Source organism: Schistocerca cancellata, chromosome 5 (genome assembly GCF_023864275.1).
Source record: "Schistocerca cancellata isolate TAMUIC-IGC-003103 chromosome 5, iqSchCanc2.1, whole genome shotgun sequence".
In the NCBI taxonomy this organism is placed as follows: domain Eukaryota; kingdom Metazoa; phylum Arthropoda; class Insecta; order Orthoptera; family Acrididae; genus Schistocerca; species Schistocerca cancellata.
Window position 1 is genome coordinate 461,073,745 of NC_064630.1, and position 72,089 is coordinate 461,145,833.

Genomic DNA, 72,089 nt, shown 5'->3' on the forward strand with positions numbered 1-72,089 from the left:
TCATGGTCAGGTCAGCTTGCTCTTTAGTTGCGTGCATTATTTGTTTGCTTCGTCATCATCATTGTCTCTGTAGGAATATGAAGCGTTCTGCAGCAGCATCAGGCAAGAGCAGCAGTATTGGCAGTGACAGCAAACATCCAAGTCAGTTTCAGGAATGACAATTACTTGGTAAGTACAGATTCAAATCAACAACTGTAACTTTGTCCCTATAGCCTAAGAATTTGATAGTATTTAATATTTTATTGTTTGAGTGCATATCCACCAAATTGTCGAAGAGTTGGAGGTCCAACAGGAGCAGCAGCAGCAACGTTATTGTCGTAAGTAATATTTCTATATTTTTCTTCATATACATAATATGTTACTGTTATTTAGTGGTCAGTCAGTGAGTCTTTTCTGCTTTACATGATTTCGTGCATCAAAATCAAAAATGTTGCTTTTTCACTGAAAATTTCCTGTATGTCCAGTTTTTATTCGTCATAGTATCGTGTACAAGAAATTTCATTCTAAAAAAATTTCAATATTTACGTAATATGTTGTTGTTGTTGTAGAAGATTTTGAGGATCAAATAGGTAAACGTGACTGCTTTACTTTTCACTAAGAATTTCGTTTTGTTTCAGTATGTGTCCAGCACGTAACTGACGTACTGGCTGCTAAAAGCCAGTAACAGTAACAGCAGCAGCAGCAACAGTATTGTAAGTGGTATATATATTTTTCATCTTCCTAGTACTGTTTATATGTTGATGTTGCTTTTTGACTAAAATTTCATCACGTATTCTTTGTTGTAGATGATTTTGTGCCAGAAGAATATGGACAGGGTGGGGTATGAGTTGTGGATAAGCTGGGGCCATCACAGATCTCCTGCAAGTGTATTATTTTGGTCATAGATTTTATGCATTTGTATGCTTTTGTTACTAGATCATTATGTTGCAAGTGATTTAGGAGAGCTGGACGATTGCTCTTCCCCAGTTCAGGCGAGAACAAAATGCCATAGTGGATGGATGAAATGGAGAGAGACTTTTGTTGTTGTGAGGAGATAAGGGAGAGGCGAAGGAGCCAGAGTGAAATGGGTAATTACTCATTCCACATACAAATAATAATAATATTCTGTAATATTTCTTTCCTTTCACCAGCTGGTGATGTCTGTGATGTTGTAATTAATTGTTTTCATTATTTTCTCTCTCTTCTACTGCGGCCATGCGAAGGTAACAATTCATGCAACATGTCATGGCGTGGGTACTGGGGGTGGCGAGGCCAGCTTCACCAAAATGGGGTCCATTAAGGCAAACCTCAAGGGACAAGATGCTGCTAGTCGTCGTGAGGGAAGCCACGGCCGCCGCCGCCATTCCCGCCACCATCCCTGATGCTGCACCAGCACCGTTTCATGGGCCACACTCCCTCTGGAAAAAGGGTCAGGGTTGCTGCAGCAGAAGCTCCAGGCTGCTGCTCGGATGGCTTTTTGGTATCGCAGCATCTTCTCCTTCTCCACCATCTCATCCTCGCCATCAGTGGAAGGTATGTTACCATGGCACATATCATCAACAACTCACCACAACCACCTTCACCAATGGGGTGGACGGAGTCATCATATTTTACTAGTAGTATTGGTTATAAAGATGATCCTGTGGTTAGCAGCAGTTCCCTCTCCCACCCTTTTAGTGGTGGACATCAGATCAGTGTCACCACACAACAGTTAGAATATTTGCTCACTGCAGACTCCTTTGAGGAGAAAATCTTGTTCACAAGGATCGGGAATCTGGCATGAGAGTACCACGACCCTATTGGGTTTCTAAGAGTGTTCCTGTTGTGGAAATGGAGCTCCTCAAGGTAATCAAGAATTCCAATAAATGCGGCGTGATGCTGTGCTTCGAACTGTCGCACCCCCCCCCCCCCTCTCCCCAGTCTACCCAAGCCAAAGTCGCATTTCATTATTTTTGGGGGTTAATGGCGTGACAAGGTGGAGCACATCAGTCACTGAGTGGTTTCGCAAATCCACCAGTTAACAAAACACATACCTATTTTCTTCTAAACATTAAATGGGTGTGTCACTCACTTTCTTGTTGAGCACTTGGCTGATTTTGGCATGGAGAAAGATGAAGTCAGTGTCCTACCTCAGAGCACTGAGAGATATATTTCATTCTCCTAATGAAGACAGGATACGATTAATGTAGGCGGCGTGATGCTGTGCTTCGAACTGTCGCACCCTCCCCCCCCCCCTCTCCCCGGTCCACCCAAGCCAAAGTCGCATTTCATTATCTTTGGGGGATAATGGCGTGATAACGTGGAGCACATCAGTCACTGAGTGGTTTCGCAAATCCACCAGTTAACAAAACACATACCTATTTTCTTCTAAACATTAAATGGGTGTGTCACTCACTTTCTTGTTGAGCACTTGGCTGATTTTGGCATGGAGAAAGATGAAGTCAGTGTCCTACCTCAGAGCACTGAGAGATATATTTCATTCTCCTAATGAAGACAGGATACGATTAATGTAGGCACCACTCCAGAAGCTCATCAAAACTCTACCTTGGGAGGATACGCATATCATTCGATCTCTATTTCCCGATGAGGATTTCAACTGGTGACTTGGTAGGGGGTTTCCCCATATGAGTATCTGGATGATATGGCAAAACACAATGAAACCTGGCTACCCGACATAACTGCATTCTCCAGCAACCTTATAGGTGATGCCATAACAGATGCAGAGTCTGAGCATGCTGTGGACATCTGGCAGGAATTCAACATCACCACTTTACGAAAGTAGGTCTGTTTTTACATGGACACTGATGTCCACTTGCTTGCGGATGTTTTCGAGAAATTCTGGGATCCGTGCATGACCAGATATTTGCCTTTTATTACATGGCACCTGGGTTATCTTGGGATGCAATGCTCAAGAAAACAAAGTGAAGCACTGAATTACTGACCAGTGCTGACGTGCTTCTTTCCTTTGAGTAAGGGATCCGTGGGGTCTTTGCCAATGTGTCCATAGACACGCCAAGACAAATAACCCACAGGTGGATGACAGGTTCAAACCATCCATTGGTTTTAGTTACATCAGGTATCTCAAGGTAAATAATTTATACAGGCACACCATACAACAATCACTGCCGACTGATGAGTTTCAATGGGTGCCCCAAGGCGAATGCAAGGGATTAGGTGAAAAAATCAAGGGTATGTGTGGCTGATTCTGATGTGGAGTATGTGGCCGAGGAAGATCTTATGTACTCTATTATTTTGCATCACGCTCAGGCTGATTTGCTGCTGTGTTCAGAGCGACTAGTTCCATGAGGAGGCTCCACCCCATAACTGATGACAATGCTGGGGAATAAGTGGAGATATACGTTATCATAATCTTCAGCAGTGGGGATGTAGCTCATTAGAATCACACAGGGGATCTCCTTCAAGCAGTCTCGCTAGTTGAAGAATTTGAATACTAGACAGAGAGCTTCTGCGACATGTGACTTTGACTAAGATTTTTATAAACTAATGAATAATTCAATTATCGGAAAATTGATGGAGAATTTGAGGTAATTTTGTTTAGAACCGAATGGGATGGGTGTTGGGGCATAAAAAAGTGCTTCAAGTGACCAAATTCTAAGGGGTCACCGTATTCAGTAAGATCTTTGTTGCTGTGGAGGTAGTGGAGACTGCAGTAGAAAGAGAGAGAGAGAGAGAGAGAGAGAGAGAGTGCAGAATACACTCCTGGAAATGGAAAAAATAACACATTGACACCGGTGTGTCAGACCCACCATACTTGCTCCGGACACTGCGAGAGGGCTGTACAAGCAATGATCACACGCACGGCACAGCGGACACACCAGGAACCGCGGTGTTGGCCGTCGAATGGCGCTAGCTGCGCAGCATTTGTGCACCGCCGCCGTCAGTGTCAGCCAGTTTGCCGTGGCATACGGGGCTCCATCGCAGTCTTTAACACTGGTAGATGCCGCGACAGCGTGGACGTGAACCGTATGTGCAGTTGACGGACTTTGAGCGAGGGCGTATAGTGGGCATGCGGGAGGCCGGGTGGACGTACCGCCGAATTGCTCAACACGTGGGGCGTGAGGTCTCCACAGTACATCGATGTTGTCGCCAGTGGTCGGCGGAAGGTGCACGTGCCCGTCGACCTGGGAACGGACCGCAGCAACGCACGGATGCACGCCAAGACCGTAGGATCCTACGCAATGCCGTAGGGGACCGCACCGCCACTTCCCAGCAAATTAGGGACACTGTTGCTCCTGGGGTATCGGCGAGGACCATTCGCAACCGTCTCCATGAAGCTGGGCTACGGTCCCGCACACCGTTAGGCCGTCTTCCGCTCACGCCCCAACATCGTGCAGCCCGCCTCCAGTGGTGTCGCGACAGGCGTGAATGGAGGGACGAATGGAGACGTGTCGTCTTCAGCGATGAGAGTCGCTTCTGCCTTGGTGCCAATGATGGTCGAATGCGTGTTTGGCGCCGTGCAGGTGAGCGCCACAATCAGGACTGCATACGACCGAGGCACACAGGGCAACACCCGGCATCATGGTGTGGGGAGCGATCTCCTACACTGGCCGTACACCACTGGTGATCGTCGAGGGGACACTGAATAGTGCACGGTACATCCAAACCGTCATCGAACCCATCGTTCTACCATTCCTAGACCGGCAAGGGAACTTGCTGTTCCAACAGGACAATGCACGTCCGCATGTATCCCGTGCCACCCAACGTGCTCTAGAAGGTGTAAGTCAACTACCCTGGCCAGCAAGATCTCCGGATCTGTCCCCCATTGAGCATGTTTGGGACTGGATGAAGCGTCGTCTCACGCGGTCTGCACGTCCAGCACGAACGCTGGTCCAACTGAGGCGCCAGGTGGAAATGGCATGGCAAGCCGTTCCACAGGACTACATCCAGCATCTCTACGATCGTCTCCATGGGAGAATAGCAGCCTGCATTGCTGCGAAAGGTGGATATACACTGTACTAGTGCCGACATTGTGCATGCTCTGTTGCCTGTGTCTATGTGCCTGTGGTTCTGTCAGTGTGATCATGTGATGTATCTGACCTCAGGAATGTGTCAATAAAGTTTCCCCTTCCTGGGACAATGAATTCACGGTGTTCTTATTTCAATTTCCAGGAGTGTAGTATGACCCTGTAATTGTGTGTGTGTGTGTGTGTGTGTGTGTGTGTGTGTGTGTGTGTGCATGTGTTGTGTTGTTTGTGTAAGTATTTATTTATTTATTTCCTTGTGTATATGTACCACAAATAACACACACACACACACACACACACACACATATATATATATATATATATATATATATGTACCACAAATACATACACACACACACACACGCACTCAGACATATATATATATATATATATATGTGTGTGTGTGTGTGTGTGTGTGTGTGTGTGTGTGTGTGTGTGTGTGTGTGTGCGTGTGTGTGTGTATTTGTGGTACATATACACAAGGAAATAAATAAATACTTCCACAAACAACACAACACACACAAACACACACACACACACACACACACAATTGCTTACACTATGATAATAGGGTCATACTATTCTACTACAGACACACACACACACACACTCTCTCTCTCTCTCTCTCTCTCTCTCTCTCTCTCTCTCTAAAACTCGTTTTCCCCCTCTCACTCAATCAGAGTTCCCTACCACTTCTCTTACTAGAAGTGAGTAATCTGAGTACAGGAGAGTTTCAATCCTGTCATCACAAATGACTTATTGCCATGAGGCAACAAGTCTATTTTAGACTGCAGTATGGTGTACATCTCAAGTCCTCTCGATCAAATACTAGTTTATGGTGCAGCATCGCGAACACCTCTGTAGAGGCTCTGCAAATAGTCCTCGATAGAGAGGGCTTTCTATATCATATTAGCACACCCTTAGCCCACCTGTGGGTGGCACCTTCCGATGTGTGATACACCTACAGTTTTTGATCGCAGACCTACAAACTCCACCATCAGCTATCAATTCACTCCATCTTTCATAAGGCCTATAACCTTCTTGTTCTGTGAAATAATACCATAAGGATTATCGGCCATGTATGAGGACATGTCCATAGTGCCTCATTACTTCACATCGATTGCAGTTCTTCGCCCTATAGACGAAGCTGTCCATATAAAGTAATCTAGGATCTGCGAAGTGAGTTTTCACAAACTCATACTGAAAGCAGTACATACGGAGTTTGGATAGGTCTAATATCCACAAACACACACAAACACACACACACACACACACACACACACATATATATATATATATATATATATATATATATATATATATATATATATATATATATTCACACTGTTCCCACTTATAAATTGATACACATATATAAAAATGAGAACATTTTTATATATGTGTATCAATTTATAAGTGGGAACAGAGTGAAGATAAATCAAACACAAGCTCTGGGGCAAAACAATTCATTTATTTCTCACCCAACTTAAAAGTAATTTGACACATCTTCTTTTTGAGTCGTTGGGGGGCATGACACCCATAGAATTCCAGGTCTTGAGTAGCAGCAAACTTGAAGGTTCAATGCAGCTATGTGATCTTCTGCTTCCTTTGACATAGATGATAATATCTGTGTAGTCGAATCATCGAAGTAACATCACCATATCTTTGCAAGGTATGCCAGTATTATCCCAGTGAATTCCTTTTTAGAAATGTGTTAACCACTTTGCACTCTTCCATGATTTAGTGTTTTTCACATACTTGAATGACCTCAGTGATGCGATGTTTGCTGAGAATATCTCTATTATTCCCACATCTTTTGTGTATGCTACGAATGCAACATCTTCAAATATGAACTGTCTACTGTCATCATCATAAAAACCCTGATTTTCTGCAATGATGTTCACACCTTGAGATACCATTGTGGAATGATCTGAGTATAGCGCAGCACCTGGTCAATCATGCAGCTCGTTGCACAACGCCGGTGAGCGGGCAGTAGTTGTCACACAGTCATTAAGAACTAGCGGATATGCTGCAGTGCATTCTGGGAAATTTACTGAAGATTAGAATTCAATTCTTACATCTAGAGGTCGAGATAATTATATTGTTTAGTTTTGTGCAGTATATTATGTGATGATGATTAATGCCAGGTCCTTGAATTTCCATGGACTGAGTTGTTATCCCTCCTCTTCATAGTATAAAGCATAGAACCTTGCATACATATCATATGCTAGACTGTATACATTTGATTTCTACTGCAGGTGTAAATTATCATACAGATAGAATTCAGAGTTTAGGAGCACTCTGGTGAAATCATTGACTATAATCCCTCTTCTTTTGTATGAAATGCAAGAATTATGAACCTGGGCATCTCCATTTGAGCAGCGAAATTAAAAGACTACTTTTGCCTGCTTGCAGTCAGTAGCAATGGTTAATTGAAAAACCTCTGGTGGACGGAAAGATAATGTTAGTAATACACTAGCAATTACAACTTTCGAAAGATTCATATGCTACTCATTATAACAGCTCTTTTAATTGAGAACAGTATTACCAGGCTTGTTCTAGTATATGGAAAAAATTAATAGCATTGAAAAATATTAATTTAAAATTATCGATATATAATCTCTCGTCAGAATAACGCCCACAGCAAGGTAGCGCCTCAGAGAGGGTTTAACGTGGCTACTTTTGTTTCTAAATTCTACTATATAAACCAGGCACTGGCATTGTTAGTTCTCTTGTCATGTTTTCTAAGCTCTGAATAAGTCTACGTGGCTGCGGCTTGCGATATACCTGGCATTTCCGTGTGACATGCTACGGAAGGGATCAGGTCGCTTTTGTTAAACTCCAAGAACATTGACTATAGATAATTTATATGGGACAGACTTTTGCCATAATGTCATAGACTAAGAATATCTCAGGAACTATGTGCGCAAGAAAAAGTAGTGTTCAGTAGTAAATTCTATTACATGCCAAAAAACTGATAATAGGATCTGTGAACTATACGAAGGGACGTTAAACTGAATGTAAGAATGGAATTGGACACTTAGCCTTGTGAAAGTAAAAGTATACGAAGCTTGAATGACTGTATCGAAGTATAATAATGGACCATAGTCCTTCCTATAATGCATTTGAGTGATTAATTATAAAAATCACTGATATTTTATTTGCTGAATTTTCTGAGAGTGATTGGGGGATCAACCCTCCTTTTCCCCTATATATACACATCAAAAATAATTTTGCATCACCTCAGTTCCGATAGTTCCGGAACCTGTACAGAAATTTGAAATAGAGATCAACATAAACATCATTTCCACCCTTTTCATTGTTCATGAAAACCACACATTGCATTTTGTATCACAATACAATGAGACCTTCAGAGGTGGTGATCCAGATTGCTGTAGACACCATTACCTCTAATACCTAGTAGCACGTCCTCTTGCACTGATACGTGTCTGTATTCGTTGTGCTTACTATCCACAAGTTCATTAAGGCATTGTTGGTCCAGATTGTTTCACTCCTCAACGGCGATTTGGCATAGGTCCCTCAAATTGGTTAGTGGGTCACGTCGTCCATAAACAGCCCTTTTCAATCTATCCCACGCATTATCGATAGCGTTAATGTCTGGAGAATATGCTGGCCACTCTAATCGAGCGATGTCGTTGTCCTGAAGGAAGTTACTCACAAGATGTGCACGATGGGGATGCGAATTGTCATCCGTGAAGACGAATGCCTCACCAATATGCTGCCGATATGTTTACACTATCAGTCGGAGGATGGCATTCACGTATCGAACAGCCGCTATGGCGCCTTCCATGACCACCGCGGAGTACGTCGTCCCCACATAATGCCACCCCAAAACAGCAGGTAAGCCCCATCTTGCTTCACTCGCTGGACAGTTTGTCTAAGGTGTTCATCCTGACCAGATTGCCTCCAAACACGTCTCCGACGATTGTCTGGTTGAAAGCATATGTGACACTCATCGGTGAGGAGAACATGATGCCAATCCTGAACAGTCTATTTGGCTGTTGCTGAGCCCATCTGTACTGCGCTGCATGGTGTCATGGTTGCAAAGATGGACCTCGCCATGGAAGTTGGGAGTGAAGTTGCACATCATGCAGCCTCGAATTTCCTAGAGGAGTTGATGACAAAGAGAAGTGGCCGCAAAACCCCATTCAAAAGAACATGAAATTCAAAAAGTGGGGCAAGAATCGTCAGGGGAGGGGAAGAGCAGGAAAACCCATGCCATCATTAGTAGGATGATTACTTAATTAATTTATTTATTTGTTATAAATTTGATATAAAGTGTCATATATGAATAAGTTCAGGACCTGTCAATCAAAATAGGAAGATAGGTTAAGTGTTGACATGGAGCAGAAACTTGAGTTTGCCTCAGAATGTAAGCTTGCTCCTGATGTAGGCAACCCACACTCGCAAAATGACCTGCTGCCGCCATTAACCTACTACTAACTGAAATTTCTACAATTTATTTTACTTCCCCAGTTACTTAATGAACCCCATGCAAAAATTCTATTCCCAGTGTACTTATATACACTCTTAAATCCACATTTAATTTGAGCACCAGCTTTACTGAAAACTCAGCAAAAATATAAGGGCCGATCAAAAAGCTTTCGTTCATAGGCCATACGTCCAGAATCAATATGCTAGTCATGCAAAATCACCGTGTGCATCGAGGAAATCATCTCACCGACGCATTAGTTTGAAGATACCCGTTTCGTAAAATACCATGTCCCGCTGCATGAAGAAGCGTTTAACTGCCTGCTCCTCATCCTCGTCCGACAAGAATAGTCGACCTTTCAAGGTGTTTTCTAAAAGATCATATGTGTGATAATCACCTGAGGCGGGTGCTCTGGTGTCTCCCACTTGACTTGGCGTAACTTCAGCGTCACGAAATTTGCAATATGGGGTCGTCAAATCGCGACCAGCAAGAAATTTGCTGCACCGTTCCACAATCGTGGTTTTCGACAGACATGCTACACTACACACATTATCGGTACTCCGAATGATGTCTACCAGTGCGAAGGAGAGAATAGCAGCACACTGGTCCTGTATGGACACATTTGGTAACAACCATAGTTCACGTTTCCGCATTTACTGCACTCGCGTCAGAAAGACAACAATGTCACACTAGTCGCTTGTCTATATGGCGGTGCTTTTATATCCACATCTGGATTGTGCTGCGTTGCATATAATTTGCAGTAACGCCCTCGAACAGAATCTTTTTGATCGTCCTTTTATTAAGCAATTCGAAGTTGAACTCCAATAGGCAAAAGCCTGTTTCAATTAAAGCATGCCTTCACAGCTAAGAAGGTAAGAAGCGCAGCTGGGGCCCCCAGACCATTTACTGTTTACTAACCTTCGGCTTTATTATTATACTTCATCTTGTTGTGTGGACTGGTGTCGGACTACTAAACTGCGGCTCATATCTTCATAGGACTTGGTCTACTATGCGTTCACCCAATAAAGTTATGAAACTTCTGGAAGTAATTGTGATCTTAACTTCATTCAAATATTCATCCAGGCCACCATTCCTTCCAGTTGCGCCATGTAAACGTCCCCTACTCTTGAACATGTTTATGAAACTTATTCTTAGATCAAAATTTGATACAGAAAGGGTACATGTCCAGGGCATATTACTGAAGTCCTGTGTTCTTATGTACATAGTTCGGTTACAAAAAAAGTAGGAGGCTTACAAAATACAATCATACATCGTCATAACATGGACGGTTTTTTGTAAAAATTATAACAAGTGGAAACTCTGTTTAGTACTGATTTTGCAGGTTAATTGCTATTCATCACATGTTTGTGTTACATTGGGTTCCACTAAATGAAAGTGATTTATCAAGGATTCTGGGAACTGCTGGTCTACTCCATGACGACGAAAATCTGTGTCCACCGACGTTTACGAATAATTTTACAGATTCTTTACCTCAGTCACTGTGGCCCCGACGTGGCATGAAAATAACGGGGTCTTAGTGTCTCACCGTCATTGCCATTATTACCTTAGTATCTACGAAGTCCCCTTCGCAACTGTAAATTTTTCAAGGTCATTTTCGTTGCGGAGGTCGATTCACGTCATCGACCTGACGCAAGGTACAAGTTGTCTTCCCAGCCCTCTGGCATTCCAACAATTTTTTCCTGTTGCAGCGACGGCTGCTGGCGGTAAAAGACGATCGGTCGCTGCGTAGAATGACGAAGACGCGCCAGCTAATCGCGGTTTGCAATTCAGCCGACAATACGAGCGTTTAATTGCTTGCAGTAATGGCAGCTGCTGGTGGCTTCCAGTATTCTGCTGACACTCCTCCCATCGGAGATTGTGGAAAAGCAATTAGCAACGTAATGGTGCTGGGAATATACAATAGGAGTCCCAGAATCTACACACGGAGGGACAAAGGCCTCCTGTGAGAAGATGCTGCGTGATTGCCGCAAAATGAACCACGTTAGTGTACAACTCGAGGGGACAAGAGGGAGCTGGCACTGCACAAAGCATACATTCCCAAGTTCTGCCCCTTTATATTAGTTGTTCGTCAGCTCTTTGTCATTTTAGCACTCTCGAAGCGTTTAGTTACGATTGTAGTTTCCGTATAGTTCGCAACGAGTGAGGTCAATAACAAAGGTTTCCGCGTTGTAAATTAGGCTAGTCTAAATTAATGAATCTAATTCTTGAATCACATACAGCCAATTATCTAAAGTGAAATTTAAGTGAGGAATATTTCAATCCTTCCAAATATGTATACAGGTGTTCGAAGGGGTGATAGCCTATCCCCAATTCACTCTGTGCTCTAGAAAATAATGGTAAAAATTTGAAATGAAAGAGGAATCAAAAGAAATGGAATAACCTGTGAACAGACTCGATTTCGGAGATGATTTTGCTGCAATACAAACTAATCTTTTAGAAGAAATAGTCAGTACGACTAGCTTGAGAATATGCACAGAAATTTTTTTAGCAAAGATTAAAAGTGCACTGAAATTACGGAATTCGGATAGTGGCCAAATAGAGAAAGTTAAAAAATGGTTTCGAAAGTCTACAGAATAAATGATACCTTTACAACAAGGTAAATCCTATCGGACAATCCGAAAAGAAGCTATTGAAATACCGTCGGAAGGCAACCGAGTGTCAGTTTAAATGAAGCAGGAATACTACAAAAGCTAATAATTAGGTAAATATATGGCTGACGTCAAACTATGGGAGGTTTGAAATTGCGAAATAACGATGAAATTTATCGAAACAGAAAGCACATCAGAAGTAGGGAGAAAAATAAACCGTATTTTCCGAACATTTGTATGGAATGCAAGGTAGCAGATTAACCAAAAAGATCTCCAAGTATTTGTGAGTTGAAAGGTATAAGAAATGTTGAATCTACGAAGTAAAAGTAAATGAAAAATAATGTAAAATCTGAAGAAACAACTGCTAGAAGCTTTTCGGGAATAAATACTGTGTATGGAAGGATAGCAAGGGTTTTGAGTGAAAAGAACTTGTGAGATGTGGTCATAAGACAGATATAAAAAATATAGTGAAGAGATGAGAGTACTGAAAAAAACGAGCAACGATAAAGGACTGAAACTGGAATGTGGTTCTCACTTGTCCCTTCTTTGCAAATAATAATAATAGTAACTATTGAGCGAATCAATATTCCAGTTCCTTTCGCATTGGAGACCAAGAGGAGCTCGGTGTTTTTACCCCCTCAACAGAGGTTGGTTTCACACATTTCACCATTTCTCACCATTGTGCCCTAGTCCGAGACATGAAAGCGAGGACGAAGGAAGAAACGTAATGCTCGTACACTCCTGCTCAGAAAAGACAGAACACCTTGAATGACTAGAGATAGGACTTTCATATACACAGGACTTGTGCATCAGTATGTTCGGCAGAAATAATGAATATTTCAGTCACGTAAGTTCTGCATGTTGAAACACCTCGGTTCAGTTTACAGTGGTAAAAGCTATAGAAAGATTAATTTATATTTACGAATAGCATTTTTAGAGGGGAAAATATTGTAGAATCAGAGTTCGGTAATTGCGGATCAAATTTATAGTATACTAGCAAGTAGTTTAACGGCTAAGTACAGCAAAGCCACGGAAGCTCCGTCATGGAGAAGGCACTGATGTTAAATTCTTGTGATGAAAAACCTATAAATAGGGCTGATCGTCATTATTGCCGCCTTTTTTCCTTGATTGCTTCGTTAAAGGGCGGGGAACCCGTGTCAGTCAGCGAGACAATAATTAGATTGGACTTTATCGTGTTAAGATTCACAATAAACTGTTAGAATATTACGGAGATTAAAAGTGATGTAGTGTGCTATCTCTGACTGTTGGTAGCAACGGATTATTAATGGGATTTTAGGACTTTAGTGCTAGATTGGAACTTTACGAACATATAGACGGCAGAAACTCAAATTATCTGCTGATACGAATGAATTCAGAGGTACCGGTATTCAGATATTAACGTGTGGACTTTGGGAAGTGTCGTGTGCCGTTAGTTGCGAATCTGGACGTAGAGCGCGTGCATATCGTCATTTGCGGACTATTTAGATTTCTCCAGGCTAGGAACCTTTTAAATAGACTATCATCCATCACCGTCTTAATCCTTGAATATACAGTGAAAGTGAAATACAAGAATGTTGTACTTATTTCATTTACCTAGTACTAATCAGTGATGGTTTTACGGAATCAAAGCTATTCAGCAGTAATTCTACACCGTCTAGCGGAAAGCGTAGGCATTAACTAACACGCTAACTGAAGTGAACGTTCACGTGTTGTACGGACTGCTTAATATGAATTTTTGTGACTCTTTAACGTCCCCACTCCCTCCAAAACGTGGCGCAGTCTGTCTTAATCATAAAAGGGGAGAGTTTTAGCTGGGCAAATTACTAAATAAAAGCGATATTTACAAGACTCGCAGTAACAGCTAAACACAAGGCTCGCACGTCATCGGAGAGTCATTGCTGTCACGTCGGGTAGTAAAGCCGGAAAACCTACCGACGGTACGTATCTACGAGCAGACGTCGACGTGGGGTACCTAAAAAGGGAACCACGAGAGAGTTGGGGATGCTTCAAAATGGTGCCCGAACGTGGGGCTCGAAGAAAGGAGAAGACGGCACTAAACCGGCATGGGAAAGAAGAAACAGAAGAAGGAACGAGTTATCTGTGAGAAGATAATTCACTAACAAACAGTGGTGCCAAACTTTGAGTTAAACCTGCCTGTCCGAGGACCAGATAGTCTATAAATTGAAAAGGTACGTGAACCAAGTTATTGTAATCTTGTGTGTGTTACATAACATTTGTTGGAATTAATAACAGTGACTAATTGTGTTTGTGTGTGACCTTTATCTGTTCCAAGTGCTGAGAATACTAGTGTTTAAGTGGACTACCAGGCTATAAACGAGGTCGAGTGGACAACCTGGAACGTGAACACGAGTGCAGGAACAAGGTACTGTAATTGTTATCCAACGACATGGCTGATTATTTGAGGTAATTGCGTAGTGTCGTTTAGTAGCAGCACAACTCATTCCTATACTTGTCATATATTAGACATTGTGAATGTACTAGTATGAGGTATTGATTCGATTTTCCAACCACTATGCCTGTTGTATTGTTAAGTGCATGTTTTAGAAGTGTGATTAATCTTTTTTGTAAATAGTGTGTGTCCTTATGTTAAAAAGGGTTTATATGTTAAGATCAATGGACGACTTAGAGGAGAACGGGAGCGATAGTAACGTGGATCGGAATGCGTGAGGTGGTGCTTCTATGAGTGTTAGATCAGTAGAACGTGTGAATGATAGTGCAAGTGAGGTAGAATCTGTAGATCGCTTATTGCAATAGAAAAGGCCCGAGGGGGGGGGGGAAGGGGGGGGGGCGACGGAAGGGACTAGTTCTTGCCCGACCACCGATCATAGCGGATAATCTCAATACCCGAGATGAAACTCATAGTGGACAGATACCGAGAGGTAGTACTAGCACTGAGAGTAAGAGTCTGGAGGACAAGATACGTCAATTTATGCTTCAACACAGCGTTAGAGATAAAGAAAGGGAAGCACTAGAAGCGGAGAAGGAAAAAGAAAGGGAAGCTAGAGAACGAGAGAAAGGAAAAGAATGGGAAGATCTTGATAAGAGTAGAGATGACCTGTTAGCAATATTTTTAGAACAGCAGCAGGAAAGGGACGAATCATTTAAAAAGGGACTTAATGATATTATTCAAGGGGACGAACGGCGCTATAATCAATTTAAGGAGCGTGTAGAGGAAACAGTTACCGAAGTGGAAGACCGGGCAATAGAGGTTTCTGAAATGCAAGCAAAAATCAACGAGAGTGTAGAGCAAATTAACGAAGAGCTAGAAAATATATAATTAGATCAAAACCAAACGAGGGAAAATGTATCAGTTTTAACGTAGAAGTTTCAAAAATTAAATACTTCCACAAAAGAAGAAGTCAAGGAGTTTCTAACTGAACAGTCAGATTAATTTAAAATGGATATAGCTCAGTGGCTAGAAACGAAAAACGCTGAAGTGGAAAAGGTAGTAATACAGGCTTTAACGGAAGGAAAGCCATCTACATCGGATAAGGTAAATAACGCTAGCGAACCTGATTTTGTGGAAAGATGTACAGATGAACTTAAATCGATTAAAGACTCGATCGTGGCAGAGATTATGGTTGCGCGCGTTGAAACAGACAACGCACGATCGGTTCTGACGAACGTCACCGAATGATTTGAATTTCCGAATCACAATAATAATAAACGATTGAACACTGACCGACTGCAAGAGAATGTTAGTGAAGATAGGAGAGTACAATTTAATGTGAAAATCGCGATTTGAGTTTAGATCCTGATAGGTATCACGAGTCGTGTTATTCGTTGTGTGATAGGACGAAGGTATAGAATAACATCTTTAAGTCCAGGCATAGAGTAAATATCTCTGGAGGGAGCATTGCGTTCTGCGCATGTTGTCAACATTAAACCAGGATTGTCACGTGATCTCGGGACTTCGCTGTGCCTGTATGCTTTCTGCAGCGTTTGAAGTTCATAATACCAAGAGTTTTTGTTGTGTTTCACCGTTTGTTGATAGTGTAATAGCGATGGTGAATTACGATGTTGCTACGGATGCAAAGAAAAATATGTGAAAGGAGGGATAGTAACTTTTCATGGGTACATTCCATATAGCTCTAATTATAGTTTTCATTTTAGTAAGAGACACTGTATACGTTTAAAAATTTCGAGATGCATTATAATTAAGACTTGATTCTGTAGACCTATTTTTCTACTATTTTATGACTATATAATAGATATCACAGCTCGTACAAAAGCTTACAAACAATCGCTTCCTCTCGTAAATTTGCTAGTGGAACAGGAAAGGCAAAGGTTAGTTGTTTCAGAAAATACTATCCTCCATGCATTTATCAGTGACTTGTCAATTATGTATATAGATCACTCCGTCTACTATTTATTTAATGAACTGGGAGCAAGTACTTAAAATGCGTTAAATAAATACCTCAAAGTGCCATCAGTAATAAAAATTGTGCTTTAGGTCGCAAAACTGAGAAAATAAATACGCAGAAATACAAGAAAAAAGGACGAATTAGCAGGGATATAATCGCTAATGTGTGGTAAATTCGGTGTTTTTCGGACACTTGCGAAAGTACTAACGTTCTGTCAAGTCGTTTTGCAGGACTATCACTGCAAAAATGTACTTCAGGCTCTGTAATACTATAAAGTGCGGTATCATACCAAAAACTACCAAAAATCAAGTGCATCTGAACTATGACACCTATCGCAAAGAAGCTGAATGTAATATCACTTGCCCTTAAAAGTTACGTAGCTGGTTTATTCCCGGTTCAAATGGTTCAAATGGCTCTGAGCACTATGGGACTCAGCTGCTGTGGTCATAAGTCCCCTAGAACGTAGAACTACTTAAACCTAACTAACCTAAGGACATCACACACATCCATGCCCGAGGCAGGATTCGAACCTGCGACCGTAGCGGTCGTGCGGTTCCAGACTGTAGCGCCTTTAACCGCTCGGCCACTCCGGCCGGCTTATTCCCGGTATCAAATGGATACTATTAAAATGTCTGCGCAACATATATAAATAATTCACGACACGTACGAAAAGAATCCGTCTGTACTAGGGATTTAGTGACATTCTAAATACACAGGGCGCTATACGAACAAACACACGACGTCCCGAGATCACGTGACCAGGCCGGAAATGTATGTTGACAACACAAAATCTGTTCTGCACATGTGAGTGCTCACTCCAGAGATATTTACTCTATGAGTCCAGGCAATTTCACATCTTTGACGACGAGAAGGGATCCACACACCCAGTGGTGTTCATTAGGTCGTTTAGGAATATATTACCAAGAGGTTGGACGGAGAGTGACAAATTACACTTTACTGCGTCAAAACCGGCAGGAAAAGCAGTAATTTGGGCGGCCGAAGTAGCTGAGAATTGTCATACGTGCGAGGAATTTGAAAAGTTATTCGTAGCTAAATACTGGTCAAAGAGTAGACAGTGCCACTTAAGCAATGAAATTAATAATCCTGAGTATTATAACCCAAAAAAGGGTAGTTTGAGAAAATACGTTGAAAAATACCTCAAAAACATCCATTACTGGGATGAAGCAATGTCACATAGAGAGTTACTGCGTATCCTAATTTCAAAATTACCGATCAGTATTAAAGAACAGTTAATTAACGTGCCAGATGAATATTTAGAAAATGTCTTATCAGTAGTAGAGACGATAGACGTAATGTACGAAGAAATAAAGCATTTAGGGCAGTATAATTGTGGTAGCTGTGGATTTAATGTTAATTCTGGAGGTAATTTTGCCAATAGTCATTATTGCAACGGCTGTTGCAAGGGTAATAGATCTGATAATGGTCGTAATAGCAATGGAAACGGAAAAGGGGAATTTTAACAGGAGAAGCAACCAACATAAAAATTTCAACGGATATGGCTCGAATAATCAATATAATGGGAAAAATAGTAGTAGGAATGTTAATACCGGTTACCGGAAACGGAAGCTTGAAGGGAATTCAGTGGATGGTGGTGAACACACAGCGGTAAGGTGGAATAATTCAGCGCCGACTCCTTGGAAACAACAATTACGAAATATACAATGTGGTAATCCCGGATATGGAATGGTACCACAGCAAAGAGCACCAGAGACTAGGCCATATGTCATTAGTAGTGAATGGGGTAATCAAAATCATGATGTACGGGTCGTAGTGGTCGAGGAGCAACCAGGTACATCAAGTCAATCGCCAACAAACTTAGCCCAGTCCATGTAAGCCTTCCGACACGGACTGGTGATGGGCAGGGGGGCAAAATGAATTCAGCCATTCCAGCATTGAGGTTTAATGACGGCGTCGACATTAGAAAGGAATTATTAGATATACCAACAAAGAAAGCTCCATTAACGCATGAGGTTATACAGGCCATCATAAAGGGGAACATTTGCGGAAGAGATATTGATATTCTGATAGATACTGGAGCTACCACGTGTGTTACGAGCCGCAATTTGTTCGATCGACTTAGGAAAATGGAAGCTTTACCATGTTACCAGTATCTAATTGTGTGGTGTCAGGTGCTGTAGGAGCCCGTTCAGTACCCCTCAAACTCCAGACCACAGCAGAGATAGATCTAGAGGGACATAAATTGAACGTAAATTATTTAATCGCCATAGGACTATCCTACGATTGCATTTGGGGTTGGGATTTATTAAGGGATCACAAGGCAATACTGAACCTTAATCAAGGAACATGTGCTCTAGAACTTGACGACCAAATGGTAGAAATTAAATTTATAGAGAGGGTCGAGCTTACCGGAAAGTATTCCCGTAGTTTTCAGGTAATCACTGAGACATCTAACATGATCGAAGATTGTAACAGATGAAACCAACTATGTTATTTGAGTGCTCAAGAAACCATGGATATAAAGCAAGCCATTAAAGACAACGTTAATGAATCCGAGTATTCATCTGATAATCAAAGAGTAGTTTTAATAAATAATATGGAAGTGTTTGCTACTAAACCAGGCATAATTAAAGATTTTATATACAAGTTTGAAGTGTATCCCCACCAAACGTACTGTCGAGCACTGTATTCTGTACCATCATCAAAAAAGGAGTTGGTAGCGAGAGAGATAAAGAAAATGTTAGAGTGGAAGATTATTGAACCCCTGAATTCATCACACAGTTGCCCGATAGTTCCAGTTATTAAATCTGACGGGAGTGTTGGACTAGTTTTAGATGCCCGCGACATTAATAAAGTAGTAAAACTCATAATGACAAGACATGAGAATTTAGAGGAAATGTTACAGAGATTTCATGGAGTAAAGATATTATCTTCAATTGACCTCAGAAGTTCATATTGGCAGGTCATGATTTCAGAAGATTTTCGGAAGTATACGGCATTTATTTTCGCCGGACACAGTTGTCAGTTTAGGGTCTTGCCTTTCAGAGACAACACCAGCAGAGGAGTTTTTATCACAGCCCTGGATACGGTCCTAGGTCCCCAATTATTACAATCTGTGATCACTTACGTGGACGGTCTGTTGATAGCAACCCAAACTTGAGAGGATACACCTTGAAGGCGCCATTTTGAAGCATCCCCAACTCTCTTGTGGTTCCCTTTTTAGGTACTCCATGTCGACGTCTACTCGTAGATACATATCATCGCAGGTTTTCCGGCTTTACTACTCGATGTGACAGCAACGACTCTCTGATGAGGTGCGAGCCTTGTGTTTTGCTATTACTGCGAGTCTTGTAAATATTGCTTTTAATTAGTAATTTGCGCAGCTAAAACTCTCCCCTTTTATGATTAAGAGAGACTGCGCAACGTTTTGGAGGGAGTGGGGATGTTTAAGAGTCACAAAAGTTCATATTAAGCAGTCCATAAAACACGTGAACGTTCACATCAGTTAGCGTGTTAGTTAATGCCTACGCTTTCTGCTAGATGGTGTTGAATAACTGCTGAATAGCTTTGATTCCGTAAAACCATCACTGATTAGTACTAGGTAAATGAAATAAGTACAACACTCTTGTATTTCACTTTCACTCTATATTCAAGGATTAAGATGGTGATAGATGATAGTCTATTTAAAAGGTTCCTAGCCTGGAGGAATCTAAATAGTCCGCAAATGCCGATATGCACGCGCTCTACGTCCAGATTCGCAAGTAACGGCACACGACACTTTCCAAAGCCCACGCGTTAATATCTGAATACCGTTACCTCTGAATTCACTCGTATCAGCAGATAATTTGAGTTTCTGCCACCTATATGTCTGTAAAGTTCCAATCTAGCACTAAAGTCCTAAAATCCCCTTAATACTTCGTTGCTACCAATAGAGATCGTACACTACATCACTTTTAATCTCCGTGTTATTCTAACAGTTTATCGTGAATCTTAAAACGATAAAGTCCAATCTAATTATTGTCTCGCTGACTGACACGGGTTCCCCGCCCTTTAACGAAGCAATCAAGGAGAAAAGGCGGCAATAATGACGATCAGCCCTATTTATAGGTTTTTCATCACAAGAATTTAACGTCACTGCCTTCTCCATGACGGAGCTTCCGTGGCTTTGCTGTACTTAGACTTGCTGATATACTATAATTTTGATCTGCAATTACCGAACTCTGATTCTATACTATTTTCCCCTCCAAAAATTATATTCTTAATTTTCAATTATTCTTTCTGTAGCTTTTATCACTGTAAACTGAACCGAGGTGTTGGTACATGTTAGCGATCTATGTTGATATGTTCATCATTTATGGGGACATTGTGGACCTGAGAGGTGTGCAGCGGAAATTAGTGTACATTGTTACTTCAAAAATCTGAAAAGGGAAGTGCAACGAGTATTACAAACTGGTGTGGTATGTCAAATGGCTAAGCCAAATACGCTTTTATTTGGTAATTTTCCCGGCTCAAGCTCTCCCCTATTATGATTAAGACAGCCTGCACCACCTTTCGGAGGGAGTGGGGACGTCAAAGCCGGAAAACCTACCGACGATACGTATCTACGAGCAGACGTCGACGTGGAGTACCTAAAAAGGGAACCACAAGAGAGTTGGGGATGCTTCACTGTATCCTGTTGCCTAGTAGGAACAGGGTCCGCCATGGGCGCTGATAAGGTGTTCCATGTTCGATGGTTACTACAATTTTTCAATGATGATGCTCCTTTACGTCCTTTTCAGTCAGCGTTATCATTTTAATCATGGGTCTAAACTTCATATACAGCATATTTCGGAATACAACATACTTGGATGCTATCCAACTAACGCAAAAGGTAGCCCGGCTTACAATACATCATTAGGATTTACAAATATTTAGTCAGCCTTAAGCACCTTCACTGACACGCTTAATCAATCGATCTTAATCCTATAAAAATATTTAGTTCTATGTAGCGGATGAAACATACCAGTCAGTATCTGCCAACTTTTGCAGTGATATGCAATCTAATCATCAATGAATATCTTTGAGTAGCTTCAACCGCCCAAAGTGTACTCGAAAAATATCTAGGCCTCTCTTCTTCACCGAATTATACCACGAGAAACGTTAGAACCGATATTACACGGCAGCAGCGTGTTTTCTACCGCAGAATGTTAAACGCCAAAAATGACCTTAACATGAAGTGAGCATTGCCCTCTGGGAGGAATTTTGAAAAGTTGGACCGTGCTTTAACCTAACGGACAGAGGGAAGCGAAAAAGCACTTCGTATTGTGGTAATTAGTAGAAAGCAGAAAGACTAAAATTTAGACAATAAAGAAAGAAGTGAAAGTTTTTTCGTTAATGAAATGATAAATGGTCGCCAGACTAGTTACGCATAATACTATGAAAACATTACTCTCAGTAGGTAAATATACTATTGCAAAAGGGGACTTTTTTAAATTCTTTCTTGTTGTTGATGTTGTTGTTGTTGTTGTGGTCTTCAGTCCTGAGACTGGTTTGATGCAGCTCTCCATGCTACTCTATCCTGTGCAAGCTTCTTCATCTCCCAGTACCTACTGCACCCTACATCCTTCTGAATCTGCTTCGTGCATTCATCTCTTGGTCTCCCCCTACGATTTTTACCCTCCACGCTGCCCTCCAATACTAAATTGGTGATCCCTTCATGCCTCAGAACATGTCCTACCAACCGATCCCTTCTTCTGGTCAAGTTGGGCCACAAACTTCTCTTCTCCCCAATCCTATTCAATTCTTCCTCATTAGTTACGTGATCTACCCAACTAATCTTCAGCATTCTTCTGTAGCACCACATTTCGAAAGCTTCTATTCTCTTCTTGTCCAAACTATTTACCGTCCATGTTTCACTTCCATACATGGCTACACTCCATACAAATACTTTCAGAAATGACTTCCTGACACTTAAATCTATACTCGAAGTTAACAAATTTCTCTTCTTCAGAAACGCTTTCCTTGCCATTGCCAGTCTACATTTTATATCCTCTCTACTTTGACCACCATCAGTTATTTTGCTCCCCAAACAGCAAAACTCCTTTACTACTTTAAGTGTCTCATTTCCTAATCTAATAAACTCAACATCACCCGACTTAATTCGACTACATTCCATTATCCTCGTTTTGCTTTTGTTGATGTTCATCTTATATCCTCCCTTCAAGACACCATCCATTCCATTCAACTGCTCTTCCAAGTCCTTTGCTGTCTCTGACAGAATTACAATGTCATCGGCGAACCTGAAAGTTTTTATTTCTTCTCCATGGATTTTAATACCTACTCCGAATTTTTCTTTGTTTCCTTTACTGCTTGTTCAATATACAGATTGAATAACATCGGGGATAGGCTACAACCCTGTCTTACTCCCTTCCCAACTACTGCTTCCCTTTCATGTCCCTCGACTCTTATAACTGCCACCTGGTTTCTGTACAAATTGTAAATAGCCTTTCGCTCCCTGTATTTTACCCATGCCACCTTTAGAATTTAAAAGAGAGTATTCCAGTCAACAATGTCAAAAGCTTTCTCTAAGTCTACAAATGCTAGAAACGTAAGTTTGCCTTTCCTTAATCTTTCTTCTAAGATAAGTCGTAGGGTCAGTATTGCCTCACGTGTTCCAGTATTTCTACGGAATCCAAACTGATCTTCCCCAAGGTCGGCTTCTACTAGTTTTTCCATTCGTCTGTACAGAATTCGTGTTAGTATTTTGCAGCTGTGGCTTATTAAACTGATTGTTCGGTAATTTTCACATCTGTCAGCACCTGCTTTCTTTGGGATTGGAATTATTATATTCTTCTTGAAGTCAGAGGGTATTTCGCCTGTTTCATACATCTTGCTCACCAGATGGTAGAGTTTTGTCAGGACTGGCTCTCCCAAGGCCGTCAGTAGTTCCAATGGAATGTTGTCTACTCCGGGGGCCTTGTTTCTACTCAGGTCTTTCAGTGCTCTGTCAAACTCTTCACGCAGTATCGTATCTCCCATTTTATCTTGATCTACATCCTCTTCCACTTCCATAATATTGTCCTCAAGTACATCGCCCTTGTATAGACCCTCTATATACTCCTTCCACCTTTCTGCTTTCCCTTCTTTGCTTAGAACTGGGTTTCCATCTGAGCGCTTGGTGTTCATGCAAGTGGTTCTCTTATCTCCAAAGGTCTCTTTAATTTTCCTGTAGGCAGTATCTATCTTACCCCTTGTGAGATAAGCCTCTACATTCTTACATTTGTCCTCTAGCCATCCCTGCTTAGCCATTTTGCACTTCCTGTCGATCTCATTTTTGAGACGTTTGTATTCCTTTTTGCCTGCTTCATTTACTGCATTTTTATATTTTCTCCTTTCATCAATTAAATTCAATATTTATTCTGTTACCCAAGGATTTCTACTAGCCCTCGTCTTTTTACCTACTTGATCCTCTGCTGCCTTCACTGTTTCATCCCTCAAAGCTACCCATTCTTCTTCTACTGTATTTCTTTCCCCCATTCCTGTGAATTGTTCCCTTATGCTCTCCCTGAAACTCTGTACAACCAATGGTTCTTTCAGTTTATCCAGGTCCCATCTCCTTAAATTCCCACCTTTTTGCAGTTTCTTCAGTTTTAATCTACAGGTCATAACCAATAGATTGTGGTCAGAGTCTACATCTGCCCCTAGAAATGTATTACAATTTAAAACCTGGTTCCTAAATCTCTGTCTTACCATTATATAATCTATCTGATACCTTTTAGTATCTCCAGGGTTCTTCCATGTATTTCTTAGTAAATTTAAATGAACACCTACAACGACCAGACGAACACAGTAGGTAGAAGTAGTAATCAACAGGGTAGGTTAGCAATAACAGAAACGTAAATAGAGACTTTACGCTTGTTAACTACAATCATAACTTGAGTCTTTAACTAATTCAGCACAAAATGTTCCCAAAGACAACACGAGACTAAGTAGAACATGACCGGAGTTCAAGTTTAACTAACTTACTTATACACATCACAAAAGCAATAATATGACACTGAAATAATACATTTTATATTCATTCCACAGTAGTACTGTTTCATTCATGAGCAAAATCCAGATTCAAGTTAACTTTCTCCTGCTGGTTAAATTTAAAATGTGGGCCCTTAAACTGTTCCTTCCTTTATCATCAACTATGCACACCTTACAGAAATATTTACCATTACAATAATAATGATTTCCAATCCCACCTGATATTAATTATCTAGCAATGCTTTATAACCATTTGCACTGATAATATACTTAATTAACTTCAAAATGATTTAAATTAAGAGTTAAATTTCAAATTTGATCAGAATTAAGTGCCTTATAACACCACTTGTGAAGCAAGTGATTTTAACTAACCCAATTATGTTCATTAGTGCTAAAACTTACACATTTTCAAAGTAAAACAGTTCATAACAAATGAAAGATTTTCATACGTTTAATATTATGTGCCTCTTTTTCTACTTGTGAAATAAGTAGTTATAACTAACAACATTTCTAACATTCTGCGTGGTGTCTGTTGTTCTATATCGTGTCTCCCTAACACTTTCGCGCAACGACGCTCTGAGCGTGTTTTTTAGGGAATTGACTAGTTTGAGCCTGGGACCTGTTGCTGGTAAGGAGACGTCAGACCACACATGACATGTAGAGTTCAGAAGAGTTCAGTGAGACTAGCGATGATATAACCAAATACTTAATGATTTCAGCGTCAGCTCCACTGCACTCCTTGTAAAAGAATCTTAATACTAACTAAATTTAGTGGAAGGGGTTCAAAGCTTTCCTATTATTAGTTAGCTGGTAAAATAACGTCGAAAAAGCAGTTAAGTTTACCATTGGAAATTTTATTCTACTCACAAAACATTGTTTATAAATTGCACTATTGATAAACGGAAATGTTTTAATACAGGATGGTAAAAACCAACTGCGTTCAACAAAAATGTGAACGAATATTATCTAAATGGGTTTCCAAGTTCTACAATGGATCGAAGGATGACCTATGCCATATCACATCTATAATCTAGGTTTAAATTAAGTTTCACAAAAGAGAAAACTATCAAAATGGTCTACAGTGACCCGCAATTATATTTAATTACTTATCTAACTTGTAAATTACAGTGGCTGAGGTGGCTTCTCAATAACTATATAACAGAAAAATCATCGCGTTTCAGATTTTTACTTCAAGTGGCAAATGTGAACACCATGAGCTTTAATTGACGATCGACACTAGTATTACGCAAAAAGGGGGTGTAACAGATGAGACTTTTGCAGTTCTGAGTGAGCTTTATGCACTGTTATGCGGCATCGCGTGCGTTCATTACCTTATCGTTGTTTGTCAGGTGGCGGCGGGCAGCACAGCTGCGCTCACCTCGCCGTCTCGGAAGCAACACTCTCCGAACTTCTCCTTACTACAATTTACCGAAGTTGATTTAAAAAAACTATCTGGATGTGTTTTCATCTGACCAATCAGGGTCTCAATGTTAACCTTAAGCTCCGCCTACAACAATTCTGTCTATCCAATGATAAACGTTATACTTTTCGTGGTGGGGCAATGTTTTTAAAGTTTGCAACGTAACAGAGACGCGAAAAAGTCTCACGCTAAAACTTGCAGCTGGTGTGGTCTTTTTAGTGTTATCGTAAGATCTATACTGTTCTTCTGGAGGTCTCTAGCTTTTAACATGGGCTGGGGGGTGGTCCTAGCGGCTAGCTGGCGACGTGGGTGTCCGTCCCTTATCGTAGGGCCTTCTAGCTTAACACGGTTCTGCTCTCGGCTTCTGTTCTCGTTTCTCCCCTCGCAACTGCGTCTGTCTCACGGTGGGAAGGTATGACATGCATTTAGGCATTCTTGTGTTAGTCTGTGGTATTGCAGTTGCTCACTCGTTACTCGTATTGCTTTGGTTAATTTAATGTCACGATTTATTCGGAGCTATGTGACATACTACTGGATTTGCTTATTATGTCAGGGTTTTCATGGAAGGTGTTGGATTTGCCTGACACCTTACACATTTATGCTCTTTCACACTGAAACTTAAGCACGTTTAAATTAAAAACAAATCATTAGCTCTTCACAAACACGATACTCGGCCTTTAGCACCTTTAGGATAGGACCCTACCTGGTATCATGAAGTGGACAATTTCAATGGACAAACACAAATCTTGCAACACTTGAATTATTATTGCAAAAACACACACAAGCACACTGGTATAGATATCTGTTTTCCGAAGTAGTTGAAGCTGTGGCGCAATAGCGGTGGCAGGCACGTGCAGCTATCTGATCTCGCCTCTGGCGGTTTAATGCTCTATTTCTTTTTGGCGGTTAGTTAGTCGTTTTTAGAACAATTCCAAATACGAGAGCACCATTTTACAGCCGTAACCACATCTGAGGCCATTCCATCATAGATTTGGTTTCAGAACGCCTCACTTGACACCTGTGGTGTTGACTAAGCGACTGCTGGCCACTGACTACCTACCGTGCTCTCTCGCTTGCCGCCCAGATTGACCGCCACTTCCACCTTTTCTTGCGCGCCTAGCCCCTTCTGTAATGGAGGGGGCTCCCTACGCCTTTTAAGTTACATCATCTAATTTCCCTAGGCATGAACCAGTTTTTTACATACAATTTTGTTTCTATACACAGACATATTTAATAAAGCTTAATCAATTAAGGACACTGTTAAGTTAAAACAAATTGTACATCATAAATTTCCATTTCTCTCCAACAATTCAAAGAACTTAACGAGTAAAGAATAAACACTTCATAGTTATATACACCGACTTACTCTGTACTAGCTACTCACAATCGATAATAGTTTTACAAGGTGACTAACTTTTTTCAGATGCAATTAGGTTCTGATGCGGACTCACGATGCTATATACTGCATTTCCGACTATCGAGTTAGCGTCGATTTCGTTTTAAGCGCAGTTCGTGGATAGCGATAGCGACCTACCCAGTTTAGTGTCAGGATACGGCCATTAAAATATTCTACCAAGCGCTCATCGTGTGTTTTTAATCTGAGGATTTGGTCTCTTGCATAGAAATGTAAAAGATTTCGCAATGGTGAACGAAATGAACTCGTATCAGGAGGGTTCGGGATCATAAACACAGCCGATTCCTTTACTCTCTTTGTTATTATAGTTAACAACAAAATCTATCGCACCAAATAATACGTGCAATTATGACGAATGTTTACAATATTTTCATATTATTTAACATGAACATGCAGATCAATGGGTTTTTAAAGCAGTTTTATTTCTCTGAATACATTTATGCATTAATTTCTATATTTTGTTGTTATTAGTTGCAAGTATCAGAACACCTGAAGAGAGTTCGTATGAGCTGTCCATCAGCTCTTTTAGTAATTAATTAGCAGCGTCCATGTTTTGCAACACCAAGAGGCTGTCGCTCGCAATATAGTTTTGAGGTGTTGCATATACCTTTAGAGATGTTCAGATTTACACGTATAATTTTGAGTTATACCAATTCCTAGAGTCAATGTTTAAGCTAGAAAGTGAAGAGAATTGATTTGGAATAGAATTATGGTACAAGTTTGTAATCACGCAAATTGTTATAATAACAACAGCTTCTCGATCTCAGAGATATGTTCTATGACTTTTTTCTCTCCGAATTTATTTTTAGAACAAATGCTAGTGTTTCAGTACTGTCTTACAGTCTCTTCCGTCGAAGCAGTCTTAGTGAACGGATGAATTAAAAGGTGCTGTCTTATGACTTATTTTAAATATGCTTGGTTACACCAAAATGAATATTTACTTTTAGCATTTGTATTACTTAATCTACTCCTTGTCTTCCTCTGATAATTTTTTGTGGTTTTTCCAGCAAATATTCGTTGCGTGTTGTCTTAACACGCGATGCAGTTTGATCAGCCGCCATTTTCGTATACTTAAAGCACATTCCAGAAACCGAACCTATCTTTATTCAGTGGCATGATAACGAAGTCCAGTGCCAATTAATGAGTGTTATTTTATTGCAAAGTCAATTCTGATGGACGAAACTGATTAATCATCTTTCCTGAATCACGCACCATCGCCAATTTTCATCGTTCATCCCATCAGTACAGTCACTTCTTCTCTCTGTTGCTTTTTATATTCACTGCCAGCATTAACAAGTTATAAACGGAAAGAACGATTATAAGTTCCGTTTTTATTTTTATTTTAAATATTACGAACGGTTTCGGCCCTCAAGGTCATTATTCAGATGTTATATGTCAGATGTCCTGAGAGAACACAGAAAGACTAAATGTTTAACGAATTATCAACTCCTGCCCTAGCTTCACAACCAGCAGACGAAAGCGAATATAACCTTCTTGGTATTCAAACTGCGTCATTAGGATAACAGGAAGGGAACTTTTAAGAACCACAGCCCATAATATCGCTAGGAGAAAAGCTCTAAATTGCTGGAACTCATCTGGTCATCCTCCTTCCATAAGCCGTAAAACTTTAGGGAAGTTATACGATGAGCAGTTATAAGCTCAGCGAGTGCGATAGAGGCAGCTAGCGACAAGTTCAGTGTTCGAAAATGAGGTGGTACGGCTTGTATACCTATGTCGTGGAATTTTATTTTTTATATTTTAGTGCCATTGCAATTTAGAAACATTTCAATTCCTAACTCACATATATGAGATACTGAAAAGCACAGAGCAGCTCAAATACACTCCTGGAAATTGAAATAAGAACACCGTGAATTCATTGTCCCAGGAAGGGGAAACTTTATTGACACATTCCTGGGGTCAGATACATCACATGATCACACTGACAGAACCACAGGCACATAGACACAGGCAACAGAGCATGCACAATGTCGGCACTAGTACAGTGTATATCCACCTTTCGCAGCAATGCAGGATGCTATTCTCCCATGGAGACGATCGTAGAGATGCTGGATGTAGTCCTGTGGAACGGCTTGCCATGCCATTTCCACCTGGCGCCTCAGTTGGACCAGCGTTCGTGCCGGACGTGCAGACCGCGTCAGACGACGCTTCATCCAGTCCCAAACATGCTCAATGGGGGACAGATCCGGAGATCTTGCTGGCCAGGGTAGTTGACTTACACCTTCTAGAGCACGTTGGGTGGCACGGGATACATGCGGACGTGCATTGTCCTGTTGGAACAGAAAGTTCCCTTGCCGGTCTAGGAATGGTAGAACGATGGGTTCGATGACGGTTTGGATGTACCGTGCGCTATTCAGTGTCCCCTCGACGATCACCAGTGGTGTACGGCCAGTGTAGGAGATCGCTCCCCACACCATGATGCCGGGTGTTGGCCCTGTGTGCCTCGGTCGTATGCAGTCCTGATTGTGGCGCTCACCTGCACGTCGCCAAACACGCATACGACCATCATTGGCACCAAGGCAGAAGCGACTCTCATCGCTGAAGACGACACGTCTCCATTCGTCCCTCCATTCACGCCTGTCGCGACACCACTGGAGGCGGGCTGCACGATGTTGGGGCGTGAGCGGAAGACGGCCTAACGGTGTGCGGGACCGTAGCCCAGCTTCATGGAGACGGTTGCGAATGGTCCTCGCCGATACCTCAGGAGCAACAGTGTCCCTAATTTGCTGGGAAGTGGCGGTGCGGTCCCCTACGGCACTGTGTAGGATCCTACGGTCTTGGCGTGCATCCGTGCGTCGCTGCGGTCCGGTCCCAGGTCGACGGGCACGTGCACCTTCCGCCGACCACTGGCGACAACATCGATGTACTGTGGAGACCTCACGCCCCACGTGTTGAGCAATTCGGCGGTACGTCCACCCGGCCTCCCGCATGCCCACTATACGCCCTCGCTCAAAGTCCGTCAACTGCACATACGGTTCACGTCCACGCTGTCGCGGCATGCTACCAGTGTTAAAGACTGCGATGGAGCTCCGTATGCCACGGCAAAGTGGCTGACACTGACGGCGGCGGTGCACAAATGCTGCGCAGCTAGCGCCATTCGACGGCCAACACCGCGGTTCCTGGTGTGTCCGCTGTGCCGTGCGTGTGATCATTGCTTGTACAGCCCTCTCGCAGTGTCCGGAGCAAGTATGGTGGGTCTGACACACCGGTGTCAATGTGTTCTTTTTTCCATTTCAAGGAGTGTATTTCTGATGTTACTAGCTTAAAGACCGCTGCTTCACTCGCTTAGACTGTAAGGCCCGTAGCACTCCATCTTCAGGCCACAAGTGGCCCATCGGGACATTCGACCGCCGTGTCGTCCTCAACTAAGGATGCAGATAGGAGGGGCGTGTGGTCAGCACACCGCTCTCCCGGTCGTTACGATAGTTTTCTTTGACCGGAGCCGCTACTATTCGGTCGAGTAGCTCCCCAATTGGCATCACGAGGCTGAGTGCACCCCGAAAAATAGCAACAGCGCATGGCGGCCCGGATGGTCACCCATACAAGTGTCGGCCATGCCTGACAGCGCTTAACCAGTGTATCCACGGTGGCAAAGCCGTTGAATATCACCCGTAGAGTTTTCCTTTTTTTTTTCTTATTAATATTTAATCAAGTTTTCACGTTGTTCACAAATTGCAGCATATTCTAAGCTTTTGGAAATTTGTGGTAAGGTCTTACGGGACCATACTGCTGAGGTCATCGGTCCCTAAGCCTACACACTACTTAATCTAACTTAAACTAACTTACGCTATAGACAACACATACACCCATGCCCGAGGGAGGACTGGAACCTCCAACGGGGGAGCCGTACGGACCGTGATGAGACGCCCTAGACCGCGTGGCTACCCCGCGCGGCCTTTCACGTTAATTAAGGCCATATGAAAGCAGCATCTACTCCGAACGTACTTCAAACAAAAAAGTGATTCTGGTAGCCGGAGTGCGAAGGTTTTGTGAATGATGCTTTTTGGGTTCTTGTGAAGATATTTCCGTAGCAACTTTCATCCCCTAACAAATACTAACTTTCATAAATTTACTCTTAAAAATTTTTAATGTAACAATTTTCAACTCCTATTGCACTCCCCTAGGGTCTGAATCTCCAGAAACAGTGCAACACGAACATTTTTTTTAAATTTCTAACGGAGAAGTCAAATACCAGTTGTCATAGATGTAGCCTTAAAATGCCTTAGCGGTTCTTTAGTAATTATTTGTTTTCACAAAACTTTCATCCATTATTTTATCTTATTAGTGGCTGAATTTCCAAAAATGCTGAAAGACATGTTTTTTTTTTCTGACTAAGAAAATAAATAATAGTTTTCATAATTCCAGCTTCAAAATTCTCTTGGTGGAATTCCGGACAACCTCTTCTTAAACGATGCTTGCAGTACAAGATCCACAACATGTCCAGACTTCAAGTTTCTATCTTCAGCAGTTTGGGCTGGGCAGCGATGAGTCAGTGATTCAGTCTGACCCTATTTCACTACCTTAGGCGTTTAATACCCCAAAATAGTGAAACGCGTATTTTTTAATCTATAACCAAAAAAGCAAACACCAATTCCCAAAGATTTAGCTTCAAATATGCTTTCACAATGAATATTTTCATAAAACCTTTTTCCCCCTGTCACCCCCCTTTGGGGATTGAATTTCCAAAACAAGTGAAACACATTTTTTTTATTTCTAAGTGAGAAGACAAATTCAAAATCTCATAGATGTAGCTTTAAAAATGCTTTCATAATAAACTGCTTTCAGAAAAAAAAACTCGTCTCCTATTTTATCCCCATAGGGTTCAATTTCCAAAAACAGTGACATGCTTATGTTTTATTTCCAACAGAGAACCCAAATCGAAATTTCCATAGAGTTAGCTTCAAAACTTCTTGCACAGTTAAATATTTCCATAAAAACTTTCATCCCCTATTCCACGCCCATAATTGCTGACTTTCCAAAAACACTGAAACCCGTACTTTTTATCTGTAACCCAGAAGTCAAATACCAATGTATATAGATGAAGCTTTAAAAATATTTTAGTAGTTCCTTAATAATGATATATTTTGAAAAAGAGCTTTCACCCACTATTTCACCCCCATATTTCTGACCCAGAAATCAAATACTAATTTTCGTAGGTCTTTCTTCAAAATTGCCTTAATAGCGGTTTCTTTAAAGAAAAGTCGGCCGGAGTGGCCGAGCGGTTCTGGGCGCTCCAGTCTGGAACCGCGCGACCGCTACGGTCGCAGGTTCGGATCCTGCCTCGGGCATGGATGTGTGTGGATGTAGTTCTAAATTCTAGGGGACTTATGACCACAGCAGTTGAGTCCCATAGTGCTCAGAGCCATTTGAACCATTTTTAAAGAAAACTTCATCACTTATTTCACCCCTTATGGCTGGAATTTCGAAAAATTCCTTCTTAAACAACACTACGGCATAAAATTCACACCTTCTCCCAATTTCTAGTTTATATCCTAAGCGGTTTTGTTTGGGATGGGCGATGTTCAGTCGGGGTTGCCATTAACGGGTTACCAAGTGGAAAAGTGCATGAGTGTTGCATAAACCGCAATAACCGGCTTGGGCGAAGTTTGCACAGCGTCGTTGCGGCCATCTCACCGAGATACCTATGAACTGTAGTAATACTCTTCAGTTAATTAAAAAGTGTGATTGCCCAATACCATTTAAATTATCCCATCTGAAATGTTTCAAACTTTGACAGTCGGGAAAATACTAAACCAAACCAGCTATTCCCGAAACATATAATATTTCGTACGAATTGAAGATTTTTCAATTTGCCGTAAATTTAACTCTCCAATATGATTAAACGGCACAGTCTGAGTTACTAGGTGCTAAAGAACAAACCAAGAAGAGGAACCGCGCGGGTAGCCACGCGGCTATGGCGCCTAGCACGGTTTGTGCGGCTCCCCCCGTCGGAGGTTCGAGTCCTCCCTCGGGAATGGGTGTATGTGACGCCTTTAGCGTAAGTTAGTAAGTTAGATTAAGCAGCTTGTAAGCTTAGGGAGCGATAACCTCAGCAGTTTGGTCGCGTAGAACTTATCACAAAGTTCCTAAAGAACAGGAGAAGTATCAGGAACAGCGAACAACAAGACTTCAAAATATTGTTTCTCTGCCTCCATGATAAATTTACCACTTTTGTCATCGAATCAATCTTTTCCAGTTTTAAATCAGTACAGACGCAAACTGTAATATGCAAACTATGTCCTCCTGTTGATAGGCATAATCATGATGATGATGATGTCCCATACTCTGGGACAGAGCGTAGGGGAGCGATACGGAAGACCCGGACCGCCGTACTAGGCAAGGACCTAGTGGAGGTGGTTTGCCGTTGCCTTCCTCCGACCGTAATGATGATGATTGATGATGATGAAGACGACACAACAACATCCAGTCATCTCGAGGCAGGAAAAATCCCTCACGCCGCCGGGAATCGAACCCGGGACCCCGTGCTCGGGAAGCGAGAACGCTACCGCGAGACCACGAGCTGCGGACAGGCATAATCAACTAGAATGTAATATTTTTTGTGAGGCTTATATCTCTAGGAAAACCTATAAAATTTCAGAGTATTTTCAGCGATGTTTTCAGAGTATTTTTGGATAAGGGGCATGTTGCTTCAGGGGGCTCCTTACAGAGTAATTGAATTTCTACTGTTTTCTTACTCCCGTTTTTTTAAGTATTTGTAGTGCACTGAATATATCTGTACAGCAGTGCAAATTTGACAGTATGCGCTGTGTGTTTTGCTTATTCTGTTGACTCGCACTACTTACAGCTCACAACAGAAATGCTCACTTTACGTTTCATCATTAAGCTTACACTCAGTACTGCTCAGTTCTGTCTCGGGTTTGGTTTTCCCGGTAATGTTAATTGTACGTCAATAGTGATATGCAGCATTGTGGACAGATTTACTGGTAAAGAGTTGGCCGACATGCAACTGGTGTACGGATTCACTGAAAGGAACACGATACGACGTTATGCTGAGATAAAATATCGAATCAAAACACCTGCAGCCGCTGAAATTTCCAGTTGTCATTTTGTTTTTGCAACCAGTTTGAGCAACTGATGTGTAGGAAGGATCCCACCTCTGGCCTAGTTAAAATAGGGACCAGCATTCAGTAACTGCTGTACGTAGATTTTTATGTGACTGCGTCGTGTCTGTTCTTTGGGACATGCGGAATCTGTCACTGTAATACATTATGTATAAATTGAAGGTGGAGAAGGGAGAAAGAAAAGGAAATGGATTACTGATGTAAAGATAGGGACATTATGCGGAAGCAGAGACAACGAGTGAAAATGTATGCTGAATTGGGCTTTGAACATTACGATAGCCAGTGCGCCACTCGGGACGCAATGCTTGCTCCACCTGCGCGGACTCTCCCAGCACGCCTGACGAACGACCCACATTCTCACCGAGTGCCACCTGCCCGCAGTCCCTGTCCATCTCCTACATGTTCGCTACTGTGAGATTCCCGCAGGAGGTCGGATATACTTCTGTATCCACTCTGAAGAAGGTGGATCCATTGCCCAGCTAGGTGAACGCATGGTGTCCGTTCTTTCTGACATGAAAGTGGTTGCTCAAATAAAATAACAACTGAAACTTAGGAATCCTGAAGATGTTTTGATTCTACATTTTATACTGAACAGGTGAGGCCCTGCGACAATCTGTACAAAAATGAACTTACACAGACTATGCTGAGCTGTTCCCACAGCCGCAGCAACCACATTACACTACTTTTGCATCTGTGCATACATGACTATTCTCGGTATTGTGTTGTACATTTTGGTGATTACGCGGCTCAGGATCTTTCACTTTTGTGTTGATACTTTCCCAGGACAATGGCAACTCGAGTAACAAACCGAATAAATCCTCATCAAATTATTATTTTCTACCTAACCACCGGCAATTGCGATTTCCTAGTAGTAAAACAATCAGAAAATATCGTCAAACAACCTCTGAAATTGTTAGTGGAGTTTGGATCCGCTACATACTTTCTAACAACTGAAGTATTTGTCTAAACAAATTTTTAAATACTCATAATTAAATTCAAGGAGACGCTGACAAACGTAATAAATTAGGCTAAAAAGTATGAGCTGTAAATTCGCCGTTTCTATATAATTGATGTAAGGGATTGCAACAGAAAGTGACATATAAAGATTAGAATGAAAGCAATATTTAAAATGGAAATTGGAGGGGGAGAGGAGAGAAAGAAAAGGGAATCAACAAATGATGTCAGGTCCATAGGACTTAGTGCGGAATGAACGATGACGAATGAAAAGGCGTGCCGCGCCAGGACTCGACCCCGGATTTTCACTCCTCACCTCTGATTCCGCACCAAGTCCAGATGCAGTTGATACGTTTATATAATTAGTTCCTTCCTTTCCTTTCCTTTCCTTTCCTTTCCTTTCCTTTCCCCACCCCCTCCCCCCGACCCACCGTTAAATTTACATAATAACACACATCAAAATAGTTTTGCACCACCTCGGTTCCGAGAGTTCCGGAACCTGCACGGAAAATTGGAATAGAGCTCAACATAAACATTATCTCCGTCCTTTTTATTGCTCATAAAAACCACAAATTGCTTGTTGTACCATCATAGAGCCAGACCTTCACAGGTGGTGGTCCAGATTGCTCTACACACCGGTACCTCTAATACCAAGTAGCACATACTCTTGCATTGATGCCTGCCTGTATTCGTCGTGGCATACTATCCAAAAGTTTATCAAGGCATTGTTGGTCCAGATTGTTTCACTCCTCAACTGCGATTCGGCGTAGATCTCTCGGAGTGGTTGGTGCGTCACTTCGTGCATAAATAGCCCTTTTCAACCTATCCCAGGCATGTTAGGTAGGGTTCATGTCTGGAGAACATGCTGGCCACTCTAGTCGAGCGATGTCGTTATCCTGAAGGAAGTCATTCACAAAATGTGCACGATGGGGGCGAGAATTGTCATCCACGACGACGAATGCCTTGCCAATATGCTGCCGATATTGTTGGACTATAGGTCGGAAGATGGCGTTCACGTATCGTACGGCGCCTTCCATGATTACCAGCGGCGTACGTCAGCCCCACGTAATGCCACCTCAAAACATCAGCGAACCTCCACCTTGCCGCACTCGCTGGAAAGTGTGTCTACGGCGTTCAGCCTAACCGGGTTGCCTCCAAACACATCTACGACGATTGTCTGGTTGAAGGCATTGCGACACTCTTCGGTGAAGATAACGTGATGACAATCCTGAGCGGTCCACTCGGCATGTTGTTGGGCCCATCCGTTCGCGCTGCATGGTGTCGTGGTTGCAGAGATGGACCTCGCCATGGACATCGGTAGTGAAGTTGCGCATCATGCAGCCTATTGCGCACAGTCTGAGTGGTAACACGACGTCCTGTGGCTGCACGAAAAGCATTATTCAACACGGTAGCGTTGCTGTCAGGATTCCTCCGAGCCATAATGCGTAGGTAGCTGTCATCCATTCCAGCAGTTGTAGGCCTTGGCCGGCCTGAGCGAGGCATGTCATCAACAGTTCCTGTCTCTCTACGTCTCTTCCACGTCCGAACAACATCGCTTTGGTTCACTGCGAGACTCCTGGACACTTCCTCTGTTGAGAGCCCTTCCAGACACAAAGTAACAATGCGGACGCGGTCGAACCGCGGTATTGACCGTCTAGGCATGGTTGGACTACAGACAACACGAACCGTATACCTCCTTCCTGGTAGGATGACTGGTACTGATCGGCTGTCGGACTCCCTCCCTCTAATAGGTGCTGTTAATGCATGGTTGTTTACATCCTTGGGTGGGCTTAGTGACGTCTCTGAACAGTCTAAGGGACGGTGTCTGTGATACAATACTCATAGTCAACGTCTGTCTTCAGGAGTTCCGGGAACCAGGGCAACGCAAAACTTTTTTTGAAGTGTGTATGTATCACAGCTGCCGATCCCACTTGCTATCTGTTCTTTTGGATGTATTCGAAAGAAAAGACTCCACACATTCACACAACGTCCACCTCATAAAGCAGAAGACTTGTACGTTATAAGCTTAAAAATGAATAAATACTATAAGAACAACGCAGTGAATTTCACAGAGAATTTTAAAACGCATCCTTTGAATTTTACTTGTAATTTGTAGAATTTTTTTTCTTTTTTTGCCAATTTCATGCTCTTTGGGCAGGCTTGCTTGTTATTCAGGACAACGAAGACGGCCACGTCGGTCGTTCTGCCCAAAAGCCGTCAAAGAGAACCTGACGGACGACTCCATCGATCGTGGGACGTCAGCGGGATGATTGATGCGTCTTAATCAGGTGCAGCGGTCGGCGCACACACGCATGTTGCGGCGTGTTATTACATCTTTGCTGAGCGGTCAGGGGGCCCGAGGCCGCTGTTCATCTCCTTCCACCTTGTTTTTCCCTCTGCAGCGAAAGACGTGCAAGATAATTGCTGTGCAGATCGATGCGCACCGCGCAAAATTTTTATTTGGTGATTCGTTTCTGCTCGGGATACATGAAACGTCTTGCAATGAATGCCTGTAATTTATTACCAACTGTTTAGACAACCATGAAAATAGTTTCGTTCATCTGAATGCTAGAAGTGATTGCTCTGGAGTAGCTATATCCACTTGCGATTCATTTCTTCACGTGTGTTGTTTCAAATGTGCTGTGGTGAATTATACAACATAAGGAGTCACGGAGGTGCAGCCACATAATGTGCTGAGGAGTAAGGTCTGGAACACATACGCATTTAACTCATTCGTCCTTTTCTGCCCTTCCCTCTCCCCTCCCCTTTCACCATCCTCCCTCTTTCTCCCCCTCTCTCTCGTTGTGTACAGTGTGTAAGTAAAGACCCTTTAGAGACTTTGAGAACAAATTCATTACACAGAAACAGGAAAAAAAAGTGTAGTAAACATGAGCTGTGAAATTCTATGAACACTTGTCCATCTCCTATACTATAAAACACATCGCATCTACTGTAAGTTCTTTGCTTCCCATATTTTGATAGGAGGTAGCATGGACAAAAAAGAAAACATCCTGTAAACATTTGCTCTGAAGTCCATACCTTAAGAGCTGTGGGCACCTGTTTATCTTCACTACTGTGAAACACGTCTCTATTATTGAACAAGTGCTCGTAGCTCTTAAACTACGCTCTTTAGATCTCGTTTTTACTCGACTTTTTCGCTTGTTTTGGTCAAAACTACCTCCTCTCAAAATATGGAAAGCAAAGAGATTGCAATAGAAGATATGTGTTTCACGGTAACGCAGATGGACATGCGCTCAGAGCTCTTGAGGCATGCGTTTTAGGGCAATTGTTTACTAGAGATGTTTATTTTATTTTGAAGTGAGGGTCCTGTCAGTCTGTAAGAGAAATTTATTTACGCACTCTATATCTCTCTCTATGTATAGCATATTTCTCTGTGTTCCCCTCCCCTCCCTCCAAAGGTACGTATTACGTCATCTATGTCGTCAATTAACACCACATGAAACCAAACAGATTACATTTTCTTTCGAATGTTGATCATATTTTAAGTGCATAACAAGACGTCTCGTTTCGCCTGTGATGTCTTCTTGTTTGACATAAAATTTGACTTTCAGCATTCTAGGACAAATTGGTTATACAGTTATGGATAATTTCGATATGGTTCAGCTTCAAAACAATATGGGATGCTTTTAGTTAATCTTTTGTGCCCTACATCCAGGATGATGGTTAATAGCCGAAACCGGTAGATGGCTAATTGGACAATAAACATCTGATGGTTAAAATGCGTTTTATAAAATACTTTAGGCTGTTGAATCTCACCTTAAGAAAACTCTACGTTAATGAGTGAGTTTGCAAGTATCAAAATATGAGAAACAAATGGCCGTATCGTTTGAATGCATTAACTTAGAAGCTCATGTTTATTACCCCGCCAAGTGACTATAGACCTTAGTACTTGACATAAAATTCAACTTGATTCGTCCTCCCTTTCCTGAGAGAAAGAGTTTTGAGCTATCGATCAGAGAAACAGACGTACAGACTGACGGACAATAAAGTGAGCCTATAAGGTTCTGTTTTTACCGATGTACAGAACCTGAAAAAGTGATCAAGTATGCAGATAATGTACTAAAAGTATGTCCAAAAACATAGTGTAATTATTTTTAAAGTAGGTTTTTGTAAAGAGCAGAACTTGTGATATAAGGCCTGAAAGATTGGAGGTTTTTTGTTATATCTCATAAAAATTATAACATAAATTATAATGTTTTATTACATACACTAAAATGAAGGTCACAATACCATAACAAATACATTCATCCTATATCAGGAAACCTATCTTACTTCTATAATATGGGCTTAAGTTTTTGTATTGGTTCTGCGATAGAGGTCTTACCTCACATGCATTTATGCGACTCTAGCCAGTCATGCATCCAAGGGTTAAAAAGTTTTAATATAGACGAGTTATGCTTAATAAAAATGTTATTGTGGCCAATACTGTACCTATATACGAATTCATTGGTGTATTCCGAGGATGGTTGCTGGTCAACCGAAACTGGCAATCAACAAGTTATATTTTATTCCGATCAAGACAATTAAGATTTATTTTAAAAAATGATGCAGACTTCTACGCCTCATTCACCTCACGAAGTCATGTTTTACAAACAGCTTGCTTACTATCTCGTAAGAAAACTCTTTTGGGGAAAATATGCTCCAAGCAAGCCTATTCGTTGCGTATGAGATTGATGAAGTGTAAGCATAACTCTGGAACACCTGGGGCAGTTTCACCACACTTTATGCACATGTGTAACTTAGTACGTGGTAAAAAATATTATTTTGCATGAGACATCCGTAGAAAACTTACTGTTGGAGTAATCGATAACAAACGCTATCAGAGTAGAATCCTTAGTTCAAAATGGTTCAAATGGTTCTGAGCACCATGGGACTTAACTTCTGAGGTCATCAGTCCCCTAGAACTTAGAACTACTTAAATCTAACTAACCTAAGGACATCACACACATCCATGTCCGAGGCAGGATTCGAACCTGCGACCGTAGCGGTCGCGCGGTTCCAAACTATAGCTCCTAGAACCGCTTGGCCACCCCGGATGGCGAATCCTTATTGTCACTTTCGGTAGGTTAACAATAACAGTCATGATGACAAACAGCGTACTTCCGGGGCGAGTTGTTTCCATTTTCTGCATAATATTTCGACTTTCAGACTGTGAACTATTATTGGTTCACCCTGCTACGTGTTGTCGAGTTCGATTCCCGATGGGCATTATGCGCTTTGACGCTTTTTTGTCTCTCAGAACTGGCACTGATATTCTGCGTTTTCCAAAAGCTCTATTCAAATTGAAACTTCTGTCCCTCTTTATTAGGTTTCTCTAACGTCTTTAGATGGACTCCTTAGTTATGCTGTCGCAAAAACTTGGCGTTTACGCTCAATTTATTAAAATCTCGCCGACCATCACATCCATCATACTTGGAAAACGCTGAGAGAATTTGTAGAAAACCTGAGAGACTAAGGTCATTATGACATTTAGCTGCTAAGGGGTAACATATTACCTAATATAAGACTGTGAAAAATAAACAACCGTTCAACGCTGGGTGGCTGACTTTTGTTACATCACTAATTTATGTAACCTCAGCTCAATGTTTACTTACTTGTCTAGATTCCTAGATATGCCAATTTCGAATAGATTGTAATTACTATGGAAATTTACTAGATCCAATAAGCAACTGTTGGCTTACAACAACGGTAACATATGAAACATGGCAGCACGCCACAGCATTATTACAATAGACACAGATACGGAATATGTGTACTTACTTTATTCTTTTCTTGGCTTTGGAATTGTTGGAATTGCTTGAATTTTAGTTACTTTACTTAATTTTGTCTTCAATCAATTAGAATGATTTTGCCTGTTAACATTATTGAACAACGCTGAAAACTTATTGAAGCTTCATTATTAATTACTTCAATTATCATTTTAGCAAATAAAAAAAAGTGGCAATGATTTTTATTACTTTTATTTTAGCTGTTGAAACAACGACACTCGGGTATTCCATAACTGGAAAGGACTGGGGATCCAAGCAGGTCGCAATGACTGAGGATAATAACAAGATCAGGTGTCTACAGTTCTACGTACAGCACTGGGTAATGCCTCACAAAGTTTCTAACTTGAACGAAAATAAAACAATCTTACAGTCCGTTGCAGATGTTAATCTGTAGCCTCCGTTGTCGTATACAATGCTCCCACTGCTCCATACAATATTGCAAGCACACCATGATTCGCAGTGACTACTAATGGGGCAGGATCTTGATGTTATTGGAACCTCTTACATCTGGCCACACCTTTCATGTTGTTGGTGCGTCGCTACTGACAACTGTGCCCCACATAGGCCCGACAGTGCACGCCACTTGGCGTGTGTGCTCACTCTTACGTCTCACAACCAAGTACGTTCCCTGCACACTATGCTTTGACGTCACATTCGCGTACAGAGAGAGCGCTGCAACACAACTCCTCACTCCCTACCAATGATATTGTTTTTCCTAACGTCCCCTAACGGCACCAACCCAGAAAAATCATAATACAAAATAACTTATGGAGGTTACATCACAGATCATATTTCTAATTGACACATAACATCTAAAGATTTACTGAATAAAACATCCTATTTACAATAAGCATAAACGACCAAAATTTTAGGAAGCACATACGTTCTACTAGTCGTAGAAGGGGAGGTTGGAAGTTTGGCTGTTGTATTGAAACTGACCACCTTGCAACTACCAAGGATAACGGAAATGTTTGAAGGCATCTGAACTGATTAGTATAACAACAACAATGTCAGTGAATGATATAACAGCTATTTAAACTGTGATGAATAAGTAAATACATTAAGGCATAAACTACGAAGAAGAATACGATAATTGTTCTTCTGGCGATTAAACTGAGATAAACACCAACCATCATTCTGCAAGTCGATAGTCCCATCTCATTAGCTGACCATGAGAGTATCTGCTCGTCTAATACAATAATCTGTGGGATAATCGTACATCACGTAGGATTTCAGTCAAATGTAAAAACTTCTCCTGGACTTCAGTCATGAATGAGCAGAAGAATATCCGAATGCGTTGCATACCTGATCAGTTTCACGTCGCTCCGTTATTCTGTTCTGGCTGCCAGATCTCGAATAATATAGAAGTTACAATTCTCTCCCAAGTTCTTATCAATAACAAACAGCAATTGACTGTAATTTTCTTTTAAGACCACGTGTATGTTTTAAACGTGGCACTACATAATAAGAGGCCAATTCGGAAAGTAAGGTCCGATCGCTCGCAAAATGGAAACTACTGCGAAAATCAAAAATGCTTTATTTGTAACAGTTAGCTACACCTTACAGCTAGATCTCTACACAGTCGCCGCTCCGATTTAGACATTTGTCGTGGCGTTGTACCAACTTTCTAATACCCTCGTCAAAGAAGGCGGCCGCCTGTGCTTCCTGCCAATTCTCTACGCTGATCTACAGCTCGTTGACTGTTCCAGAACATTGTCTTCATAGCCGCCGGTTCATGTGAGCAGAGATGAAACTTGGGGAGAGTCAATTAAGGGCTCTATTGTGGATGATCAAACACTTCCCATCAGAAACACTGAAGGAGCATCTTCATTCCACCTGCAGATTGCGGCCGAGAGTTGTCATGCAGAAGGAAACGCATGACAGCCACGTTACCTGGGCTGCGTGACATCAGGCAAAATCTCATACGTGGCCCTCATACTTGGCGGGAGACACTATTGTTTTGAGCATCTTTACGTGCTCACTTTGTCCTCATAGCTGAAAAGAGCGCTTACTAGAGGCCCTGCCCAACACATCTGTGCAAAGCTTCCTCGGATTTTCACTGTGGTTTCCATTTCGTACGCCATCGGATCTTACTCTGCGAATAACCCTCGTACAACAAACTTTAAACATAATTTCAAACCTAATTAAACTTTTTCTCTCTGCGATCCGAAACAAAATGACGAATGGAAAAATGTTTGTTACTTATTACACTTTAACTGTCCTTGCAGTAAAACTTCAGCATCAGGCTAACGTTTTAATGTGTTACTTGTTTACTACCGACTCTATTCCGAATACATTTTGCAGACAGAATCCTCATATACCACTGAACATAGCTGCAAAGTTATAAAATTGTACGACACGACGTCATACGCACTGATATGCGTGAAAAACTGGCTTTTGTTAAAAATGGTGCGCAGTGGAACTTCACCAGGCACTACGTTTTACTCCTTTACCACTAACTCTATATGCAACACACTTTTAGGATAGTATCCCCATATACCACTAAATTTATCTGCAGCATTATGTCATTGTGCCCACAGTTCAGGAGATATGACAGAATCATTGAGATAGTTCAGGAGATATGACAGAATCATTGAGATGAGTGAAGAACTAACTTTTGGTGAAAATGGAGCGTAAATTACCCGGGAGGTATTCATTAAGTGTTTCATAATAAGAGAACATAGGGGCTGCCAACAAACTTTTAAACATAATTTCAAACCTTTTCTTAGCTTTTTCTCAAATACGCATTTAACAAGCTTACATGTTTAACATCAAATATTTAATAAATTAACTCATTTCTAAAGTACTCTGACGTTTGAAGCTGTTTTATATATTGGAGTTCCATTCTTCAGAGAATCAAGGGTTTACTGGTCTCATTCAGTGACGTAAGAAGATACGGTATTGAGCACTGTAAAAGGCAGTACTTAGGTCAATGCAACCAGCCCCTGTTACTTTTATTCATGTTTTGCTGTTGCCAGCAGATGTCGAAGTGAATATCGCACCAAATTAATATGAATCCACTCTGTCGACTGTGAACATAAAACTGAGCTTATAGCAACATTTTGTTCGAAGTGAAAACATAATGACTTTTTCCTCAGGCATCGAACATTCTATGACACACACATTGAGCTGGCTGACACCTTGCAAACACAACAAAAACTGATTTCAACATCTCTTAAGGAAGCAACAGAGAAATCGTTCTCACGAATCGCGCCACAAATTGTTCAAGAAGTTTCTATTGCCATGGCTGAGTATGCTGGGCGTAACGCGCGATCTACAAGCTGTGGACGAACTGCGTCACTACAGCTCTATATTCAATGGACCACCGCTGTGAAAGTGCTGCGAATAATTGTGATATGGTATCTCTAGTGCGATTCAAGGTTGTCTTGGATGAAGGTGGTTGTCACATTTCAACTGAAACATAATATAGACATCGACTTTCAGTTATTGACCTTAAAAGGCTGTAATGACCGCCGAGAATCATTGTACATCGCACTGTAGCAGCACTAGTGTCCTGTGGCAACACACATAACAGTGAAGAAACGTAAACGTTACGAAGAAAAATTGAAATATCCGTCCCTAGTGTAAGTAGGCTGTTTATGTTTTCTTATTGGCAACGTTACGTAGCGCTCTGTATGAAAATCACTGGCTGTGCTGTGTGCAGTCTGTGCCTAGTTTGCATTGTTGTCTGCCATTGTAGTGTTGGGCAGCGGCAGCTGGATGTGAACAGCGCGTAGCGTTGCGCAGTTGGAAGTGAGCTGCCAGCAGTGGTGGATGTGGGGAGAGAAATGGCGGAGATTTGAAATTTGTAAGACTGGATGGCATGAACTGCTATATATATTATGATTATTAAAGTAAATACATTGTTTGTTCTCTATTAAAATCTTTCATTTGCTAACTATGCCTATCAGTAGTTAGTGCCTTCAGTAGTTTGAATCTTTTATTTAGCTGGCAGTAGTGGCGCTCGCTGTATTGTAGTAGTTCGAGTAACGAAGATTTTTGGTGAGGTAAGTGATTTGTGAAAGGTATAGGTTAATGTTAGTCAGGGCCATTCTTTTGTAGGGAATTTTGAAAGTCAGATTGCGTTGCGCTAAAAATATTGTGTGTCAGTTTAAGCACAGTCTTGTATAATTATTCAAAGGGGACGTTTCATATAGCGACCCTGCCAGGATACCTCACTGGAATCTTCTGATTTTTTTCTTGTAGTTTGTGTAATTAGCGTAGCTATTGTTTAATGCTAGTGCGTAATTGTAGAGAAAATCTCCTTTGCAGTTGCAGTCTTTCATTGTTGTACAGTAAAACAGTTGTGGCATGCATGTAGATTTGCACCAAGTATTTCGCAGCTGCGCTTGCAATTAACTACATATTATTTTCAGTGCTATGTTAATGTGTTCTCTTATTTTTGCTCTTCAAATTGTGCTTTTCTGTGTTATCGTGTGAAATATTGTGACAATAATGGCGTGTGAAAAACGTAACACTAGGCTTCAAAGTAAACTGAGAAATAATAGTGACGACGAGCATAGCTTATCAGCACCACTGTGTAATGAATTAACAGACATTCGAAGTAGTAATTTGGTAACTATGCATAGGGAAATGGAGCGGGCGGCAAATAATGGTGTAGACAGTGAAACAGGTAGTGAACAGGGAAGCATTATCGATCGATCGGTCGGCAACAGCTCGCCTCAGGAATCCGAAATGACAGGACACAATCTCGCAAATACTGTAGATTCAGGTTTTGGGTCCTCACCGTTTTCTCAAATAAGTCAAGACACATTTTCTGATTGTCAAAATGTGAATGTTGCCGGTGCAAATTCACTGCCGAAAAGCACTGAGGAACATGTATCAGACACCAGTGCACTGTTATTACAGTTAATGCAACAAATGGGACAAAGGCTTCAAAAGTTAGAAACAATGGAACAACACCAGAGACAAACACAGCACAGCCAGTGATTTTCATACAGAGCGCTACGTAACGTTGCCAATAAGAAAACATAAACAGCCTACTTACACTAGGAACGGCCAAACAATAGGTACCCACCAACTGTTTCCAGTCAAATAATGAGAGACTAGGAAAGTAACAACCACTTAGTTGCACCGGATGTGACTTGCAAGTGTCGTTGCGTGTCTGTCTCGCAGCTGGGTTGTCGCTCCGTGAGCAGAGGGACATCAAGTCGAGTATAAGAACACAGCTGTTCCAGAGGAGACGGCGAAAGCAGGAGTTAAGGTATGTTGACCGTCAGTACGGTAATGTGCGCCCTCTACCTTCAAACAACAGCCAAAGTAGCTGCACAACACGTTGTGAAAAAACAACGCGAAACAGAATTATACCGAAGATGTTTTCTGACAACTGTTGTGATATGATTTTACTCAATGCACCACCATTTTCATTAGTAGGAATTCAATTGCGTCCAATCAATCTGTTCCAAATCGACTGCTTCACGTGGGAACAGCTTTTTTGGCCATAATCTAAAGATAACATAACAAAAATTAGTTCTGATGTAACGTAACATATACTTTCGGCCACTACACCAAATTGCTTGAATTATTCCTCACTTCTCATATTGATCTTTTTTTTTTTTTTTTGGTACTTACTTTATCAGATTTCTTCATGTGGTTATTTCTCCCATATTTCATTTATCTTTGAGACATTATTCCCAACTTTACTAACATGTATTGGAAGTCAGAACCAACAATCACCCGGAGTGACTTAATAGGTTTTGTAGGAGATGTCTACTTTCAATCAATCCTGAAAATCCTGGTAAGAGTATGCTCTTCAACTTAATTTCACCACTTATTTAGGAAAGGATTTTGAAGTAATTGATGTGTTTCGATAAACGTCGGAGGTCAAAATACACCGACTGTGGAAACTAGCTTCACTTAGAAGACGATGGTTAGTTACTATTAATTAATTAATTCATTGCTGAAGATTTATCAATATCTGTCGTAATACGGTATGGTTATAATTAAACTTTCGCTTCCTGAGATGGCCCCCATGAAAAACGAGTAATCACAGGACAATGAAACTTTGTGGAAACATTTGAAAGGACATGCGGAAGGGAAATAACGAGTAAATCATTGAAAGAAACACAGTTTTATCTACTCCTGAGAGGGTAATGTTCATTAACTGTATACCACGTTTATACTCAAAGTTACAAGAACTGCTCAATGAGACGAACACCTTCATCCACGACAGCCTTAAATCGCACTAGAGATACCATGTTACAATTGTTCGCAGCCTTTTTCCAACTGCGGATCATGGAATGTTCAGCTGTCGGGAAACATCTCGTCCACTACTTGAAGATGGCGTGTTGCGTCCAGCATTCTCAAACGTGGCAATAGTAACTACTTCAACAATTTGTGGCGTGAGTGGCCGTCGGCCTCTCCCAGGAGCAATATCCAAATCGTCAGTAAACTTCCGAACTACGTTCTTCAACCCCAGTGCGGAAAGAGGACCTCATCGTATTTCTTTAACGCGTCGATACTCTTGATGAGCAGCAGCAGTATTGATGTTGTGATAAAACAGTTTTACGAGTAAAGCCTTGCTCATCTGGTTCAAATGGCTCTGAGCACTATGGGACTTAACTTCTGAGGTCATCAGTCCCCTAGAACTTAGATGTACTTAAACCCAACTAACCTAAGGACATCACACACATCCATTCCCGAGGCAGGATTCGAACTTGCGACCGTAGCGGTCACGCGGTTCCAGACTGTAGCGCCTAGAACCGCTCGGCCACTCCGGCCGGCCTTGCCCATCTGGCCCAGACCGATGTTGACTGCCTGCAGCTGTAACGCACACTGATGTTTGTGTTACAGCCCTACCTCGCCGTGCCACTACCGGCGCCAAACGGCAGGTCATGGCACTAACAATACCAACAAAGCCAATCCTGCAGCGCATTGTCTGAATATCATTCCTATAAAGCTGGATACCCATTTGTTAAATAATATCCGAGTACGCTAGCTCAAGTAAAATAAATAAATAAATAAATAAATAAAAAATAATCACCCTGTACTTTGGCTACACAAAATCTAATTTTAATTTAGTAATCCTTTGATTGAACAGACTCGTTTAACATACATGACGATGGATTACTGTTTGATTTTTATCTTGGTATTTTTCTAGTTACTTATTTCTTTCGTTTTGTATGTTCTCACCCTTCCATAAGGTGTACACGTTTTGAATGGGTAGCGTGTTTGATTATTAATCAAAACGTTCTCGGTCCCCGTTCGATCCAGACCACAGTTTAAATTTTGAATAAAAATATCCAGTAATAACTGGTGGAGACTTCCAGTAGAAGGAGTCACCCTCGTCCTGTTAAAGGCCTTGTCAAAATGGACGTAGGGACAGAAAGATATTCGGGGCACTCTCTTGCGCCTGGAGTGGGAAAATGCCTGTAAAAGGAGGAAGAATAAGCAACAATCAACTGCAAGTGGATGCAAGTGGATGCAGGAGGCAATGGAAACCAATTCATTAAATGTCATGTAGTAATTCCTCGGAAACGTCGTGATCGCAAAATACTTCGTTTATGACACGTTTCGAACAACCTTCATCAGATATAAATGGCTAAAATTAACACAAAACACAAAATTATAAAATCTTATATACAAATACTGTAAGACCAATGTCACATAAAGAACGAAATTACTGAGTATAACTACTCGCAATATGCTTAAGAAAGGCCGGCCGCTGTGGACGATCGCTTCTAGGCGATTCAGTCTGGAACCGCGCTGCTGCTACGGTCACAGGTTCGAATCCTCCCTCAGGCATGGATGTGTGTGATGTCCTTAGGTTAGTTAGGTTTGCGTAGTTCTAAGTCTAGGAGACTGAGGACCTCAGATGTTAAGTCCTATAGTGATTAGAGCCCTTTTTTTGGTTAGGAAAGCTCATACATGTGAGCAACACAAGAAAAATTTACACTACCACTTACAATTGCCGTTAAATGTATGTTCAAAGGACGATACTTTGAGACATAGCATGCCAGACTGGAGGCAGCAGACTCGAGAGTCGTGTTACTTCAACATGTCCCCTAATGGCATTGATCTTAAAGATCGAAACATACCAGGACATAACGTTTAATCCGTTACCACATTACATCTGTTACAATAAGCGCAATATCGTCAATAAAAAATATAGCAACGTATGATACGTTATGAATAAAACCTGTCATGGGACATATAAAGGGTGACAATTTTGAACTATATGAAATAAAATCGTCATAACTTCTGAACAGTTTGGGTTAGGACGTTCAAATTGCATGGTTGGCCGCGGAGCATGATGGGAATTACTATGCGCATGCGCCTTGTTGTAGTCGGCCATTTGCACGTGAAAATGTCACGGCACAGCGTGCCTGAGAGCATTGCGCTTGTGAAGGCCTACTGTGCGAGCTATAATAGCCTAACTGCGACTCAAAGGAAGTTTACGACCGAGTTCAACATGAAGACAACCAGTCCAAGCGTACTAACAATCAAGAATTTGATTCGCAAGTTTGAGAGAACGGGTACTGTTCGTGATTACAGTGTTCGCAGTGTCGGTCGTCGAGAAAGGGTGAAAACGCCTGGAAACATCGAGGAGACACGTGCTGTGTTTCAAACCAGCCCCAGGAAATCGATCAGATGAGAGGCGTAAAAGGTGGGAATCAACTGAAAGAGCAACGGTTGTGTTTCATCAGCACTATTGTCCACAGATTTGAAGAGCAGGACTTTGTTGTGAATGTGGTTTGGTTTAGCAACGAAGCCCACTTCCATTTGGATCGGTTCGTCAATAAGCAAAATTGGCTTATTTCGGGGACTGAAAACCCGCATTTCGCGATCGAGAAGTCTCCTCACCCTCAACTGGTGACCTTGAAGACACGGTGACTACCGAACAGTATGTGAAGGTTTTGGAAGATGATTTCATCCCCGTTATCCAAAGTGACCCTGATTTTGACAAGTTGTGGTTCATGGAACACAGAGATCGACCCCATCGAAGCAGGAGAGTGATCTCTTGGAGGAGCACTTTGGGGACCGCATTCCGGCTCTGGGGTACCCAGAGGCAACTGGCATGGGCGTCTATTGGCCGTCATATACTCCCGATCTGAACACATGTGACTGCTTTTTGTGGGGCCATTTTAAAGACAAGGCGTACAGCAATAATCCCAAAACCATTGCTGAGCTGAAAACAGCCAGTCAGCAGATCATTAACAGCATCGAACATTTCAGCGGGTCATGGAGAATTTCTCAGTTCGTCTGCGCCAAATCACGATGGTGGGCATACCGAGCATGTCACAACCTAAAGCCGAATATCTGTAGCGACATTTACATGTTGAGTAAAGTGTGTGCACACCGTAGTTTGTAGCTAATTGACTTTTTTTCACATAGTTCAATAATTGTCACCCTATACAAAGAACGTACAGCACACTAGGCACACTGTCCAAATATTCCACCAAGAGACAGCAACGTAAAGGACATAATTATAAAGGAAGACTATATGCATTTCTTAAATTGTTTTTCAAATGGAGCAAGCAACTGCCAAACTTTTGAGTTCATAGATGGTTCATGTCAAAAGAAACAAAACCTCATTATAAATAACAGATTTTACAGCCGTGTTAAGATAGACTGGGGAATGGTGCGGAACAAAGGAGAACTGGGGGAATGCTATACCAATTATACATTTTCACTGAATTTTATGTAATAGACAGAATAATATTTAAAGTTATACGAAAGCGTAATAACCATTTTTTATTACATAAAATTCCGCGAAAATGTATCATTAATATAACATTTCCACAGTTGCTTATTGGTTCTCCTACGTTCCTTGATGCTACCCTTCGTTCCACTTCCTCGTTCCTCTACCGCCATCGTTCTCATCGTCACTTGCCTATTTCCTTACTCGCCTCCCCCTCACCCCTGCTCCCCTCCCCCCCTCTCCCAACCATACCCTACTTCCACTTCGTCTGCCCTTCCGTGCCCTTACTTTGTCGTACGTTTTTGGTAAATCGATAAATTCTACGGAGCGTGTCTTCATTTTTCTAAGGACTGGCGCCTCAAGTGGCCCACGGCTAATAGGCTCAGAATTCCGCACCGCCCCGTGACGCTGTTGGGCAACTGCAAGTGGACAGAGCTAGCGGGTCACTGTTGCCGCTAGTTGCTGTCAGACAAAAGCTTAAGCTACCGCCAACACGACAGACCCTTCCGGCGGCTAGATGCCTTATCAAGTACGATTAACAGACGAAATAGAGAAGAGCGGCAGATTTCGTCTTGGGAGTGCTAAGTAAGAGTGAAAGAATGACAGACGCACAAAACAAACTCGAGCGAGCGACGCCACAAAAGAAACATCGTGCATCACAAAAGTTTATTACCGAAAATCAGAGAGTGTACATTCCAAGAGCAGCTGGGCAACCTATTAATGCCTCGAATATACATTACTGGCCATTAAAATTGCTACACCAAGAAGATATGCAGATGATAAATGGGTATTCAATCGACAAATATATTATACTAAAACTGACATGTGATTACATTTTCACGCAATTTGAGTGCATAGATCCTGAAAATCAGTACCCAGAACAACCACCTCTTGCCGTAATAACGGCCTTGATACGCTTGGGCATTGAGTCAAACAGAGCTTGGATGGCGTGTACAGGTACAGCTGCCCATGCAGCTTCAACACGATACCACAGTTCATCAAGAGTAGTGACTGGCGTATTGTGACGAGGCAGTTGTTCGGTCACCATTGACCAGACGTTTTCAGTTGGTGACAGATCTGGAGAATGTGCTGGCCAGGGCAGCAGTCGAACATTTTCAGTATCCAGAAAGGCCCGTACATGACCTGCAACATGCGGTCGTACATTATTCTGCTGAAATGTAGGGTTTCGCAGGGATCGAATGAAGGGTAGAGCCCACAGGTCGTAACACATCTGAAATGTAACGTCTACTGTTCAAAATGCCGTCAATGCGAACAAGAGGTGACTGAGACGTGTAACCAATGGCACCCCATATCATCACGCTGGGTGATATGCCAGTATGGTGATGACGAATACACGCTTCCAATGTGCGTTCACCGCGATGTCGCCAAACACGGATGCGACCATCATGATGCTGTAAACATCATCCGAAAAAATGACATTTTGCCATTCGTGCACCCAGGTTCGTCGTTGAGTACACCATCGCAGGCGCTCCTGTCTGTTCAAATGGTTCAAATGGCTCTGAGCACTATGGGACTTAACATCTATGGTCATCAGTCCCCTAGAACTTAGAACTACTTAAACCTAACTAACCTAAGGACATCACACAAGAGCCAGTGCTCCTGTCTGTGATGCAGCGTCAAGGGTAACCGCAGCCATGGACTCCGAGCTGATAATCCATGCTGCTGCAAACGTCGTCGAACTGTTCGTGCAGATGGTTGTTGTCTTGTAAACGTCCCCATCTGTTGACTCAGGGATCTAGACCTGGCTGCACGATCCGTTACAGTCAAGCGGATAAGATGCCTGTCATCTCGACTACTAGTGATACGAGGTTGTTGGGATCCAGCACGGCGTTCCGTATTACCCTCCAGAACCACCTATTCTGCTAACAGTCATTGGATCTCGACCAATGCGAGCATCAATGTCGCGATACGATAACCGCAATCGCGATAGGCTACAATCCGACCTTTATCAAAGTCGAAAACGTGATGGTACGCATTTCTCCTCCTTGCACGAGGCATCACAACAACGTTTCACCAGGCAACGCCGGTCAACTACTGTTTGTGTATGAGAAATCGGTTGGAAACTTTCCTCATGTCCGCACGTTGTAGGTGTCGCCATTGGCGCCAGCCTTGTGTGTATGCTCTGAAAAGCTAATCATTTGCATGTCACAGCCTCTTCTTCCTGTCAGTTAAATTTCGTGTCTGTAGCACGTCATCTTCGTCGTGTAGCAATGTTAATGGACAGTAGTGTACGTTTCGCAAAATGACCACAACGAGAAAATCATCCTAAAGCCTACTGAGGCACACCAGCAGTCGTTTTTCCCACGCACCGGTCACGAATGGAACAGGGAACACTTCATTACGTGGCTTGAAGAGTTAAATGCAGATGTAGAAGCCAAATCATGTTACATATATGACCACATTATACTTTGAAATGAAATGCCGTAAAACAAAACTCAACGTTTCGACCAGCTTTCAGGGATCCTCTTTATGATTCTAGAAATGTTTATTGTTTCCCGAACCGTCCTGTTTGTAGCTCATAGTAACAGAGTCTTGCTTAGGAAGAGTCCACTCCATCCAGTTATGCAAAGGCTGGAAGTGTTCAGACGGCGACACACTACTGTTAACAGGGCACTAAATACGTGTGTTACTTGCTCTGCCAGAGAAGATGTCGCTTAGACAGCGCCGTTTCTGTCATCGTGAGGAGTTGAACAGTGCCAGTTACAGGGAGCGACGGTCGCGTGTCGATAACAGAACCAGTCGAGACGGCGGCTGATTAATAATTAATAAAAATGCATATGAGCCAGATGATAAAGCGACGCGCCGCACATAACTTACTGCTGTCGACTAACGGTGTTCTTCCGCATGCTGCCCGACACGCGACGCGCAGCCTACGCCCCGACCAACGCTGCATCACACCTCCGCTTGGACGCATGTGCCACAGCTGATGCGTGTTCTCTCTCCGCCTCCTCTTCTACAGCGGCAGCAAACAGGCCGTGGACGAGGTGGTCTATTTCAGCACGACTGACAACAAGTGTCTGCGCCACTTCCCACTTCTATGTACTCCGTGGCTGCCAGGTGCTCTGCTCATTCGTGATCTTTTCACACTGCGGGCAAATAACTTGCGCCGCTCAGTTGCTTACTAACGTTGCTCCCTCCTAATAAGGAAAATTCTAGTTCAGCTGCCTGTAAGGACATATATCAAGCTATTAAGGGGACGTTTATTTGCATATTCTGCAAATGCAGGGTGATCCAGAAAGAACGCCCCTTTTCAACAGTTTACGAAAGCTTTACTAACACAGGTCTTCATGATTTACAAATACAGACGTGTTAGTGAGTGTTTGGAGTTTCTTGTGGTGTACAGCACTCACTTCTCAAAGATCACATGAGCAGATGAGCACCGCCGCTACAGGAGCCCTCATGTAAACAAGTTGCGAAGCTGCTGTAAAAAGTGTTCTCCAGTTCAACAACACAAATACCGGCGTCTTCGCCTTCATAGCTTCATTCTGAGCTTCATATCTTCATTCTGAGTCTTCCTAAGCTCCGAAGGTCAATCCAAAACAAACGACGTGGGGTGATTACTGAAGGAATTATTCTCTCTCACGATTTTGGCGTCCAGCGTCTGGAGCTTTGCAGGCAGATTTTCGAACATTCTGGACTTACTACGGCCGCAGAGGAAGCAGTCGGAAGCTATCAGAACGGGTGAATGTGCCGGCCAAGGTGCATCAGCCAGTCGGAAGGTTAGACGTCCAGGAAACGGTTCATACAATTCGTCCATTGACAGACAAACTGTGTGTGCTGTTGCACCGTCCTGTTGGTAACATGTGATTGGAGGGGATGCTGTAGTAACGCAGGGACGACAGAATTATGAATCACGAAAACATGGACCCGGTCTTGCACACTCCGCTTCTCCGTCGTAACTGGATTTTCCACTCCGTTGCTACCGTGTCGCCGACTGCCAACACGTGCACCCGCAGTCATAATAGACAACCGAAAAAGGGCGTTCTTCCTGACACCCCGTAGGAGGGTTATTCATATACGTATTCTCTGACTGGCTATTAAAAATGAACAAAAGCTTTTGGCTTCATGGAGCTTGTGATTAGAAAAGGAGGCTTTGAAGATCACATTGCGGCAGTCAACCTTCTGTTATGTTTTCAGTGTGTAAGCAGCAAGCCACTGAAATGGAGTTGCACCCCCGCCAGTTGCGACTTACGTTTTGTCATTCGCTTCCTGCATACAGATGGAGTCACTGCCGCCAAAATTTATCCTCTATAGTGATGTCTATATGGGGAGGTGGTCTTGAGAGAATGTGCGAGGATGGGCTACAGAGAGTTCAAGGCCGGTCGCACAAATGTGCGTGGTGAAAGTGATCGGGAAAGACGTTCAGATGTGACTGATGAACTATTGCGACATGTTGACGAAATTATCGGTGCGGCGACGTTGCTTCACAATTTCTGACCTTTCGGAAGACGTGTATCGGATTTCAAGGACAAACCTCCTTAACATTGTGAGAGAGATTCCTACAGCGCTATCATGAGAAATCTGAACAGAATCGTGACTGTGCACGAGACATAGGTGCAGTAAGTGAGGTATGAAACTAAGTGGATGCGCATTCATTCTCAGAAAAACCAAATCCCAAAAATGAAAGTGGACGCTGTCAAACGGCAATAGGATGGTTACAGTTTCTTGGGATCGCAAAGGGATTTCAACTACAGTTTTGTGAAAGCAACGCTTGAAAATACTGGGACATCATATGTTTATACTGGCTCTCCCTAAGCTCCGAAGGTCAATTCAATACAAATGACGTGGGATGATTACCGAAGGAACCATTCCCTCTTATGACAATGCATAAACGCATACCGTGAATCGAAGGAAAAACTCAAACTTATAAGATAAGTTTGTCAGAATTCTCCCTATATTCCAAGTTTTCTGGCTGAAGTGCCAGGTAGCACCATTCTTTGATGGAGGGATAAAGAAACTAGTGTGATGGTACGACAAATCTTTGAATTTCTGAATGGTTTTCGTATTAAAAACGAAATATAATATTAGATGTCCAGATACTAATTTATAGTAATCAATATGAGAAATTGCAAATGAAAGAAGCTGGCTTGGGGGAGAGAGAGATATCGGTACGTTTCTGTTACGTTTCCATTTTTAATATCTAATTTGTACAAAAAAATGTGACTTAGATATATCTAAATTGATTTAATGCCATTATCTGCCAACGGCCTTGCCGCAGTGGTAACACTGGTTCCCGTCAGATCAGCAAAGTTAATCGCCGTTTGACTGGCCTAACTCTTGGATGGGTGGCCATCCGGTCTGCCGAGCGCTGTTGGCAAGCGGGGTGCACTCAGCCATTGTGAGGCAAACTGAGGAGCTACTTGACTGAGAAGTAGCGGCTCCGGTCTCGCAAACTGACATACGGTTGGGAGAGCGGTGTGCTGACCACGTGCCCCTCCATATCCGCATCCAGTGACGTCTGTGGGCTGAAGATGACACGGCAACCGGTCGGTACCGTTGGGTCTTCATGGCCTGTACGGGAGGAGTTTTTCTTTATATGCATCATACTTAATCTGTATTTATCACCTTAAAGGGTATATAAATGAGTGTAATGATTTTGTATTAATATCAAAGGTGCCTGATGATGAAGAAACTAATCGATCATGATACATGAACATCAACAAATATAGTAGAATAGAATTAATTTCAAAATAAAAAGAAAATAATGACTATGTGTAACAATATGAAATAAGCTGATATCCACATCTCTTCAGCAAAACGTAAGAAGGAATGTTATCAGGAAGATAGATTCGGATGTTTCAGGATTGGCAGATGACGCGGTCATCCTCACTAAAAGCGACGAAATATCACAGTATTTGATGAGTAGAATGTACTGTCTAACAGCACTAAAAGTGAATTGTAAGTATAAACTAGGAAAAGAGGAAAGTAATCAGGAATAACAGAGATAAGAAAAGCGATAAATTTGGGTTCCACGAAGTAGATGATGTGAATGATGTTTGCTACATTGGGAGAAAAACAGCGCATGATGCTCGACGTACAGAGGATATAAGAACCAGACCAGCACATTTACAAAAGGTTATTCCTTACCAGAAGAATTCTACTAGAATAAAACACGACCTTAATTTCTAAAAGAGATTTATGAGTATGTATGTTGGAGCACAGCACTGCGTGAAAGTAATCATTGACATTGCAAAGTTCTGAAATCAAAATCATCGAAGTGTCTGAGATGTAGTAAAATAGAAGGATGCTGAATTTATGTGGACTGATAAGAAGAAGAATCGGCGAGGAGATGTAATTGTGAAAACATTCACGTGGAGAAGGGACTGGATGGGACCATGTATGCAGACATCTGAGTGTAACTTCGATGCCACTAGGAGCTATAGAGCGCAAAACGTGGAGGTAAACAGAGATTTGAATATAATAAACAAATAATTGATGATTTTGGTTGTAAATGGTCTTCTGGCACAGGAGAAGACATGAAGAAACCATATATTATCATTCTGAAAACGGATTACACTTATTCTCAAAGAAATGTACGGCCTGAATGGTATTCTATATTTTAAGAGAGCTCGAGCTTCCTAGACGTATATCGTTCAATCGATCCAAAGTAATATTGATTATCAAAGACACTACACGCACAGACTTGTTGATGTCGTCATCCTCCTGTGTCTCCCACCATTTGGACCTGCTCATTAGATTTTCTTTCAGTCCATGATGCTCTTTGGTTCTTCATAACCACGTCTCTATTTGTTATAATGTTTCATTTTCGTTTTTAGTCATTGTTCATTCTCTTAACAATCACAGCTTCAAATGCTGCTAATAAATGTCTTCTCTACAAACGGATCCACAGCCACTCTGAATTTCTGGTTGGAAGTCATTTTCTGCGTAGGCTGTGTTTTTATTTGAAAATGGAGTAGCCAGCGCAGGAAAATGACTTACCACAAGAAACGTCTTGATGGATTTATTTGTTATTAATATTGCTGTGTGCGTTTCCGTAGTTGAGTTGGGAGCGTGTCTGGCAGTTTTGAAGAGGATCCGAGTCTGATTCCCGTTACTGATAGGGATTTTGCTTTGGTGGGAGGATTGGTGAGAGGTGCACTCAGTCTAGTGATTCCAGTTGAGGAGCTGCTTCAATGATAAGAAGCAGCTCCAGGAGCGGTCATGGGGTGCTGACACTTTGCTCCTCCATACCGCATCCAGTGACGGCACAGGCGGAGAATGACACGGCGGTTGATCAGTCCCGATTGGCGCAACGGCTAGCTTTGCTTTTTGCTTTAATGTTGGTAAGTGATAACAAAACCACGATTGTATCTGACTGGCGGCAAGTGGCTCAGGGGGGCTTGTGGACTCCGTGGGAGCCTTGAGCCTTGCAGGGAGGAACAGACAGCTGCTACCGCAGAGGTATGCCGTGCAGATGGAGAACCGCGCTCCGAGATTTCCGCCTCGCATGCGACCAGTCACGGCGTTAGGCGAGCGGGCCGCGAGATGCTTATCCCGGGAACTACGCCGGCCGCGACGCAGATTTCAATAAACACGGCCATCCCTCGCGCCATCCTTTATCCCATCTGCGGCATGTCGCGGTCGGGCCCTGTTACGGAGTGCTCGAGCAACGCGGAGGAGACAAATACACGTCTCCGGCGAGGTACCAAAGTGCGCGCATGCGCGCCGCGCTTGAAATACGGCGACCACTTTACAAGGCGCGTATGATCCAATAAATTTCCGTTCGCCCATTGGCCGACCAACTGCGGGCCGGTGCAGCGGCACCATGCTGCGACGCCTCCGCATCGGGTGTCGCCTAAACCGTAAGCATTATGCACGGCTTCCCCTCGTCAGTTAGCATCCAATACCGCCGACCTTCGGCGCCGCTGTATACAGCGTCGTCACCTGTCGTATTTCAGCGATGTAAAGCTCCAGGAGTTCAACTCGGGCACAAAAGCAGAGATCGCTCCAACAACACCCTAAGAATAAATGCAGTGATTCGTTTTTCGTTTTGAAGAGTCCAAATTTACGAAACACTTGAGAATACATTTCCTTTCTACACGCGAGTTGCAAGATGTCATACCTGGTGGCACTGTGGCAGTGAATTAGAAAACGTCAAACTCCACTTAATATGTGTTTGCATGATTAAGTTACAAACTGCTTACAACAAAAGTGTGGTGTGACAATAGGAGGAAAGCTAATCAAATGTATAACATTTGTTGATGGCATAGTATAATTACACAAAAATGAAAAGACAATGACAATTTGTTAAAAGAGTGAGCACCAGCTGTGAAGAACATAGGAGGAAAATAGATGTGAAGAAGACTAAGGCAAAAGGTGTTTACCAGATAGTCAGTGTGGGTTAAAGTGAAAGAATGCGATGAGTTAGTGGAACAAGCCCATAAAGCCGGGTGCTTAGGATGCAAAAATAATCAATAACATGACATGTAATGTAATCAAGAGTTAAAACCACCAATGCTTGTTGCAAAATAGTGCTCCACGTATGAAGTATTGCGGTCCGTTAAATAAACAATTAAGGAATACATTAGTGGAGTTTTTTCTTTGGAGTGACGCCCTGTATGATACTGAAATATGGACACTGCGGCGGAGAGAGAAATGCTTACAAGCTTTACAGATTTCTCCTTGGAGAAGAATGGAATGTGTGAAATGGAAACATGAAACGAGAAAGGAAGTGATGCTACATCGTGTGAATGAGAACAGGCATATATTAGAAACAGTTAAGAGGAGACAAGATGTTGAATTGGTTACTAGACGACAGTGGATGAAAAGAGACTGCATAACGAATAATGCAATACAAAGAACTGTCACTTGGAAGAAGACAACAACTGTTTGACGACCCAAAGGTAAATACATCACTTACGGTTACGAAAGGAATGACAGAAAACGGGTAGAAGTGGGGAATGCTGATGTTGAAGTGACGGACTTACCCAGGGACAGATCAAATCCTAATTATATTCTTAACCAGGACAAAGAATAACTTCGTACATCACAGATCTTTCTTCCCCCACTTATATCCTCATTACATTCCACGCTTGGAAGTGACACTCGGAATGGCATTGAAAGACTGCAGTTATTTACGTCAGAAATCCACTATTACAGACGATTCCCATTTCAGATCGGTTAACTTCTTGCAAAATTTGGCTAGTACTTTAGAAGGCGAGTTGTTGTTGTTGTTGTGGTCTTCAGTCCTGAGACTGGTTTGATGCAGCTCTCCATGCTACTCTATCCTGTGCAAGCTTCTTCATCTCCCAGTACCTACTGCAACCTACATCCTTCTGAATCTGCTTAGTGTATTCATCTCTTGGTCTCCCTCTACGATTTTTACCCTCCACGCTGCCCTCCAATGCTAAATTTGTGATCCCTCGATGCCTCAGAACATGTCCTACCAACCGATCCCTTCTTCTAGTCAAGTTGTGCCACAAACTTCTCTTCTCCCCAATCCTATTCAATACCTCCTCATTAGTTACGTGATCTACCCACCTTATCTTCAGCATTCTTCTGTAGCACCACATTTCGAAAGCTGCTATTCTCTTCTTGTCCAAACTAGTTATCGTCCATGTCTCACTTCCATACATGGCTACACTCCATACAACTACTTTCAGAAACGACTTCCTGTCACCTAAATCTATATTCGATGTTAACAAATTTCTCTTCTTGAGAAATGCTTTCCTTGCCATTGCCAGTCTACATTTTATATCCTCTCTACTTCGACCATCATCGGTTATTTTACTCCCTAAATAGCAAAACTCCTTTACTACTTTAAGTGTCTCATTTCCTAATCTAATTCCCTCAGCATCACCCGACTTAATTCGACTACATTCCATTATCCTCGTTTTGCTTTTGTTGATGTTCATCTTATATCCTCCCTTCAAGACTCCATCCATTCCGTTCAACTGCTCTTCCAAGTCCTTTGCTGTCTCTGACAGAATTACAATGTCATCGGCGAACCTCAAAGTTTTTATTTATGGATTTTAATACCTACTCCAAATTTTTCTTTTGTTTCCTTTACTGCTTGCTCAATATACAGATTGAATAACATCGGGGAGAGGCTACAACCCTGTCTCACTCCCTTCCCAACCGCTGCTTCCCTCTCATGCCCCTCGACTCTTATAACTGCCATCTGGTTTCTGTACAAATTGTAAATAGCCTTTCGCTCCCTGTATTTTACCCCTGCCACCTTTAGAATTTGAAAGAGAGTATTCCAGTCAACATTGTCAAAAGCTTTCACTAAGTCTACAAATGCTAGAAACGTAGGTTTGCCTTTCCTTAATCTTTCTTCTAAGATAAGTCGTAAGGTCAGTATTGCCTCACGTGTTCCAGTATTTCTACGGAATCCAAACTGATCTTCCCCGAGGTCGGCTTCTACTAGTTTTTCAATTCGTCTGTAAAGAATTCGTGTTAGTATTTTGCAGCTGTGGCTTATTAAACTGATTGTTCGGTAATTTTCACATCTGTCAACACCTGCTTTCTTTGGGATTGGAATTATTATATTCTTCTTAAAGTCTGAGGGTATTTCGCCTGTTTCATACATCTTGCTCACCAGATGGTAGAGTTTTGTCATGACTGGCTCTCCCGAGGCCATCAGTAGTTCTAATGGAATGTTGTCTACTCCCGGGGCCTTGTTTTGACTCAGGTCTTTCAGTGCTCTGTCAAACTCTTCACGCAGTATCTTATCTCCCATTTCATCTTCATCTACATCCTCTTCCATTTCCATAATATTGTCCTCAAGTACATCGCCCTTGTATAAACCCTCTATATACTCCTTCCACCTTTCTGCTTTCCCTTCTTTGCTTAGAACTGGGTTGCCATCTGAGCTCTTGATATTCATACAAGTGGTTCTCTTCTCTCCAAAGGTCTCTTTAATTTTCCTGTAGGCAGTATCTATCTTACCCCTAGTGAGACAAGCCTCTACATCCTTACATTTGTCCTCTAGCCATCTCTGCTTAGCCATTTTGCACTTCCTGTCGATTTCATTTTTGAGACGTTTGTATTCCTTTTTGCCTGCTTCATTTACTGCATTTTTATATTTTCTCCTTTCATCAATTAAATTCAATATTTCTTCTATTACCCAAGGATTTCTATTAGCCCGCGTCTTTTTACCTACTTGATCCTCTGCTGCCTTCACCACTTCATCCCTCAGAGCTACCCATTCTTCTTCTACTGTATTTCTTTCCCCCATTCCAGTCAATTGTTTCCTAATGCTCTCCCTGAAACTCTCTACAACCTCTGGTTCTTTCAGTTTATCCAGGTCCCATCTCCTTAAATTCCCACCTTTTTGCAGTTTCTTCAGTTTCAATCTGCAGTTCATAACCAATAGATTGTGGTCATAATCTACATCTGCCCCAGGAAATGTCTTACAATTTAAAACCTGGTTCCTAAATCTCTGTCTTACCATTATATAATCTATCTGAAACCTGTCAGTATCTCCAGGCTTCTTCCATGTATACAGCCTCCTTTCATGATTCTTGAACCAAGTGTTAGCTATGATTAAGTTATGCTCCGTGCAAAATTCTACAAGGCGGCTTCCTCTTTCATTCCTTCCCCCCAATCCATATTCACCTACTATGTTTCCTTCTCTCCCTTTTCCTACTGACGAATTCCAGTCACCCATGACTATTAAATTTTCGTCTCCCTTCATTACCTGAATAATTTCTTTTATCTCGTCATACATTTCATCTATTTCTTCGTCATCTGTAGAGCTAGTTGGCATATAAACTTGTACTACTGTAGTAGGCATGGGCTTTGTGTCTATCTTGGCCACAATAATGCGTTCACTATGCTGTTTGTAGTAGCTAACCCGCACTCCTATTTTTTTATTCATTATTAAACCTACTCCTGCATTACCCCTATTTGATTTTGTATTTATAACCCTGTAATCACCTGACCAAAAGTCTTGTTCCTCCTGCCACCGAACTTCACTGATTCCCACTATATCTAACTTTAACCTATCCATCTCCCTTTTTAAATTTTCTAACCTACCTGCCCGATTAAGGGATCTGACATTCCACGCTCCGATCCGTAGAACGCCAGTTTTCTTTCTCCTGATAACGACGTCCTCTTGAGTAGTCCCCGCCCGGAGATCCGAATGGGGGACTATTTTACCTCCGGAATATTTTACCCAAGAGGACGCCATCATCATTTAATCATACAGTAGAGCTGCATGTCCTCGGGAAAAATTACGGCTGTAGTTTCCCCTTGCTTTCAGCCGTTCGCAGTACCAGCACAGCAAGGCCGTTTTGGTTAATGTTACAAGGCCAGATCAGTCAATCATCCAGACTGTTGCCCCTGGAACTACTGAAAAGGCTGCTGCCCCTCTTCAGGAACCACATGTTTGTCTGGCCTCTCAACAGATACCCCTCCGTTGTGGTTGCACCTACGGTACGGCCATCTGTATCGCTGAGGCACGCAAGCCTCCCCACCAACGGCAAGGTCCATGGTTCATGGGGGGGTGAAGGCGAGTATGACAGAGAAATCCTCTAATCTGAGCACACAAAAGGCGAATATGTTCCTCTTCATTTAAAAGAGTGACAAAAAATGTTGTACCAGCTGCCTCATTTTACCTTCCTCAGCACCTTTAAATATTTTCCCAAAAAGTTTCGCTTACGAACATATTCGCTCTTTTTTTAACAAATAAGCTCCCGTAACTGTAAGTCACTCACTCCCACTAGACCATCGCACTATGTCGCTCATACACATCCGCTTCCAGTTGCTCTTCCTCACTCACTCTTTCACTGTCCTTATCTGTTTGTGTCGCTCTGTCATTGTCCCCTATGTCACAACCATAGTCCCCTTCGTTCTGTCGTTTTGTTGCAGTTTCCTCTCATTGTCATTACCTCCATCTTGCCCTCCCTTACATCTAATACCTCATACCTTCCTGCCGCGCAGGATTAGCCGACCGGTCTAAGGCGTTCAGTCATGGACTGTGCGGCTGGTCCCGGCGGAGGTTCGAGTCCTCTGTCGGGCATGGGTGTGTGTGTTTGTCCTTAGGACAATTTAGGTTAGGTAGTATGTAAGCTTAGGGACTGATGACCTTAGCAGTTAAGTCCCATAAGATTTCACACACATTTGAACATTTTTTAACATACCTTCCTTCCTACTGCTGTTGTCTCTTCTCACTGTCGCTATCTCTCTCTCCCTCGATCTCATTGTCATATACTGTCTCAATATCACTCGCTCTCATCCACTCCCACTTTCTCTTGGTCTTTATTTGGAACTTGTTAGGTACACATGCTGTGGCACGGCGTACCGATAAATGTCCATTAATTTTTATTCTCCTATTGATCGGCCAGCGAATTTGATATCTCAGTCAATGCGTTTCTCTAGTACTTTTTTTATTGCAGAATATTTGGTTACTGGTAGCCAATTGTTGTTTCTTGAAGACAATCCATCAGAAGAAACCCTTTTGCTTTCCAGTCTCACCTACAGTAACATTCAGCGTACCAAATAGGCCAATTTTTTTCTTATTTCAGTGAAAAATACTCTTTGCTTATAATTTTCACAATATGCAGCAGATTCGGCTTTGCGATGATTGATACTTTGTGTAAAATGCCTGTGTCGCACATTTAATCGCCTAACGTCCAGTACTACCGTTTTGGTCTTGGTCTCCCTTCCGACATTAGTAATTCTGAGGGTAGGTTGTTTACTCCACAAACGTTGTTTCGACTTAAGTCTTTCAGTACTCTATCAAATTCTTCTCGCAGTATCGTATCTGTCATCTTATCTACATCGACTTGTGTTTCCCTTTCTGTACTATTGTCTTCAAGTTAGTTTTTCGTGGGGAGTCTTTCTTTGTACTCTTGCATCTTTCAACTTTCTCATCTTTGCTTGGTTCTTAGTACCTCCAGACAGTCATACGCATTTCCAGCATGAACTCGGTACAGGACCAGCAACTTGGCCAGTATACATTCTTTGTCGTAATTCAGCCACAGCTGCGTTTACCTATACTGGCGAATAATTTCTAAGTACAAGGCTCATTTTCAAGACAGGGCTATTAAAGCAAGGTCAAAAATGAAAGACAACATAAAAATGAAAATGGTTCAAATGGCTCTGAGCACTATGGGACTTAACTTCTGAGGTCATCAATCTCCTAGAACTTAGAACTACTGAAACCTAATTAACCTAAGGACATCACACACATCCATGCCTGAGGCAGGATTCGAACCTGAGACCGTAGCGGCCGCGCGGTTCCAGATTGTAGCGCCTAGAACCGCTTGGCCGCAGGCCATAAAAATCAGAAAACATAAAAATACAGATCCTAAAACTTCATTAATTGTTTACTAAATTTACCATACCTACACTAACACTACTTGGTTGGGTGACAGTTTACACACACAATTCATAATCACATGGAATGTCACATCAATTTCACAATGTAGAAGTCTTCACATATGAGCGACATGTATGTCAAACTTGTTTAATATGTATAATTCTGTCATAAGGATGCATACACTGGAGTCTACGTTTATCAGTATATTTACGTCATTTTTACAAGCTAGCTGTTAGTGATACGTAAATGACACTGTAAATTATGTAATTGGAATTGTGCTAGCGTAGATTTGGTTAATACAAATGTTGCGTAATTTATATATGCAGACTACAGTTATTTTTGACTGTGGAGCAAAATAAAATTTTGACGCGCTATACAAAGATGTGTATGAATAGTTTTGACCTAAACTTCATTAATTGTTTACTAAATTTACCATACCTACACTAACACTACTTGGTTGGGTGACAGTTTACACACACAATTCATAATCACATGGAATGTCACATCAATTTCACAATGTAGAAGTCTTCACATATGAGCGACATGTATGTCAAACTTGTTTAATATGTATAATTCTGTCATAAGGATGCATACACTGGAGTCTACGTTTATCAGTATATTTACGTCATTTTTACAAGCTAGCTGTTAGTGATACGTAAATGACACTGTAAATTATGTAATTGGAATTGTGCTAGCGTAGATTTGGTTAATACAAATGTTGCGTAATTTATATATGCAGACTACAGTTATTTTTTACTGTGGAGCAAAATAAAATTTTGACGCGCTATACAAAGATGTGTATGAATAGTTTTGACCTGTGATGGGACGTGCCGATGGCTGTAGCCGCGCGCACGGATACTAAACTACACACTAGCAACGTCAGCTGTTTGCTTAGGTAACTGTCTTCAGCACTAGTCTTGTCTCGTTTAGCAGCACTTTATTAACACATGTACAATGTGAAATTGGTCTGACATCCCATGTGACTATGTATTATTGGTGTGTTACGTATCTGTAAATTGACTGTCCTCTAATCAAGCACTTTCAGTGCAGCTGTGTTGTAATTCAGTGACCAACTCAAGAAATTTCCAGAACTGTTTTCTTTACGTTTTCTGATTTTTATAATTAGTGTTTAGCTTTGACTGGCCTGGCTTAGGAATGAACTTTGTACTTTGAAACTAGTCGCCAGCACATAAAACACAACTTTGACGGAATTACAATAAAGAATTTATCCATTCAGCTGTTTTCTCTCTCTCCAGAGATCTCCTTATTTTTTCTTTCGGCGGTATCTATCTTTCTAACAGCCAACAACGCTTCTATTGAATTGTATTCCTCCTCTAGCACTTACTGCGTTGCCGTTTTGCATTTTCTTTTAATCTCACTTTTCAGACGTCTGTAATCCCTTTTACCTGCTTATTTTGTTGTATTTTTATATTTTCTTCTTTCGGCAGTTAAATTCAATATCTCGTACGTTATTCAAGGATTCATACTAGGCTTTGTCTTTTTATCTTTTCGATTCTCTGCTTCCTTGTCTAGTTCATCTCTCGAAAATTACCATTGATCTTATGTATTCCTTCCCCCTGGTTCGGTCAATCGTTGCCTGATGCTCAGTTTGAAACTCTCTACAATCTCTGGTTCTTTTCTCCAGGTCAGTTTCCTACCTTTTCAAAATTTATTCAGTTTTAATCCGTAGTGCATAAGCAACAAATGATTGTTAGAGCCCCGCTCTGCTACTAGAAATTTTTTACAATTTGACATTGCATTTGGAAATCTCTGCCTTACCATTACATCATTTATCTGAAACCTTCCGGTGTCTCCAGCTCTTTTCCACGTACACAGCCTTGTTTCACGATACCTGAACCAAGTACAGATAATGATTAAATTATGCTCTGTGCAAAATCCTTCATTCCTTCCTTTCATTCTGTATTCTGTTATTTTCTTCTATCTCTTTCCTATTCCTATTATTAACTTCCCGTCCCTTATCACATTTAAATTTGCGTAACCCTGAGCTATCTAAATACTTTCTCTTATCTCGTCATACGTTTTCAGTCTGTCCATATAAACTTGTAAAATGGTGGTGGGTGTTGGTTTGGAGTCTTTCTTGGCTACGGATAATGTGTTCACAATAATATTCATAATAGTTTACCTGAAATCTTATTTTCTTATTAATAATTAGACCTACTCCGGCATTACCACTGTTTTCTTTTTGTATTTATGACCATATATTCACCTAACCAAAAGTCCTGTTCCCCTTGCCATCGCACTTCACTAAAACTCACTAAATATAACTTCAACCTAGCTACTTCTCTTCATAAATTCTTTGACCTACCAATCTGATTAAGTGATCGAAAACTCCATTCCCCAGTCCTTAGGACGCTAGTTAGGTTTTCCTGATGACAACATCGTCCTGAGTATATCCTTCTCAGAGTTATTTTAAACATAGCTGCGCAACAGCAACGGTTCCACGTAATTAGATTAAAAACAGCCGACCAGTTGCAAAGGATAAAGTAATCTTTACCTAGGTTTCGATAGATTTAAATCTATCTTCTTCAGAAGGCGGCAGTATTACATTAACATGGAGTGATATGTCATTGCCATTTTTACAAACATCTGCATAGCTCCATAAGTCCAAATAAAATGTAGCCCTGAGAATAAGGTTTGTCAGAGTTCCGAATGGAGGAATAACGTCTGGAATGTTTTACGCAAGAGAATCCCATCACCGTTAAGCCATACTTCGGAATACGAAAGTTGTAGTTTCTTCTTGCTGTCAACCATTTACGGTACCAACATAGCAATGTGATGATGGCTGATGTTACAAGGTCAGGTCAATCAATCATGCAGACTGTTGACCCAGCAACGGAAATGCTTTTGTCCATCTTCAGAAACCGTAAGATAGTCTCACCTCCCCACAGGTATTCCTCCGTTGAAGCTGCATCTTCTGTATGACTGTCTGTATCGTTGAGGGACCCAAGCCATGTCACTTCGGCAAGGCGCATGATTCACATAGAAGGAAGATAGAAAGTTGGTGTATATTTGGTGACAACCCGAGAGTCTCTTTATGTTTGATAGATTACTGATGAGTCTCGGAGTTAGCCCCTGGCATATGGTTAAGATAGTCATGAAACTGCCGAGGCTCTCACTTTTATGCTCTGACTGGCTCGACTGCGCCACGGTGACACCGTGAAGAGAGCGCCCTCTGCAACCATAGATTATACTTGTACTCGCTGTCCAGTGTTACTTGTAGCAGTATTCATATCAGGCGGCACACTTTGTGAAGTCTTACCCTCTGAGTTTTCTTCGTTTCATTACATGTTTCCACGCGTTTCTAAACGCATGGTCGATATCTCTACTTAAATTGTTTCCATGCAGTCTGTGTGATAACAACCGCTTCTCTAATCACACAGTCTCAGTACTTCGAAGAATGTACCAGAATCCTAGATTGTTTAAGCGGAATCTTGTGTTTATTCATTAGACCGTGCTCGGCCACAACTGACTCTACAAAATTTCTGAACTGAAGGTGACACTGACGCTCAACACAGCGATCGGCGACAGTCTATACAGCCGCCCCGTAACTGCTACCACGTTCACAAGGAATATTAAAAATCCCTGGTACTCTCAGAGCGAGATTATCTCTGACCGGGCAGCCAGAAGGTCGAGCTGATTCTTTGTCTGTTTAATGTTGTTTCTATCGCCTATGGAGGCAGTCATGTAAAGCTTGCAGTTTTACCCTAATTTGAAGTTACGAAATAATGAACTTTCTATCCAAAGCAATTACTGTTTCTGGGAAATTGTGCATTCAGACCAACTAAGCGGCCGCCCGTTCCGAGTGAGTAATAATAGTGACAAACAATAATAATTACACCAGTCTGCATCGCGTCAGACGAATGAAAATAAATATGTGTTCCTAAAATAATTTTTATGTTGTTTACAATATAGTTTGTTCCTATTACCTACACTTTATTCATAATGGAATGGTATACTTTACGTATGTTGGCCTCTAGCCAGCGCTGTAAAAGAAGTTTAATATATTTCCTTGTTATGTTTTTAACTGATGGGATTCAATTTCTATACACTGCACTCTTTTAGTGAAATTACAAAGGTTATTAGGAAAAAACTAAAATTTTTCCAAGTTTGAAAACATATTCCAAGGTACAACACGTTCATGCACTAAGGAACAAATATTCGTTTGAAATTTAATAGCGTCTTTGCAATACTGTATTTAATAGTCTGGTACGCCAGTACTCTACTACACATCAGCAATTAGTAAGTGAGATGAAATTAAGCAAACGTATTATCAAACACCAGTTACAAGTTAAATACATTTTTAAGTAGAAGTTATTGAGTACTGACAGTACTTTTCATTTTCAACACTGTTAAAATTTTCAAAAGATCAAAAAAACTTAATTCACTTGCAAGTATCATATGTTCCATGTTAAAAATTCAAGATGGTGTACAGTCGAGGAAGTATCGTTTAGCTGTCCACAAATTATGTAAATAGTTCTGAAAATTACATTTATTGACTGTTCCGTTGGTTCTTGGTAGTACATTTTTCACATTATGAATAAAAAAAAAACAGACGATATGGCGTAATATTCTATAATATTTATTATTTTACAAACGGAGTTCTGTTGTTACACAATGTAATTTACAAACATAAATTTGTGTGAATGTGAAATTTTTGTGGGAGCAAAGATTTTAAACTAGTTCTTCTACAGAGTGGAGACAATTGTTGATATTTCATTTAGGATTAAAATTGTATGAATTATTTCAGTTGCAAGATGCAGCATAAAGTCTTACATAACATCCACGAAAGTAGAAAGATGAACTACCGTGGAATGATGTAAACTAATTAGCATATGTCTACTTACCGAAGCTCAGAACTGAACGATCAGATGCCGTTGCCTTGTTCACCATTTCTAGCCGCAAATACATCTAATAATCCCACCCAGACCACGTTGTAAATTACGATTCCTCCTCAGATAACCCATGTTCCATTTATATCGGTTACCTGCCCTGTCAAAATGTTTTACTTAGGAGAGTTGAAGTTTTTTCTGGCATCTGTCTAGTCTCACTTGTGACATTTTATTTGTTTGTAATACTGAATCTGTTAAGGACAAGATTGTCTTGGTCAGTCAGTGTACCAAAGTTTATTATATGTCTTGTTCAATTTAGTTTTCTTCCCAAAATAGTTGTTGTAATTTGTCTTGTAGGTCATTATTCAACGAATAACATATTTTGTCTAAGCTGACTAGTTTTATATCGCTATTTTACTAAAATAATTGCTCTCGTTTTAGTCCTAAATAAAACATTAACAATTTTTATCTTTGTAAACGAGATGAGGTACTTCATAAATGCACTTTGAACCCACGAAAATTTCACAGACACACACTCATCTTTGTATCTGACGACAGTGTAACAATCCAAAACCGGTTAGTAAAATAACACACTGAAGAGCCAAAGAAACTTGTATAGGCATGTGTATTCAAATACAGAGACATGTAAACTGGCAGAATACGGCGCTGCGGTCGGCAACACGTGTCTGTAGGTTTATTAGATTGATTACTGCTGCTACAATGGCAGGTTATCAAGACTTAAGTGATTTGAACATGGTCTTATAGTCGGCGCACGAGTGATGGGACGCAGCATATCGGAGGTATCGATGAAGTAGGGATTTTTCCCTTTCGACCATTTCACTAGTGTACCGTGAATATCAAGAATCCGGTAAAACATCAAATGTCCGACATCGCTGAGGCGGAAAAAGATCCTGCAAGAACGGGACCAACGACTGACTACTGAAGAGAAACGTTCAACGTGACAGAAGTGCAAACCTTCCGCTAATTGCTACAAATTTCAGCGCTGGGCTATTAATAATTGTCAGCGTGCGAACCATTCAACAAAACATCATCGATGAGCGCTTTCGGTGCCGAAGGCCCACTCGAGTATCCTTGATGACTGCACGTCACAAAGATTTACGCCTCGCCTGGGCCCGGCAACACCGACGTTGGACTGTTGATGAGTGGAAACATGTTGCCTGGTCGGACGAGTTTCGTTTCCAATTGTATCGGGCGGGTGGACGAGTACGGGTATGGAGACAACGTCATGGATCCATGGACCCTGCTTGCCAGCCGCGGACTGTTCTAGTTGGAGGAGGTTCTATAATGGTGTGGGGGTGTGCAGTTGGAGTGATATGGGTCCCCTGGTACGTCTAAATAGAACTCTGACAGGTGACACGTACGTAAGGATCCTGTCTGAACACCTGCATTCATTGATGTACACTGTGCATTCCAACGGAATTGGGAAAATGCAGCAGGAAAATGCGGCAGGCCACATGTCCAGAATTGCTACAGAGTGGCTCCAGGAACACTCTTCTGAGTTTCAACACTTCCACCGGCCACCAAACTCACCAGACATGAACATTATTGAGCATAGTTGGAATGCGTTGCACTGCGCTGTTCAGAAGAGATCTTCACGCCTTCGTACTCTTACGGATTTATGGGAGTCCAGCAGGATTCACTTTGTTTATTTCCTCAAGCACTACTTCAGACATAAGTCGGCTTCATGCCAAGTCGTGTTGCGGCTCTTCTGCGTGCTTCCGGGAACCCAACACGAAATTAGGCAGGTGTACCAGTTTCTTTGGCCCTTCAGTGTGGATTGTAGAATATTACACCGGTGCCTCGTGTTTGTTTCATTCTTAACTGTATACTAGTATATGCCAAAAAAACAATGATTATAAAACTGCAGTCCTTGGTTAAAATTTTACATTAGTTAAAATGTTTTAAGTATTAGGTACTATTTTGTGAAAAAGCCTGATGTGATACGACAATATAAAAGTAATTTCCAGAATTAGCGTCACAGATTGATTGTAGAACACGTATTTTTGAGACATCATATGAGAAATTAAAAAAAATACAACCTTGTTTTCTTATTATTTTTCTCTGGTAATGGAAGTATACGAAAATTTTAATACTGATGCTGCCCTTTAACTTGTAATCCCAAAGCCGGCCGAGTTGGCCGAGCGGTTCTAGGCGCTACAGTCTGGAACTGCGCGACCACTACGGTCGCAGGTT